Source organism: Phragmites australis, chromosome 23, assembly GCF_958298935.1.
Source record: "Phragmites australis chromosome 23, lpPhrAust1.1, whole genome shotgun sequence".
Lineage (NCBI taxonomy): Eukaryota > Viridiplantae > Streptophyta > Magnoliopsida > Poales > Poaceae > Phragmites > Phragmites australis.
The window spans coordinates 3441651-3512502 of record NC_084943.1 but is presented as its reverse complement, the minus strand read 5'-3'; the positions used below and the strand labels follow the sequence as shown (position 1 = coordinate 3512502).

The 70852-nt window shown below is 43.0% G+C and overlaps 5 protein-coding genes across 8 annotated transcripts; 3 read left to right on the top strand and 2 right to left on the bottom strand.

The window, feature by feature from the left end:
• Positions 1-6710: 6710 nt before the first annotated feature.
• LOC133906428 (alpha-(1,4)-fucosyltransferase) lies at positions 6711-10004 on the bottom strand. The gene is made up of 4 exons (XM_062348325.1): positions 9377-10004; positions 8280-8453; positions 7135-7711; positions 6711-7054 (listed from the first exon to the last, which is right to left on the bottom strand). The coding sequence occupies exons 1-3, from the start codon at positions 9893-9895 to the stop codon at positions 7142-7144; spliced, it is 1263 nt and encodes a 420-aa protein (XP_062204309.1). The 5' UTR covers positions 9896-10004; the 3' UTR covers positions 6711-7054; positions 7135-7141.
• A 31086-nt stretch (positions 10005-41090) lies between these two features.
• LOC133905843 (zinc finger protein STAR3-like) lies at positions 41091-44243 on the bottom strand. 4 transcript variants are annotated; one of them, XM_062347621.1, is made up of 3 exons: positions 43844-44242; positions 42231-42737; positions 41091-42128 (listed from the first exon to the last, which is right to left on the bottom strand). In XM_062347621.1, exons 1-3 carry the CDS (start codon positions 43865-43867, stop codon positions 41283-41285), a joined length of 1377 nt encoding a protein of 458 aa, XP_062203605.1. In that variant the 5' UTR covers positions 43868-44242; the 3' UTR covers positions 41091-41282. The 4 variants fall into 4 exon arrangements, with proteins under 4 accessions (XP_062203605.1, XP_062203603.1, XP_062203604.1 ...); XM_062347619.1 differs by having other exon boundaries at positions 41091-42734; positions 43844-44243; XM_062347620.1 differs by having other exon boundaries at positions 41091-42772.
• A 105-nt stretch (positions 44244-44348) lies between these two features.
• On the top strand, positions 44349-47648 carry LOC133905845 (probable sodium/metabolite cotransporter BASS1, chloroplastic). Its single transcript, XM_062347622.1, has 7 exons — positions 44349-44888; positions 45075-45215; positions 45959-46114; positions 46193-46314; positions 46403-46540; positions 46737-46797; positions 47316-47648. Exons 1-7 carry the CDS (start codon positions 44352-44354, stop codon positions 47502-47504), a joined length of 1344 nt encoding a protein of 447 aa, XP_062203606.1. The 5' UTR covers positions 44349-44351; the 3' UTR covers positions 47505-47648.
• A 10892-nt stretch (positions 47649-58540) lies between these two features.
• LOC133906134 (calcium-dependent protein kinase 28) lies at positions 58541-62882 on the top strand. The gene is made up of 7 exons (XM_062347926.1): positions 58541-59832; positions 60313-60456; positions 60565-60717; positions 60822-60937; positions 61828-61995; positions 62108-62332; positions 62433-62882. The coding sequence occupies exons 1-7, from the start codon at positions 59223-59225 to the stop codon at positions 62562-62564; spliced, it is 1548 nt and encodes a 515-aa protein (XP_062203910.1). The 5' UTR covers positions 58541-59222; the 3' UTR covers positions 62565-62882.
• Positions 62883-64941: 2059 nt separating this feature from the next.
• Positions 64942-66657, top strand: LOC133906173 (fructose-bisphosphate aldolase, chloroplastic-like). Its single transcript, XM_062347980.1, has 3 exons — positions 64942-65255; positions 65357-65827; positions 65910-66657. The coding sequence occupies exons 1-3, from the start codon at positions 65109-65111 to the stop codon at positions 66456-66458; spliced, it is 1167 nt and encodes a 388-aa protein (XP_062203964.1). The 5' UTR covers positions 64942-65108; the 3' UTR covers positions 66459-66657.
• Positions 66658-70852: the final 4195 nt, after the last annotated feature.

The window sequence follows — 70852 nt, the reverse complement described above, 5'->3', positions numbered from 1 at the left end:
CGTATGTCGAATATGGCACTGTAGCTCATATTCGGCACACGGTGTGCCGAAAATGACACTGTAGCATAATTTTCGGCACACCGTGTGCCGAAAATGGACTGTAGCACAGTATTTCGGCACACGGTGTGCCGAAAATGGACTGTAGCACCGTATTTCGGCACACCGTGTGCCGAAATACGGTGCTACAGTCCATTTTCGGCACACCACACTCCGAAAATGAACAGTACCGCGCGTGAACAGTAACAGCAGTGCGTTTGAATTTCGCTTTTCCTCTTTTCCAAAACGGTGGTCTTCTGTTACTGCAAAAATGTTAAAACTTTTTTTACATATTTCATAATCCATGTGCAACCCATTTTAGTTGGATTCACCGAAAAATCCTTTGTATATTTAAAACTAAAATTATTCAAAAAAGACTACTTTTATAAATTGTAATAATTTTTAGTGTCTCAAATAAACTCCCAAAAATCTAGAAAAATTCACTAATATTCTTATTATGTGATGAACTAATTTCTAAAATTATTTTCAGCTCTAGTTTATATGATGAAAAAATGAGTTACTTTGTAATGCTTCATTTACATGAAATGATAAAAATACATATAAATGAAGCATTACAAAAGAACTCACTTTTTCATCATATAAAATAGGGCTAAAAATAATTTTAGAAATTAGTCCATCACATAATAAGAATATTAGTGAATTTTTCTAAATTTTTGGGAATTTATTTGAGACACTAAAAATTATTACAAGTTATAAAAGTAGTGTTTTTTGAAGAATTTTAGTTTTAAATATACAAAGGATTTTTCGGTGAATCCAACTAAAATGGGTTGCACATGGATTATGAAATATGTAAAAAACGTTTTAACATTTTTGGAGTAACAGAAGACCACCGTTTTGGAAAAGAGGAAAAGCGAAATTCAAACGCACTGCTGTTACTGTTCACGCGCGGTACTGTTCATTTTCGGAGTGTGGTGTGCCGAAAATGGACTGTAGCACCGTATTTCGGCACACGGTGTGCCGAAATACGGTGCTACAGTCCATTTTCGGCACACCGTGTGCCGAAATACTGTGCTACAGTCCATTTTCGGCACACGGTGTGCCGAAAATTATGCTACAGTGTCATTTTCGGCACACCGTGTGCCGAATATGAGCTACAGTGCCATATTCGACACACGGTGTGCCGAATACGGATGCTAAAATTGTAAATACGCTAACATGTTGTCTATTTCGGTAAATACGGTCGCGTATATTGTCTAATTTTGGATTTTGGCCGTATATGGACAGCTTCTCTTGGAATAAGAGCATCCTAATGCCACCTCATTTCCGAACTTCAGTACCTCTTTGCTTAAATCATGGCGTGCTACGACATATAAGAATCGCTTCTTCAGGAGAAGATCATCAGTTGCTGCTTAAACCTGCTTCACATACTTGTTGTCAAGCAGAAGCACAATCCACAAAGCACTTGCAAGGTCCCCAAACTTCAGGTAAATGGTAAAAGCTATTTCAAATGCCAACATATCATTAGGAGAAGAGAGATATATAGATGGAGTAGTGAGGTACAGGCAGGCCCTTTTGTAGTTGGAGTCCACCTGCTCAACTAGCAAATCAAGGTCTTCGGCCTCCATCAGAAGATCCACAGTTTCAGGCTCGGCATTGTGATTCATGTGGAATGAAACAATCTGCTGTGTTAGCTCCATAAGGGAATCAATTGGCATGTCAACATACTGACGCTTTTGGAATTCTTGTGCAATTTCACCAGCCAAGTTCCTCACATATTCATGGCCCCATGAACCAATGTCACCTTCAGAACCCATCCTTCGATATTTCAAGCTCTCTCCTTCTCCTTCTACAGACATCGTCAAGGCCAATACCGACAGTATGTCAGCCATATACTTTTTCAGAACAGATTCTGGCATAGTCTCCAAGTAAGCCTTGAAAGTCCCATAGTGCGGGCGGAGGAATTTGCTAAGCTTTGGGACAGAAGTCATTGAACTTGTTGCTGTACGAATCTCCTACCAGTCGCGGTTCGACGGAGCAGAGCCGACGTTGGTGACAAAGGAGGCGGGGCCTGAGACGTGCTCGCCCGAAGGGAAGTCCTCGGTCGGGGCCACGCGCGGGGTGGCGGCCAGGATGACCAACAATGGCGGCGGTGACGGAGTGGCGCGCCGCAGCGAGGGTGGAGGCTCGTAACCAGGAGGCGGCGGCCATGGCACCTGCAGATGCGGGGGTGGAGGCCTAGAGCCGTGGCATGGGGGAGGCGGCTTGAGTCGCAGCACGCAACAGGGAGGCCAAAGTGTCGTGGCGCATGGCGAGGAGGTGAACGCGTGCTCGAGCGAAGTCGTCCCAGAGTAGCTGAGGTCTCACGCTGAACACCTTGTAGGCGAGGTTGCCCAGTGCGCAGTGAGTGCCACGCGGACATTGTCAGGGTCGTGGCGCGGTGCATCCCGCTCGGCGACGATCTCCTAGTCCGCGGAGGGCAACACGATGCCGTCGACGACGTGGTCGGGGTTGCCGCCGAAGACCACGGCCTCCACCAGGCGTAGGTCCTTCGGCCTCAACTCCAATGTGCTCAGGCCGTGGGCAGCGCCCATCGGCGCGGACGTGTTGCACGGTGGCCGCTTCGCGGTTCCAGTGGTGGTTGCAGGCACCGGGGTAGATGCTGGCGTGGTGACTAACGCCGACGCAACAGCGGCGGGCGCCGACACCGTGGCTAACGCCGCAGCGAACGCAGCAGCAGGGAAATCGGACGTGGGAGTTGATGCCGACACAGGTGCGACTGCCGACGCGGGAGCGGACGCCGGCGTAGATGCGGATGCCAATGCAGCAGCGTACACCGTCGAAGGGGCAGACGTTGACGTCGTGGTGGACGCCAACGCAAGGGCGGTCGCCGTCGTAGACGCAGCGGTGGTCGAGGGTGTCACCGACTCACCGTGGCTGAGGTCGTGGAGGAGAGCGCCATCTCGACGACGTGGTTGCCGACACAGGGGAGCGGGTGCACGGACTGGACATTTTTTTTGCACGAACGATATTATTCGGGATTTTTTTTACAATCCTATTTGGTACTTATCATTCTTACCGTTAACTTATTTCAGAAGTAACAAAATTTTCTTAGAAATCTTTAATCATAAACATACGTGATAAGTTTTTATCATCACCTAATGCAGTTTCACCCAAAAGAAATACTTCTATGTGGATACAAAGTTCTTCTTAACTTATTATGACCATGATAGATACAGGAATTATCTAATAACTACTGAAATTTTTTTTACTATAGGGTACATAGCATAAAAACTCATCCTATATAAACAAACTAGAAGTCTAAGGGGTTTTTAAAGACAATAATACTTTATTTTTACAAGCATAGTTTAGATATATTTTTTCTTTTCAAGAACCTCCAACACTTACCTACAAACGGATGATTACCTTACAGCAGTAATAGTATAATTCCTTCCTTTAATGTAACTATTTTACAAGGTGGACTAATAATAGAGGTGAGAGAGAGTGTGTGCTATGGACGCTTCTCGCTCTTCTCCAGAGGATGCTTGCTTGATGGTTGGTGGCTTGTGTGTTGGCGTTTCCTTTTCTTATGTCGGAAGCCTCCTTTTATAGTCACGTGAGGAGCCTTTTACTCCCTTATTTAATTTAGTTTAGATACTCTTAGAGAGTAACTAGGAATCTTATAGTCTGAAATATATTCGTCTCCTTACCAAACGTGAAGCCACGTGAAATTGTCGACTTTTACCTATCACTTCTGCCTGTTTTCTTCGTCTGCATACATGTCTTTTATATATATATATGCAGCATGCGCACAGGTACAGAATAGCAACTCACGAGTTGCAACTCGCCGTATATTGTATTGCAACTACAAATTGAGCGATTACAACTATTAGTTGCAACCACAGACAGAGCAGTTACAACTATATGCATGTTGTAAGTGTAGTGTTTACCATATTGTAACTATTTTTAGTTGCATTGATGTAATTAATTTGATTTTATATTTTTATGTTGCAACTGTACTGTTTGATCATGTTGCAACTGTAGTGTTCGGCATGTTGTAACTAAAGAATTCACCATGTTATAACTAAAGTACCTCCACCAAAGAACACTCTAGTTCACCATGTTGTAACTGTAATGTTTAGCATGTTGTAATTGCGATGTTCACTATGTTGTAACTATATGGACGCAACTCCTTTATAATTCTAAAATTTCATTAAAATATAGTCTTGATGGATCTTATTTTGTTAAGTATATTTTTTCCAACAATATGCATCAAACGGATCGAGAATCGGATCTGTGGTTCTAGAGATATTGCATTTTAATAATTCAAATCAACAAAAGATTCTTCGCATGCAATGCTCTGGTGGGTGGCTGTCTCGTATTGTTTGGTGCATGTTGGAGACTGAGTCGTAACTCAGAGTTGTAAGTGGTCTATATAATAAGTTGTAACTCGTAATTCTTCATATTTTAATTTGCGGTTACAGGATATGCGCAACGCGAATGATAGCTGTGTATAGACGTGAATGGTAGCTGTATAGCGAATGATAACTCGTATATATATTCATGGAGGTGGCGACAGCGAGGCCAGCTGCAGCTGCCACCGGGAGCGCGTCTCCGCATGCACTCGTCGGCGATTCTCCACCGCAACGTCAAGTCCGCCAACATCCTGGTGGACGGCGACCTCGCCGCCAAGGTGTCCGACTTCGGCGCGTCGAGGCTCGCGCCGGCGGAAGGCGGCGGTGGCCACGCTGGTCCAGGGGACGCTGGGTACCTCGACCCAGAGTACCTGCCGTGCCAGCTCACAAGCAAGTACGACGTGTACAGCTCCGCCGTGGTCGTGCTCGAGCTCCTCACCGGGAGGAAGGCGTTCAGCCCGGTGGATAACGAGGAAGAGGAGGGGAGCCTGGCGTTCTGCTTCCTCGCAGCAGCGCAGGCGGGACGCACCGGGAGATCATGGACGGGCAGGTCAGGGAGGAGGTTGGAGTGGAGGTGCTCGACGACGCCGCGTAGCTGCTTACGCAGTGTCTGAGCATGGCCAGCGAGGAGAGGCCGACCATGAAGGACGTCGCCGACAAGCTCCAGAGGCTAAGGCGCGCATGCAGCAGACCATGAAGGAGAAGTTCCTGGGTGAAAATCAAGGTAAAGCTATTCTCTGTGCCAAAATCAACCAACAGAGGATTAAGGGATTCAACTCATTGCACCAACAAGCACATACTGACAGTTAGTAGCACAGAACGCAGAGAATTTTACTTGATCTATCATCACCCTGCTATTCCAGCTTACAACCAAGTAGTTGCACTGAAAGCTAGCATGGCAATAAAACTGGAAGGTGCACAAAGTCGAGATCATATTCTACAATGTTATACGTCGAACATACTTTGTTACCAACAGCAGGGCATTGCAAAAATCCATGGATAAGAAGACAACCCAGTATGCAATACCAACTGCATAGGCTTCTCGAGCTGAAAGGTAAGGAGTGCAGCTGCAACAGAAATGAGGCCTTGGCCTGCATAGTCCATCCTCTCCGAATTTCTCAAGCGTGAAAATGATGTTACTTCCGTTGCACGTACGACAACATGCCAGTTACATTATACCATGCATAATATGAATATCTATGATGAAATTACTCGCTACAACTTAGAAAAAAAAGAACAGGAAGAAAGATGCCCCATCATCCTCCAGTTTGGAGGTTTCACATTGGCAATTATGCAGACGCTGCATGTTAGAATCTTCAGCTGACGTTGAGCAATTCTCATTTTAATCCTGGCTATGTGGGACGATCTCTACATACAATATGTGATTTGCTCTTTGGCCTAAATGAAACAAGGACATGATGCCCATTGATTTTATTAGTTCTATGAATAAATTCTGCAGTAACAGGATAGTCGTGGTCAGATGATATCAAAATACCCAGAAAAGTATGTATCGATCTAGAGCTGTGCTTTCATTTCACCCTTCTAAAGGGCTTCACCTTCTAGATTACTTCAGTAGCTGGGTCAATGAGTGACTTATGAGCTTGACAAGCTGTCAGTTATAGCTCATAAACAATGTAGTGTTCTATACCATAGATTATAAGTATTTTGTTTAGTTTCCGCTTTAGATTGTACATGTTAAAAATTTGCACAAAGTACTTGGATAGAGAAATTTACAATCACCTTTTCAGCAATGCTATCATTGTTTGAAAATGCAAGAAATTAGCTTGTAAATGGTAAAGAATTGTCCTAGATTCCCTGTAACCGTAAGGACTAAAATTTGCCATCCAGAGTTGAATTTGAACTAATTAAGACCAACTCCAGTCATAGAAAGACATTTTCTCATTCTGCAAATAAAGAACGAATTCTCGTTTGACACTTTGATCACATATCTTGCTAGTTTATGGCCGAGTTTAGGAATTAACACTAAAACCTTGAAGCTTTGAACAGAACCTGGGAGATTCATTCTCAAACCCTACCTGACAGGAGCTAGTCCAGAAAGGGATTGCGTTGTTTCAGTTTGCATGTCCAGAGTTTCCGAAAGAGTCCATTTATCCATCATGGCATCAAATGGGTTATGCTGCTTATGGAAACTTGAAACGCAATAGATCAAACAGTGAACAAAAACAAATAGACATAACCATGACATCTACACAAAATTAAGGACAGAGCTCATACATTTGTAGCCTTTCCACAAAAAGGACATGCAACATCTAGTCTTTCAGGTATTGTTGGTTCTGTGTGTCAACCAATTTCTTCAAGCGATTTGTATAAATGTACAAATAGTCATGTGATCCATATCATCCTAACAACAGAAAGTGCATCTGTATCTTTTTTTCCTGCCTAAAAACATGAGCCTCTACTTCGAATATTGTACACCTCTCAACTCCAAAGGCAAAAGAGACAAAGTGTAAAAATAAAATAAAATGGCAGTGTGTTATTTTCTTTCAAGAATGTGACAACTTGAGCACTTGATCTTCATTTGAATAGCATGAGCACTTTACATACCATCTGGATCTATTTCACAATCCGAGTTGCAAGTCATTCAGTTCTCATCAAATCGAGGTATATAAGCCACCAAAAGTAGCCTAGTATGAAAAAAAAAAAGGTTATATCATACTGAGTTAGCACTAAAGTAAATGGGAAGTATCCAAGTCAGGATACCAACCGGTCAATCACAATGCATCTGCACTCCTACCACCTCTCTTGCTAAGTACTTCACAGAGTCGGCAAGGCAGTGTGTCAAGGCTCATTTCACGTGCCCTGCCAAAGTTACCCAGGACACCACACCGCCTCCATGCATGGTACTCTGCATAAGCTACAGGGTCATTTGCAAGTGCTTTCACATATGATGCCAGTTCTTTGAGAGAGCTGAATTTGGAGGCATCTATAATTGAATTGGGTGGAACAAAATCCCAGACATTGGGTGCCCCGAAGTATATGGGAATTGACCCAGCTTCCAAAGCATAGAATAGCTTCTCGGTCACATAACTTTCCGTCTTGGTGTTCTCAATTGCAAGAACAAACTTGTAATGTGACATTGCGCAGTGTAGGTGATCCCACCAGTGTGGTGTTCCATTATCATTGGCAGAGCAAACTGGATACATAGATAGCGCCATATCAGGACCACCAACATTATTCAAACATCTCCCAAAGGAATGGTGTGGCACCAAAGAAAGGAAGTCTTTCGCAATATTGTCTCTGTGAGGAAGACACCTTGAAGATGACCAGTAAATAAGTGCATCCTGACAACAGACAGGAGATCACTAGCTCAGATTATTAAAAAAGATCTAAAGGAGAAAGTCTTACTATAGCAGAGCTGATACTATCTGAGAGAGTGCAACACTGATTACGTAAAATTTTGTCTCTCTGACAGGTAAACCACAAATTGCAGAAAAATACAGAAGATTTAATACTCTGAAGTGTGAACTGTTATTCATGGATTGTGATGTGTGAATACTCTTGGTCTTCTTTAAAAAATCTTGCGACAACTCTTGGTATCATCCACTATACAATAGTTTTCAGGCTTGCCATGAAAAAGGTAGAAGGAAGAGGAAAACCTCCAGCTTGGGTGAATCTCTGGGCACCTGCTAATTTTCTAGACTAAACTAACGTGCAGAGATTATCTACATTTTTTTTCGAGAATGTTCCAACTTCCAACTGATGATGGACAGGACAGTGACCATGGAAATCATGTGTGATACACTGACATTCATGTTAAGGAAAAACATAGTTGGAGTCAGGTAATGCACGGAGTGTTAAAATTACTATGTTGGTGAAGTTAAAGTTTTGGCTTTGAAGGTTTTTACTTACATTCCTCTTTTCGGTTGATACATGGTAACTCCGGCTGGTGTGAAATGATTTTCCAGCATATGTTACTTGCACATCATCATTGGCATGGTAACCTATAAAAATGTCCTCAAAACCAGTTGGCTTCCTACTAGCCTCCAGATCCAGATAAACACGAAGAGGCAGACCTTTCATTCTCTGCAGAATATGTTGCATAATGCTTTAAACTAAAACTCAGAAAGATGAATATATTTAATCATTAAGAATACAACAAAGCAAATGAAGATTATTTATTAAACACGAGATGGTGTATGATTCCACAATAAGTCTAATGAAAGGTTGCAATGGTGTAGCTGTGCCACTCACCAAACATTTAGCTACCAAATGACCCAATCAGGATGGTAAAATTAACTGACAGAGCATTCAGCATTGGTACGCTCAGTAAGATGCTATGGGAAAAGGCGCAAGCAATCTATAATACAAAACCTGCCCAACGCAGTAATGTTATTCCTGTTATTGATACTTACAGCTTACAGGTCCCAACTAATACTCAAATCAAATTTCTGAATGAAGTCGTGTTAGACTGGCACAGCCATCCTGATCAAGCATTATCTTTTTCATTAATGCACCAGGCCAATGGGAAGCTATGTCTGTTGTTTCACCAATTTACTCCAACAACCAATCAAATCCCTGTTCTTTAGAAGTACCGGATCATGAATCTATCCCTCATTTCAACAAAGAACTTAACATCCGCACCGAATATTTTGCCAAATCGTTGGCCATTAAGTGTACATAAACAAAGTTAAAACTACGAGCTATATCGCTTCACAAGCATTTTATAACCTAAACAACATAAAAAAGGGAAAGAAGATAAGGAACTTCTCTGGTCGGCACTTGGCAGAAAACTCTTTGCCCAACACAAAAGATTCCAATTTTGCATCACAATTTTTGTTTTATAAGTTCTTGTTTCCACCACTCAACCATAAGTGAGTAAAGATCAGAATTCATCTCCAATTTGATTGCACCTAAGTGTTGAAATTACCCAAATCCACCAACTATCCTAAATAATAGGCCACCGTTGCATCGTCACATGACGAGAAAGAGGGGAAGAAGTCCGGTACCTGCGGCGGCGGCGTGGCGCCCTCGAAGAGCAGCGCGTCGGGGCGGTCGACGGCGGCGGTGGACTTGCTCCACACGCAGCTGATCCCGCAGCGGCACGTGTACACCCCGTCGAGCGCGTCGGGGATCCAGGTCCACCCCTTGACAAGCACCCCGACGTGGCGCGCCTTGAGATCCTCGCACCTCGCGCCGCTCCACCCAGCGCCGCCAGTGACGGAGACGGAGGAGGCCGCCGCCGTGGCGTTGGCGCCGGGCTCCGCGGCGAGCTTGGCGCGGATGCGGGGGCACCCGACGGCGGCGTCCCAGGCGACAAACGCAGCGAGGAGCGAGGTGAACGCGGAGGGCTCGCGGGAGCCGACGGAGTCGAGCGCGGTGGGGAAGCGGGAGGCGGCAACGAGCGGCGCGGGGGTGGAGAGCGAGGAGATGGAGGGGAGCTCCAAGTAGCCGGAGAGCAGGAGGAGGAGGATGGCGGCGGAGGCGAGCATCGGTGCCACGTAGTTGATGCGCTTCGGGACGAGCATCGGGGGCTCCGGAAAGCTTCGCCCGCCCACCGCAGCGCGAGATCTCGAAGCGGAAGGAAGAGAAGAGGAGGAGGAGGAGGGGAGAAATGGAAGATTGGAAGGGGTTTTTGCGTTGAGGTAGTTTTGCGTTTAGGCCCTTGGAAATCAACCATTTATAAAATGGGTGGGTGGTGGTTGGACACGTGGCGTAGGAGACTTTTGGAGAACGCATGCTTCCATTCGTGTCCAATTGACTATTGTTCATCCTTTGACTTTCGTGCAGGTAAAAAAAATTAAGCATTATGGTGGAAAAAGATACCACTTAGCCCAGGGGTAATAAAATCATTTGAGATCCAGAAATCACTACAGGGAGATTTTCTAAAATTTACAAATATCGCGAAAACTGTTTAAAATTCGGTGAGAATTCGCTCAAATACACCCAATCAGATTTGTAAATAAGAGGCAAAAACCGACCGAATCGATGATTTGGTAACCGCTCGATTTGAACCGAAAATAGCTCGAATTTCATCGAAAACCGATCGCATTTCTCATATTTCATTTGTGATAAAAAAAACCGTTCGAATTCGATCGAAAACTGCTCAGTTTTATCGAAAACTACTCAAGTTAAAAAAAAGTAAAAAAAAATAGCTCAATCTTGTAAAATCGATAACTAATTCATCTGAGCTTCAAATCAAGTGAAATAAATTTTGTTGGTTTCCTTGTAACATGATCTACGTGATAAAAGTATTTATACTCATAAAAAAGTTGTATAAGTTCTATGAGAAAATGTATTTTCTAAACCTAGTGAAATGCATAGTTAATTCTTTGCTAATCCAAAAATCATGAAACTAATTTTTTTAGTCTTCTTACATGATCCTATATCTTTTAAAAATACATGAACTCATGAAATAGTTATTGTAACATGCATGATTGTATAAATATGTTGCAACTAGATTAATTGATAACTAACCCATCATATCTCCAAATTAGTGAAGCCACTTTTTATTAATTTACTTATACTATGATTTATGTAAGAAAAATAATGGTAGACATGAAAAAGTTAATTACATTATTATTTCTTAACATGTTCACTTTATGCTTGTAAATTTTGTAAAAATCATGGAGAAATTAATAAAACTCTAAATGAAGTGAAACCAATTTTAAAGATCCTCTTAATATACACCATACATAAAAAATATATGTTTGCATATTAAGCTTTTCCTTAACGTGATGGGCCAAATCATCATGTTCATACGACCCATTTCAACATTTTTTTCGTTTGTTTTCAAACTTCCTCTCCATGAAATATGATAAAAATGACATTATTTTTGAAAAAAAAATATTCATATAAGGTTTTGGAATTGTCTCTATTATTTTTAGAGTTTTGGGTGATTTCTTTATTTTTTTATCTTTTTGAATTTTTTGAATTTAAGTTCGAAAATCAGTCGATTTCTAAATATGGTGCGGACCGAATTGGCCAACATTCGTGAATACTAAGCAGTTTTCAGTGATTTTTCAAACCCTGCCTTAGCCCCTCTCTGACTTCGCCGGCCTCAACCAACCGGAAGCAATCACCCAAAAGAGCTATTTTGATGGTAGATACGAAGCCGAAGGAATAGTTGATGCAAAGCAAGGATTTCGAAGGCTAAAATCTACGAGAGGTTGAGGATCACGCCAAAAGGACATCCGATGCAAAATGATGAGCCTGAAGGTCAAAACATCTAAGAGATGATTACCTCAAAGGGATACCCAATACGAAATGAGGAGTCCGAAGGCTAAAACCTCGGTCGTGGGTCGAGGATCACCGAAGGCGTCGATGAAGCTTGGAGAGCCATCTGATGCGAAATGAAGAACTCGAAGGAACAAAAGCCGGAGGAAGGCCCAAAGGGGGGAATGTTCTTATGAACATGGGCACTACTGTAATGTGAATCTAGGTGGTTGGGGTATGGCTATAAATACCTGACCCTATTGATGTGATGACATGAACAGTTGATATACCATAAAATACATGTTCATTGTGTTGTGATTTAGGTCCTAACACATTAGTACTATATAAGTAATTGTTTATCAAACTTGTATGTAAGTATATCCCATCCCCTTTTGTAAAATCGATAAAGTATTTCTGGAACGTGGCAATTCCACAAGGGACATTTCAATTCGTTTCGTGGAAATTCTACGAGAAAACATTCCAATTCATTTCGTGGAAATTCCACGAGAAAACATCTCAATTCATGTGAAGTTTGTGGCTTTATGGCTCTGGTTCGACTTGTCAGTTTTCTTGTATTTTTCCCCAAGACGAAAAATGATGTGTTTTGTTGAAAAGCGAGTAACGAGCTCCCGTTCAGTCATAAGCATCGACCGGAGGATCCCATTCGTAGCTTATCAAGTAGTGAGGCAGCCATTTATGCCTCCAGATGAACTCCGCAATCCTCACCCAAAGGCGGAGACATGGTTCCCTTGGAAGGTGAAGGCCATGTCACTGCCCTTCTTCCCTGTCAGAGCCAAGCTAATGACAGCGAGCAAAGAGTGATAGAGCGTAATCAGCCATGGATGAATCCCCATTGATTCCACGCATGAATCAAGGGGTCCATGATGATCCCTGCATTCATCGGAAGGGACTGGCTGGCCTTGTCTGAAACTTAAGGCTTTATCAGTTTCCAGCGGCGGATCCACAGGGGGGAGGGTTCCCTCGGGAACACTTAATGCATGTTTGGCAAAGCTGTTAGATCAACTTCTAGAGTATAATCAACGGGAGCTATATCAAACGTCAGTTTGCAGTTTTCAGCTCTCAAAGTGATTCTAGGGGAGTGATTCCCTAAAATGAACTAGATATTATGACTGAAAAAACCAGTTTTCCCTGATTCACTTCTGTAGGAACCCCGAACCCGGGTTCACCTGTGCCTCCTGTATCAGTCCCTGGATCAAGTAGCTGATACGCCCAGAATTCAACATAATGATATCAAATACATACTTTGAATACAAATAAGGTAAAAATAAATACCTAAAAAGCAAAAAGATGGTCTGATGGACAAGAATCCACAATAGACCAGCCAGACAGAAGAGCTTATAGTACAGCGGAGCGAAACGACGATGCAACCCAATTGCCATAGGCAACTCGGGTGCGGACACGACCTTAGACTTCTTCTCTTTGACTTCATCTGGATTGAGATTGATCTCCAACTCAACAATCTGAAGCAACAAGACTGAGTATAGAAGGTACTCAACAAGTCCTATACTACTTCAAGGGGTTGATAGATGCATAATGGATATTTCAAGGATATGGCTTTACGGCATAGTTTTAAGCGTAAAGCAGGTTTTATGCAAGTATCCAATTATATTCTCGACTATTATCCTATTGAAATAAATGTAACAAAGCTTTTGAAAATAGTTTTAAAGGTAACAACTGCAGGCATCTTCTGTTGGTACTGAGTATCACCTCAAGTCCCCAACGTATTAGATGGTAACCTAGTAACAAAGTTGTCAAAACGGTTTTAAAACCAGAATCAGGGTAACAAGTTATATCTAGGGGTTTTTGATCTTGGGAGAGGCTACACTTCACTCCGCAGTCCCTTTTATCACAACTGGTGTACCTCTAGTACCACACAACTTCTAGCGGATCGAGCCCGGAACCTCATCACACGGACATCTAGTCCACACACTCACTCATTAAAACGCACGCATCCGGAGTCTAGTCATCAGGGTTACTGCTTTCGCATGTCCATGACTGTGGACACGGATATTCGAATAGATTTACACTCTGCAGAGGTTGTACAACGTTACCCATGCGATATGCTCAGCCTCCAACCGTTGCAAACGGAGGAGCGAATCATACCGAGATCCTCCAAACACCTTTCCTACTGGGCTTTTCTACGTGATCCATCAAGCTCTTCAGGTCTCGTATAGAGGGTAGACCCCCGATGATCGACTGAGGCGGAAACTCCTTCGCACAGAACCTGAAGATACTTGGCTCAACGTTGCCTCTCAGGCCTCCAAGTATTATGCCCAACCCAGTCCAGTGAAGAAAAAGTCAAGTCATGTCCATTCAGGACGCATGATTGCACGGGGGTGGCTAAGCATGACGGCGCAATGACTCGGTCCTTAACCGGCCAGAGCAGGTATCTTCTGGCAATGAATACCACAAAGGTTACTCAAACCCCCAGGAACATCCTCGTTCAGAGTACTACTCCACCTACCCCAGCTAAAACAGTTTTCACCCATTTTTACACATCTCCCACCATATCCCACACGATGTCAAGGATTTCACAACCATCACAGAATTCATAACCATCAAGGATTCATGGTATATGAGTTATCATCGATAACAGTAAATCTTGTCTCCGAGGAGAGGTGTTTTAAAAGCGATATCTTCGAGGAGACGTATTCAATCCTAAGCATGCTAGATATCATGACGTCGTCCGACGTTAATATAGATAACGACAGGTAATCCTAGGGTGATATGTATTCTGGATAATGATATGTAAGGTATGGAAGTGTTGATAGGATTAACTACTACAAGTAGTTTTGTAAAAACGTAATACATAGCACATGCGATAATAAGTCCGATTTTAGTTGATCATGTATATTATTTAAAAATATAGGTTTAATATGATCAAGGAGATATGACTTGCCTTCCTGAAGGGTCAATTCATGATTGGTCTTGTCGTTCAAATCTTTTGGGTTCTTCTTCATCATCATGCCTCGCCTTTAGTTCCTTCATCATGTTCTTGCTTAGAACCTTGACTTCGAGCCTACGCAGATTAATGATAAAAAGCGCACAATGACTAAGCAAATGAACACCAGAATAAAACCAAGAAATAATAAAGCTAACCTAGAGAAAAGACGATCGGCAACTCTAAGCCATACAAAGCTAATACACAGAGAATGATGAGATCATCTAGCGAAGATAGGCTAAGCTATTAACGTAGTTGTTTTATTAACCTAAGAGAAAGCCTAAACAAATCACGATTAACTAGATGAACATTTATTAGTTTAATTGTCAAAAGACGACAATTAGGGTTTCTACGTGCAGGTGAGTGCACGTGTATTGACATAAACGTATGTGCGATACTTACGTCTATATGTATGTGAGCATGTATACATATATACCTAAGTATAACTCTAGGCAATTATACGTGCTTAAGTGTGGAGATTAATTATTCTAATCTATATCACTAAATACGGTTACTTAGTGATTAATCTTAAATTCTTAGTGTTGTTTAATTTTCATACTAATTAAGCTATATACTATAGCTATGTTAAAAGCATGCATGTAATTAATTAATTAGGTTAATCTTTTCTTTGAATCTAATTAATTAATTATTAAAAGGTTATTCAATTAATGAATTATTAACATTTAAATTATTGTATCATATTCTAATGACAAATATTTATTTATTTAGCCGCTACACTAGTTAATTTATCATTAAGTATACTAAGATTAATCCTATAGCTTAACGCATGAAATAATGACCCACTCCAATTAAAATAAAAACAATCTTTAGTTTATTCTAAAAACCATTCTCTAATTAACATGACGATCGAACCTACACTTCAGCTAGATTAATACAAGCAACTAATCCACGATTATAACCAACATAATTATTGGAATTAACTAACTTCAACTTTATTTACTAAAGACAACATCTAATTCTAGGTTAAAGCCACAATACAAAATAAATATCAAATGAGAAAATTAAATGAACTCCAAAAATTACAAGATTTGGCTGGAAGATAGATTATGGAGAAGTTATGGCTCCGAGAAGTTTTGATCTAAATTAAATCTGAAAAATACCAAATGGCACTGTTCATGAGTGGGATCCACTGGTGGGGCCCACTGAACAGTACCAGGTGTGCCCAGATTGGGCCGGGTCCGGACCTTGATGGGTCGGACCGGGCTTGGGCTGCACAGTATAGGCCCGCTCGAGCCTTGGGTTGGTTGGTTAACGAGCGAAGGGAGCTGGGTCGGCCCACAGGGTGCGGCCTATTGGTGGTTGGGCCAGCCAGCCAGCCATTGGGCCGAGCCAGGCCTGCTGGCCAGGCCAAGACATGGCCCGAGTAGGCTTGCGCGAGCAGCAGAGCGGAGGGGAATTAGCCGGCGGCGAGGAATCACGGTAGCGCAGCGCCCAAAAGCTCGTCGGGATCGGGTTTTCGCCGGAGTTTCACAATGACGAGTTGACGCCGAAAAGCTCATCGACGGCGGCCATCGGCGAAAGCAGTGTGAGATCAGAGCCGAAGTAAAGGCAGTGGCACGGGAAAAATCGACCAGCACCTCCCCTGCACGGGGAGGGCCAACCTGCAAAGAAAGGAGGCCTAACGCCTCTAGAGCACACGGCACGATGGCTGGTGACCACACAGAGTGCATAAGCACGTCGGCGACGATGTTTGCATGGCGGTGCACGGCAATCACACAGTGGCACATGGCAACAAGCAAAAAGGGGGCTCGAGAGACGCCTACATGCTATCTAAGGGGTGCTAGGGGAACCAAGAGGCTCACCGGAAGATGAACGACGGCGATTTGGTCATGGCGGCCGGTGTTTGGTCGAAGGGTGACGGCGGACGGCACAGCTCCGATGCACGGGCGGCTCACGTCAGCTTCCGGCAGATCGGGGACTGCACGGGGACGGTGACGGGCCTCTGGTCCTCCTCGGCAACACGTCAGCGGTGAGCAGTGGTGGAGCGAAAAAGGGGGTGTGGTGGTAGTGAGATGGAAAAGGGGGAGAAGAGGGGCGTTGCCTGCTATTTATAGGGGAGAGGTGGCTGGAGAGGCGGTGCAGCTCGGCGTGAGGCGGTGCAGGACACGCGATGTTGCGTTGTCCATGGTGAGCAGCGCGGTGGGCGGCGCCCATCCTCATCCATGCAACGGGTCGGCGTGGCCGTCGGCTCTCGTGTACAGGCGGTCGCCGAAGTTGCGGCTGCCAGGGTTTGCTCGGGTAGCTCACCGTGAGAGCAAAGAGGAGAGGGGCGGGCGACGAAGTCGCCGATTCCTTAATGGCGCCAAAAGCGACGACGACTAAGCATAGTGCTGCGCGGTGTGTAGGAGAGCGAGCGGGAGGTAGGGGAAACGTCCAGGCACGTGGGGTCGGCGAGGTAGAGGAGGGGAAAACGGAGCGGGCCGGGTCAACGACACGTGGCCAAGCTAACGACCGAGCGGGTGCGGGCGCGCGAGGGAGCTGGCTGGAGCACGCGGGCGACGTGGGCCGAGTGGCACTGGAGCAGCCCACGCGCGGGGAGGAAGGAGTGGCCGGTCGGGCTGGATGGCTGGGCCACGCCAAGGAGAAAAGAAAGAAGAGAAGGGGGCTGGCTGGGCTAAGAAGAAAGGAAGGGACGAGATTCAGCCTGGGGTGAAAATGGAAGAAAAAAAGAAAAAGGATATGGAATTAATTTCAAAAGAGAGATTTGAATTTGAATTTGACTTTGGATTAGGATCAATTCAATTGGAAATATTTGAATTATGAGATCGAGGTAAAACTCCGAGATTTGGGAATATGATTTGAATCAAATTGGATTGGCAATTCATTTTGGATTTGAGTTGGATTGTATTGGAACGAATTTTCGAAAAGATTAAACTCAAAAGTATTCAAATATAACTTGAATGATTCGAATTGCATTCGCATACGAAAGTGACGATGATTTGAAGAGTCTAGATTTGAGATATTTGGGATTAAATTCAAATAGGAGTATTTGAATTTAGTTTGATTCAAAAAGGAATATTTGAATTGGATTAGAAGATCGATTTTCACATATTGATGTGGAAAATGAAGTTACCGAAGTAACTTAAAAACAGTTTCGAATTTGAGAGACGTTTAAATTCGAATCGCCACTCAAAGAACCATAAGAATCACTAAACCAAAAATGCATATGCTCAATTTAATGCAACGATTTATTTAGAAATTAATTTAGTGCTCATTGGAATACTTAGCCCAAATAATATATTTGAATATATACATACAAGTATATACTGCTTTAATATTTCCTCGATTTTATAGTGGTTTAATAATTAAAAAAAGTTTTAATTTAGAGCGAATTTTGCTATTTTCTAAAATGCTAAAATTCAGGGTGTTACAACTTCCCTCACAGAATCACTTCCTCCATAGAGTTTACCCTAAATAATCACTTTCAGTCATAGAATCACTTTTCCTAAAGAATCACTTCTCCTAGAGAATTTGGATCAGTAAAAACTATACCAAACATGCATTAGGAGCCCCAAAGCTCCTCGCCCCCCCCCCCCCATCCCCTTTCAATTTTTGGGTCTGGAAGAGGAAGAAAAGGAGTAAGAAGAAGAGAAAAAGAGTAGGAAAAAGAAAAATATTGAGAGCCCCCTACTACATAACTCTGGATCCTTCATTATCAGTTTCAGTGTGTTCAGGTTCACGCCAACTTGCTACCTTGCTTGCCATTTGGCAACCTTAAGGGACAAAGATCACACAGCCTGGTAGAATGTAACACCCCAGGAACCTCAAAACCCTAAGATGTCACTCAACTACACGCTACAAGAATGCCGAACTATAAAATTTCAGCAACATATACTTAGGAAAACATATCAACGCAGAAGCAATAACATAAAAGCATGTTAAGAACATGATATTATTCAGCCGAACGATATGAAAGATACTTAACCACATGATTAACATATCTAAGTTCTTATTTAAACAAGACGCAGAAGAACTTCAACCTCTAAGATTATATTATGTCTCATAACTAAAGGTAGTTGTGATGATAAAAGTGTGCAGGACGAGTTGCTAATCTCTTCCATCCATTCTAGCTTCAAGAACAATATGGGGAAAATGCAAGAGTGAGGTTGGATAATTTCAGTAAGTGAACTATTTTAACAAGCTATTTAAACCACAATATCATTCATCATCGTAGTCATTTAACAGATATGAAAGACACTAACATAACTTGTTTCATTCTGAAACAATTGAATAGCCATTTCTCCATACATAAGCATAAAGTGAACAAAGTACAACTACAAAACCTCATCATAACATGTATGTAAAGAAATACTTATCCCTTTTATGATAGGTTATGAACATCATAAATAAATCTAAACTTCAAAGTCTAAAGCAAGTAGAACCGATGAGAATCACTCTATTTGGATCATCATGAATAAACATAAAACCACATGGAATAATATATAACTACTCCACAAGGGTCATCTACTTATAATCATATATCGTCTGCAGGTAATATTATTCAAAATAATTATAAGCAATCCATCGCAACCTATTTCAATGTAAATACTTCTAAAATATCCACATATAACTTCACATTCTCTTTAAATCCATAATTTAAACCACACTGCATATGAATTTTTGAGAAACGTCACTTCTCATATTAACTTCCATAGCAACTTTGATATATAAAACCTCCACATGAATAATCTTCAATTGCAAATGCAATGCAAGTGTATGTAGTGCAATACATATGTCCACTACCTTCATACCCAAGAAGGTATGAAGCTGCATTGTATTACAACAATATACAATGATGTACTGGTACAGTCACAATCATAAGATCATGACATAACTTCAAGAGCACTCCAGAATAGTCATATAACTTTCTCACCAACCTGGTTTATGCACTCCGGAATAGTTATATAATTTTTTCACGGACCTAACTCAAATGCAATGCAATAAAATTAAAATGCGATGCAAATAATATATTGCAATAATAAAAAACAGAACCACATAGTTCAACATCCTCCATATATCCACATATATGGCATACTTAAAGATAAATGACATAAGTTATGATCCTCAATATATATCAACATGTATAACATACTTTAAATTGGCAAATAGACTACTCCATTGTAAGATCTCATATAAAAAAATTATTTCTACGCAAAACATAGGGATGGTAAGTACTACACATATGTCAACTCCTGATTCACTGCTTTCATCTATTATATCATGTATAAAACAACAAGACTACATTATCAACTACTTATGATCATATAAAATAGCACAAGTTATGAAATTCAGTTAAACCCCTACCTTCATGTTATAAGGACATTGGTACAACCTTTATTTAGATATGAGTGAGACAATATTTCCATTTTATCTTTCATTTAGTATGGTTTTTCAACCTACTTCACTACCCCTATAAAAGGTCATAGTATGACTGCTTCTGTAAACTTCTGCATAACCCGCATTATTATCCTCATGTATTTCAGCTATTGAAATATATAAGGTGTGGATATGCTAAAATGACTAAAACCTACAAATAAGTATTATCGACACTACATTAAATTACACCATCTATGTAACCAATAATGATTATAACATCATCCTCATAAATATAACAAAAGTAAACCATATAAAAATAATCTACATATGCATATGCCAGTATGTGCATTATAAAATCAACCACGATTTGAACTGCAAAAGCCCTCATATAGAAAAATAACCATGTAGAACGTACTCAGCCATCTTAATATAATTAAAACATCACTTAAAGTTATCTTTCATATTATTAAGTCTAAATATGTGTACTGTATTTATGGATGGAGGTAGTAAAAATAACAAGTTAAAGTCATAGCAACAACTGCTACATTCACTTGCCTCTATTGAAGACGAAGACAAGCTATGCATGCCTTGGTGCAGCACCACCTGTTCAAGCACTCATACATCAGCACCACTACACACTAAAACAACATATGAGCAACAAGAAACGCAGTCTTAGGCCTAGTAACCCATCAAACGAACAAAACAGCAAACACCTTATTTGTTTAATAGTAGAAGCACTACTTGTCTTTTTAATACACGAAAGCTACGACAGCAAAAAAATATATTTGTGCAAACTACAAAACAAGACCTACAACTTTCATGAATAGACCATCATTTTATTCTATCATTAAAAGGACGTAAATCGCAATGGAAAACAGAGGACATAATCTGTCTCTGAGTTCTGACCAGCACATTTCTACAGATCACCACTGACAGTATGTTGCTCCAAAAATTAAAAAATTTACCAAAAGATATATTAAAACATTATCTATGTTATTATGAGAAAATTCACAAAAATCATTAAAGCCATTGAATCTACCCATAAATAGAAACTGAATTCTGAATCCAACTCTGCTACATAGCAGACTTCCAACCTCTATTTCACACAATCCACTAGGTCAAAAATTCTCGAAAAAAACACAGAAGCTAGGTCTCTGAGTCCTCTACAACTCTCCTATTCATCAGTTCTGCAGGAAAAATCATCTTTATTACATAAACCATCAAAACAGCAGCACTTCCCGATAAGACTGTGTGCAGAACACCGATTACATGCAAATCGGTGGTTTCCCCTAATTAAACCATCCCTAACGACATTCTATGCACTAAAATGCATCCAAAATAGGGGGAGAAGCCATAGATTTGTTACCTAAGTCATCCACGCAAAGAATCCCTTCATCCCTCTTCTTTTTCCTTCCTCCTTCCTTCTTTTTCCCCCCTCTCTCCCCTTCTCTCTTCCTATTCGGTTTTGCACCGAATCACTATAGCACATAGGTACTGTGGCAGGGTGGCGGCTAGGTGTGGGAGGGAGGAAGAGGCAGCTAACCCTTGGAAAAGAGGTCGATTTGGGCCTTGGGCCCAAAGTGGGGTGGTGACCTCAGCCCAGGTTGGGTCCGAGTGGGATAAAGGGGTCGGCTGGCCCCCAAAGACAATTTAAACATTATTTATTGTTATTTTAAATATTATATCAAGGTATTTTCATTTTCCATGATTCGCTAAAAAACCGAAAAATGACTTCTTTTTTTTTTACTTCTAGAGCATTACACAGAAGACCGTAGCATGAATTTGTATATGGATGCATGTTGTAGTCATGGTGCTCAGCCCCCTATTTCTCCCTGCAAGAATGAACCCTGATGTTGGTAGCTCACTACTACACAGGGCGCTAACTACAGTAGTCAGCTATGATCTGTGGGTGAAGTAGCCCATTAATCATTTCGAGCCCATGAATCATGCATGGGTATCATGACCTCTGCATTGCCCGCTAATCAAGTCAGCAGCCCAGCGTTGGAAGATGGGGTAAACCTTGGTAATGAAATCCGTTGCCTGCTGGAGAAGAATTGTTGGCACTGTCTGAAACCTCTGGCTTGCCAGTTCAATGAGTGTGTTCAATTGGCAATTGGGAGCTTGGGGCACCGTCTGATATGTACTTCTAGCCCCCTTCAGTGCAGAGTGTACTCACCAGACCACTATGTTGACTCATTAGGGGTCTATGATGTTAGTACCTGACTGACCATCGTGTGTGTAGCATTTAAACTCCTAGATAAGTGGTGAGTATTTCGGTGATTAATAATAACCATATCATTATGACTAACAAGTTTATTTTGAAAGTCAATTAAAAGATTAGTTCACAATGTTGTTGGGTGATCTTGATCCCTTAATTGAATGGTTGAGCGATCAAAAGATGTAAACGTCAAGATTAAGGACATTCTAGTTTTAAATGTCACAAGGAGATGAATGACACTTATAGTAGCATAGGCTTTTTTTGTTTTTTTATTGTACTATAAAGAGTGGTTAAGAGTAGTAGCTTGATATAGTTGAGTCTAGATTTGGTTGGATATACACTCGTGAAATTATAGCACTAGGTATCTCAGAGAAGCTCATAAATGAGTTGAAGTGAATATAGAACTTAAAGAAGTTTGAACTGGATAAGTTCTGAAAACTCTATACACGTCGGATGGTTCGACGGTAAAGGTGTTGTACACGTCAGAGCTTTTATCTCAGCACTCTTGTACACGTCAAATGATCCGGCAAAGAGAAGTTGGCAACACCAGGGTATTTTTCAAAAGAAGTACTTCGTGTTGAACACGTCGGATGGTCCGACACATCTATCAAATGCATTGTCGGAGTACAGTATAGAGATTTCTTTATGTTCACTGGAAATGGACTTATAGACACTGAATGGTCCAACGTATATATTAAGGCATTGATGGAGTAAATTCTAGAGGTTCTGTTCACTGGAAAATGGACATATACACGTAGGATGGTCCGACGTATGTATCAGAGGCTTCAACGGAGGATTCAGTGCAGTAACAGCTAGTAACGACTAGTTTTGAGTGGACGATTCACACCAGATGGTCTAGTGTTTGGGGTATGTGCACGGCAGATCATCCAACATTCACGAAAAATGTGGGTGGTTGGGCAACAGTTAGTTTTTGACCTCTAGCCTATGGGGGCGTTTGACAGGGATCCAGATCTTGGATTTCTTGGAACTGGTCATATCTAGCTCCAAGAAATCCAGGATCTGGAACTATGGATGGATTGAGGTATTTGGTTGAGTGATTAGGTTTTTAATTTGGACAAAAAATAAATGTTTAAACCACTTTATTTTATTATACAAACTCTAGATTCAACATGGATCTCGGATCTAGAGTTGTGCCAAATGGACCCTATATATACCCCTCATTTCATCTTACTAGGTAACCTTACGATGTAGAAGAGTTGAAACACTTAGTGTGTGATTAAGAGGCAAGAGAGTGCACTAGAGTGATTTGTAAAGTTCTTAATTGAAGATTAAGTACATCATTAGTGAGAGTAGCAAGTGTGCATCTAGCTATAGTCTAGGCTTGATTTAGATCAAGTGAAGCTATTAGCTTGTTACTCTTAGTGGCGGGCAACACCTAGCCGGTCTTGGTGATTGGATGTGTCCTGGTGAGCTCTTGGAGTTCTTATAGGAGCCTCAAGAGGAAGATTTGTACTTGGTTTGAAGCCTGCCAATCCGGAGATGGAGAAGTAGTCATTACTAAAGAGCACTTGAGTCTTGGTGACTTAAGGGGGACGGTATTCTTGGTGGATGCTCTAATGAGGATTAGGGGGGAGTGCCAACTCCTCGAAACCTCATGAAAAAATTCGGTGTCTTCTTTCCTATCTATTTACTTTCTCGCATTTATTTTCTTACAAGCTAATGTTATGTAATTTTCTTCTTGTTGTAGTTTGTATGTTTTCTTGTTTAGCATTCTAGCAAATTTGGTCGTTGTAATTGCTTTACTATTCTTCTAGGATAATGTTGTTTACTTATTATAGAGTTCAATTGAAATAGTTTTAATTAGGATCTAATTCACCCTCCTCTTGAGTCATTCGATCCTTTGAGTTAGTATCAGAGCCTCGCACTCTTGTTTGGCTTAACACCCTAGAGAAACGGCCCTCGGGATTGGTGGTAGCATGCTAAAGTTTTAGGGAAATAAATTTTTTATTAGAAAGTTCGCATGGCAAGGTATCTTGAGGCTATTTCCCTCGAAGTTTGGCTAGCCACCTCCATTATGTTTGAAAAACCTTTTACCGAATAAGAAGTTAGATGGAATGCTAATCCTAGAAATGCTCTTTTTGAGGGAATTAGTGAAGTTTTCTAGAGTAAGAAGCAAGGAGTTAGCACATGATATTTAGACCGGTCTATGTTAAATTCATGAGGGCTCCAAGAAAGTTCGGGAGGAAAGATATCATATGCTATTGAATAATATTAATCAATTTAAGATACTTCTCAATGAGTTATACAATAATATGTATTCTCACATGAACATGCTTATTAAGGAAATTAACCCACTTGACCTTACTCAGTTGTCTCAAGGGGACATCATTCGTCATATATTGATGGTGCTTCCTAAACCACAATACAATATTATCATCTCTCTACTTCATGAGAAAGACATCAATAGGATGACCATCACTGATGTCGTGAGCAAGATTCATGCTCATGAGATGTTCTTGTTTGGGGATCAAGATGAAGAATCTTCCTCTAAGAAGAATACTGCTCTTAAGGACAAGATGGATGGGAAAGGCAAGAAGGAGGAGAAGAAGAAGCTTCCATCATCAAGTGAAACTGATGAAGATGATGATGACAACTCTGACATCGTGCTTGCCCACCTCATGAGAAGAACCACAAAGATGATATCCAAGTTGGGCAAGAAGGGCTACAACTATGATCCGAAGAAGAACAAATTTTGCTCAACAAAATTTGACAATTCCGGTAGTGGAGACAAGAAGAAGTGCTATAAGTGTGGTGACTATAGCCACATACCATATGATTACTCTCACTCTAACAATAGAAACAAGAACAAGTCAAATGATTCAAGTGATGATGATGAGTGCAAGCACAAAAAGAAGAGTCAAGACAATAAAAAGAAGAAACTTTTCAACAAGAAGGGTGGAGGTTACCAAGCCTACATTGTTGATGAATGGGTCTTCGGCGAGAGCTCAAGTGATGATGAAAACAAAAGAAATTTTTTGGCCTCACCATCTCTAATGAGCATCCACAACTTCCTCCACCACCTATGTATCTCATGGTAAAAGGTAACTACAAGGTGAGTAGCGATGAATATGATAGTAGTAGTGACGATGATTGTCTTTCACCTAACGATCTATCTAGTCTCATGAATGACTATGCTACTATTATCAAGAAGCAAAAAACTAAACTTGAGTCCCTTAAAAATGTACATGCTAAACTTAGCTCTAGTCTTAATGAGTTACTTGCTAAATACAATGATTTGCTCAACAAACATGATGAATTAGTTGTATTTAGCAAGTCACTTGAAAAAAGTAACAAAAAGCTTAAACTTGAGCATTTAGATTTAAAGTGCAAACACAAAGAGCTTGAGTTTGCTTATGATGCCATTGATTCTAGCAATAATAAGTTGTCTAACATTGATATAGTTAAGGTCAATACATCCATTTCTTGTGAAAGTCTTCTTGATGTACCATGCTCTTCTTCAGGTGATATTATTGTATATTCTAAGACTAGCCATGCAAGGGAGCAAGAGCTCAAAGAGGAGGTTGCAAGACTCAATTCTTATGTGGATCGGTTGATCAAAGAGGAATACAAGCACAAGGAAATCATCATGAAAAATGCGATGTACTTTAATAAGAGAGGCCTTGGGTGCTTCCCCGACTCAGTGAAAAACATGACCAAGTCATCGAAAATCAAGGATTGCTCCATCAAGAAAGTTGGTTCATATTGCCAACATTGTGAGATCACCAGCCATCACATAAGGGAGTGTCCAATTCCTACTCAACCCTCCCTACTTTGCCTCCTAACTACAAGTTCATTTTTAATTAAAATCATTTCTTGTTGCATAAGCTTAACAGTGACAAAGTTATTGCAAAATTTATTGACACTCAAGCTAAGGGCAAGCTTCCTAGGCAACTTGGGGTATCTAAAGCTCATGTATCTCATGACAAGCTTGATCTCTTTTGTATAGGTGAATAACATAGCCGGTGGCAAGTATTGGGTGTTTGATAAAGGATGCACATAGCATATGACCAGCAAATGTAGTAGGTTTGGAGAATTCGAGATGTCGATGATTCGCGAGCTCAACTACTTCCTTGGGTTTCAAACCAAGCAATTTAAGGAAAGAACATTCATCCATCAAGAAAAATACACAAAGGCCATCCTCAAGAAGTTCATGATGGATAATTGCAAGTGAATGGATCTAATAGCTCTAGAAGGGGGTGAATAGGGCACTAATAAAAAACTAAACCAATTACCAAATTCTAGAACAAAGGGCAACCTTAGCCTATAATGAATAAAAGCAACTAGACGATCTAGCAAGCTAGAATGATAAGCAAAAACATGCAAGCATATAGAACATAAGTAAAGTGCAGAATTGAAACTTGCACGAAGGAAATGCTAGAAGAAAAATACGGAATGTAACAAGAATAAGGAAAGGGGACACTGAGTTTTTCTCGAGGTATCGAAGAGTTGGCACTCTCCACTAATCCTCGTTAGAGCATCCACACAAGGATGTCGCTCCCCCTTTAGTCACCAAGACTCAAGTGCTCACTAGTGATTATCACTTCTCCATCTTCGAATTGGCGGGCATCAAACCAAGTACACGAGCTTCCCGGAGCTCCCACAAGACCTCCAAGAGCTCACCGAGAACACCTCCAATCTCCACGATCGGCTAGGTGTTGCCAACCACCAAGAGTAACAAGCTAACTGGTTCACTTGATCCCTATCAAACCTAAACAATAGCTAGATGCACACTCGCTACTCTTGAAGCACTAATAGAGTCCTTAATCTTCCATTAAGAACATGCAAATCACCTCAAGTGCTCTCCCTTACCTCTAGATGATACACACTGTGTATGAATGCTTCTGGGTTGCAGAGAGACGAATGAAACTAAGTGAAAGGGTATATATAGGCTAGAGGTCCAAATCTAGTCATTGCCCAACCGCTCAATTTTTCTATGAACATCGGATGGTCCAGTGCACACGTCTCTATTAACACCGGATAATACGGTGAGTATACTTTTTTCACACACTGGTCTGACAGCTGTCAATAGCCATTGCAAAATGCTCTGGTGTTCCTCCACATAGCATCACCGGACAATCCGGTGAGTTGTAATCCATTTCCTCTGAAAATATCAAGCTTCTGTTATATAGTCCGGTGATAGCTCCTTTAAATCACCGGACAATCCGGTCAGTTCAACTCAGATTTTCTCCAGAAAAATAGTCCTTCTGTTAAATAGTCTGGTGTATGCGTCCTTCAGATCACCAGATAATCCGGTGCATGTAACTTCAAATTTCTTTGAAAAAATGACTCTTCTGTTAAATGCTCCGGTGCAAAATTCCTCCCATCACCGGATAATCCGGTGAGGTCATTTGAAATCTTCATAGAGAGAGAAAATAGTCGGTGAGTTTAATCCTTCTCGCACCAGACAATCTGTTGAGAACAAACTTTCTAAAACTCGTCCAATTCAATCTACTTTGAGTTCTAACTTCTCAACTTCTCACCCATAGGCTTCTTTGAGCTACCTGTACTAGATTTTCGCAAGTGTGCATCCAACTATGTCTAGACTCAACTAGATCAAGCTACAACACTTAGCCTCCCTTCATAGTACGATCAAAAGACAAAAATAGACCTATATCTACTCTAAGTGTACTTCATCACCTTGTGACACTTAGAACTAGAAGATCCTTAATCTTGACGCAAATATCCTTTGATCGACCAATAGAATTCCATAAGGGACCAATAAAACCCATTCAATCGTTGTGAACTAAAAAAATTGATTCCCTTCAAAACATATGCATTATTCATAATGATATGGTTGCCATTAATCACCGAAACACTTACCACTTACTTAGGGGCGTTGATGCTATAATCTCCCTCTTTTTGGTGATTGATGACAACACAAATAGGAATAAGAAAATGAATATGAAGAACACTCTATCATACTAGGCATTGAACGACATATAACAATTAAGCAAGAGAAATCCTAGCACTAGAACAACCTATCATGCTAGTAGAATAAGAATTAAAACATAGCACGAAAGGAAACACAATGCGATGAGAAGCGAAACACATCGATTAAGAATCAAATAGCTTGTCATTACATCAAAATCCATGAAGATCCAACACTCTGACCCTATACGACCCAAGCTCCCCTTAAGTCTATGAACTAGATAGCTCACTAGTCACTCATCTACCTCTCTCCAAAAGACTCCCCCTATCACCTAGACTCTCTCCCCCTTTGACATCTAAACACCAAAAAGAGCACACTCCTAAACATTCGGAGCTAGAGGAGAGGAGGAAGTCGGCGCTGCTGGAGACGGTTGCACCTCAAATTGTGAGCCTAAGTCTATATCTGAATCCGATAGCTCAACAGTTGTGGGGCCAACAGCTGGCTGAGGAGGCTGAGCTGACTCTGTTAGTGCCTCTGAGACTGTGGCTGGGGCCGAGCTGGTAGTAGTACTAGTACCCTGAGTAGCCATCTCCTGAAGTGCTGCATCGAGCACCTCGAAGGCATACTGAACAACTGGGAGTCTGAACGGATGGCTGCTGAGAAGGCACTGTCGGCTGTGGAGAGTCATCAAAGCGAAGAGCACCACTCATAGTAGTAGACAACAAAGGTAGAACTGGCCTCGTCGTAGTCTCGACAGGCTGAGAAAACACACCAGTGCTGAAGAGAGGTGACAAAGGGAATGTTGACACTGGTGTTCCCAAGAGACTACTGACACTGCCCGGGAGAGGACTTGGTGCTGGGGCTGAAGCCCGAGGAGCAACTGGCAGCTGTAGGCTTGATGCCTGGAAGAGAGACCCAAGACATCCAGAGATAAATGTGAACATGCGGTCATTGTTCTCTCGATCGGCCTGAAGAGCTACTAAGGTAGCCTTCTGCTGCTGCTAGAGTGATTGCATCATCATGAGTTGCTGCTCCTGCTGCCGAAGTATGTCTGCTACATCAACTGAATAATAAGAATAAACCCGGACGGTGGTGCAGCAGGGGTCTCGGAGGTCGCTGTCTCAGGTGCTGAAGGAACTGTAGAAGTGGGAACTGCCTGAGAAGACCCTCCAGCCTCAGCATCATGTGACCTAGCGACTGGTGGGAAGAACTCTAGATTTGATGAATCCGAGTCACTGTCACTCAAGTAAAATGCGCGCCGGAGCGCTGCCTCGGCCACTGCAAGAGCCTGATCCTTTGCTGCTGCTCTCTCTCTAACATCAGCTGGCATATGCTCTTAAGAATGAAACATTGCACGCTGACCTCGTCGTCTGTCTCAAGGTGTTGTGGGAGCATACACATTATAGTGTTTAGGCGACTGCTCGTAGGCCTGGACGAACTCGGAGAATCTGACCGAATGTGCAATCATGTGGGATATGAAATGTGCATAAGGCTGCTATCTAGCCATGGTCATCCCCTCATCAATTACATCCTCAATCTCACTAAGGATCAAATCAACCACATCAAATCTCTGATGAGTGAGGATGAAAAGCATCAGCCACTGCTACAAACTGGTTATCGCCTCTCCATATCCTATCCTCGGGAGAAGGTTGCGTCTCGATACCATATGTAACGCCTTCACCTCAGGAATCAGCATATCTGGCACTCTTGGTGATCCTGGAGGAAAAGGCGGTTTGAAGATTGGTCGGATCTCGTCGTCTGTCGGGAAGACTCCACCAACGAAAGGACGGCGGGGTGGCTAAGCGTGAGGGTAAACAACCTCATGTAACGATCGGGAGCTCGCCTGAAGACCCAACGCCTCTAATATGTTATTCCTGTAGAGTCTGTAGCTCTCACCCTAGAATATAAATTGTATGAAGTTCCTCTCGGGTGCTATCCAGATCATGGCGTAGAACACTCGCACCCAATCCTCAGCATACTGGCTTACTCCAGACACCAACTCAGCTAGTCCAGGAATAGACTCAAAGTGAGCTCTCATATCAACTCCACCAGCTGCCAACTCAAGATAATGCCAGTTAATTTTCTTGTGCACACTCAGAATGACTCTCCTCCTAAGATAAGAAGTGTGAAAGCTCTCCTAGAGGATAGTCCAGAACCTGGGGTTGACCCCCTCATCCCTCTGTGGGGTAAACCACTCGTCTATCGGCACAAATCTGAGCTTCTTTATCCTAAGGGATTTGTAAGAAATCAAGTTCAATAATCTGATCTCCCCCTGAGCCTGTATCTCCTCTGTCTTCTCTAACTCGGACTCTCCCTGAGGCTCATCACGAGCCCTCTCCGGCTCTCCTGGCTGGACATAGTGGATCCCAACCCGACTGCCTGATGAGTGCGGGTGGACCGAGGCGGCGGAGTCATATCTGTGCCTCTGATCTGCAATCCTCACTGAGAAACTGGGGCATCGGTGGTTGCAATCGCCAAATCCCACTCCTTCTGCTCTTTTGTTTTCTTCTTCTTAGGATGCTCGACGGTCTTGCCTTTGTCGCGGCGCTCATGACCCATCTAGAAGATCAAAAGATGCAATATGGATGAGCGAGAGCTTCGGGTGTTTGAAATTTAAATGAAATTTGCCCAAATTTTAATCCTAAGCCCTAATTTGTGGAGAATTTAGATGAACATGCTAGGTATTCAAGATTATGACACCAATTGAAGTCCAATTGCATACGATATGACCTTAATTGAAGTAATTTGACTCAATTTTGCTCAAATTTGAGTGAATTTGAAGAAATTCAAGCTAGAGTTTAAAAATTTGGGAAAACTAGAAGGAATATGAGCTCACCATGAGAAGGAGTTGATCTGGAGACTTGAGATGAGCTCCTGTTGGCTGGCGACGAGCTCTAGCGACAGCGGTGGCATTGAGAACTCGATCAGCAGCGGCGGCTCTGAGGAGTTACGGGAAATAGTGGCTAAGAGGCATCCGACAGCTGCAGTAGAGGAGGTGGCGGGCGGCTACTGTAGGAGAGGCGGCCGATGGCATGCTCGGGTGGTGGAGCAGGAGCGCGGAGAAGGGCGGCGCTGTGGCGATGAATCGGTGGAGGCTCGGGCGACAGATCAAAAAGAGGCGGCTGAGCAAACGAGAGACATATGACAGGTGGGTCCCACCGAGAATATGAACACCGGATAGTCCGACGTCTGACCATATGCTCACCGGACCATTTTGTCTTAAAAATTTTAATAAGCAGACCGGATGGTCCGGTGATGTAAACTTTGAACTCACCGTACTATTTCTTTGCACCGAGATTTTTCTGCCTCTGAAATGAACACCGGAAGGTCTGGTGAAGCCAACTTAAAGAGCACCAAACAGATTTCCAAAGACCTTAGCAAACACTGATAATAAGCACCGGATGATCTGTTGAGATTAACCAAGAGAGCACCGAATCATCCGGTGAGAAGGAAAGATTTCTGCTGAACTAAAATGTCGCACTAAGTCCAAACTTCAAACAACCACATAACAAAAACACATATTTGGACCAGTTTGACTAAAATCTCACCCTCTCAAACACTCATTTTCAAATATTTGCCAAAAGGCTATCTTGTAATAATTTCTAAATAGGCAATAAAAACCAAAGAAAGAGGAGGAAAACTCCAAGGAAATATTTGAGCCATTGCCTATGAATTCAAAGATTAAGGCTTTAAGTTTGCTAGGACATGACTGAATAGGCATTAAGCACTTATATCTTTCTAATACACTTATAGAGGTGTATGTTCACATGGAAAGCGAACAACATTCTCAAAGAGTGATATTCTCCTTTGTGATCTCTATAGCCAATGCACATACAATGCATAATAAGTGCATGAATTTAAACATGAGTACAAATTATATGGCATGTGAATACATAGTATAAATTAAACTATCTTGTCATATTACTTCCCTTCTCAAGCTTCTTCATGGTGAACCCAACAATATGCTTTGAGAGAAACCAAGGAACCACCGTCTCAAGCAAAACCCATGTTCACCGCTATCTTGAGAAAGTTAGACAAGCGCCTATCACAAATGCATCTATATGACCAAGGCATCACATGACATTTGAAGCATCTATAATGTTTAGCTCACTTGCAACCTACTAAATGTGGCTTCATCTAGAGGTTTTATGAAAATATCCGCCAATTGATCTTCCGACCTTACACCACTAAGAGATATATCATTTTTAGCCACATGGTCTCTAAGAAAGTGATGACGAATATCAATGTGCTTTGTGCAAGAGTGTTGAACCGGATTATTTGTAATTTTTACAACACTCTCGTTGTCAGAAAGGAGTAGAACCTTCTCTAGATTAACACCAAAGTCTAACAAGGTTTGCTTTATATAAAGGATTTGAGCACAACATGCTCCGACGGCTATATATTCGGCTTTCGCTGTAGACAAAGCTACGGAATTTTGCTTCTTAGAAGACCAAGAAATAAGGAACCGCCCTAACAAGTGGTACCCACCCGAAGTACTCTTACGATCCACACAACGCCCGGCAAAGTCCGAATCCGAGTAACCCAAGAGTAGGAAACTAGCACCTTTGGGATACCACAAGCCTATGCTAGGTGTATACTTAAGATATCTCAAGATTCTTTTTATGACGCTAAGATGAGATCTTTAGGATTAGCTTGAAAGCGAGCGCACATGCATACACTAAACATAATATCGGGCCAACATGCGGTAAGGTAAAGGAGAGACCTAATTATAGAATATTAAAGCTTTCGGTCAATCGATTTACCCGATTCATCCAAGTCAAGATGTCCATTGGTAGGCATTGGAGTCTTGATTGGCTTGCAATCATCCATCTTGAATTTCTTAAGAATATCCTTCGTGTAGTCTCTTGATGGATGAAAGTACATTCCTTCTATTGCTTAATTTGAAACCCAAGGAAGTAGTTGAGTTCGCCAATCATTGACATCTCGAACTCTTTTGACATCAAGTCCCCGAATTCCTTGCAAAATTCCTTATTAGTTGAACCAAAGATTATATCATCAACATAAATTTGACAAAAGAAAAGCTCATTGTCAATGATCTTTATGAACAATGTGGTGTCCACCCTCCCGATCTTGAATCCTTGATTGATTAGGAATCGCAAATGCACTCATACCAAGCTCTTGGGGCTTACTTGAGTCTGTAGAGTACCTTGTATAACCTTTAGACATGATTAGGATATCTATGATCCTCAAAACCGGGTGGTTGTTCAACATATACAAGTTCATTAATGAAGTCATTTAAGAATGTACTCTTCACATCCATTTATAAAGCTTAATGTTATGATGTGAAGCAAATGCAAGAATGATACGTATAGCTTCTAGTCTTGCCACGGGAGCGAACATTTCGCCGAAATCCAAGCCTTCCACTTGTGTGAAACCTTGAGCGACTAATCTTGCCTTGTTTTGAACCACCACACCGTTTTTGTCTTGTTTGTTGCGGAAGACCCATTTTGTACCAATGATGTTCTTGTCTTGAGGCCTCTCTTCAAGTATCCAAACTTCATTGTGGGAGAAATTATTAAGTTCATCTTGCATTGCCATCAACCAATCCGGATCCTTGAGGGCTTCTTCTACATGAGTGGGTTCCACACAAGAAACAAACGAGTAATGCTCACAAAATGAAGCTTATTGAGAACGAGTTCTTACTCCCCTTGATGGATTCTCAATGATTAAATCAATTGGGTGATCCTTTGAGATATTAGTAAGCTTTACTTGTGGCTCTTGTGGTGTGTCTTGCGGTGGTCCAACGTCTTGAGCTTGAGCTTCCTCTTGAGAGATGTGTGTATCATGTATTGGAAGATGTTATTCATCATTTGCTTCATCTTGATCCACTAGGGGTGGTATGTGGAGTGGAAGTACTAGCCATGTCCTCGTCATCCTCCTTAGGCTTGATATCTCCAATGGTCATCTTCTTCATCACTTCTCTCAAAGTTTCATCACCAACATCATCACAAGCAATACCTTCCCCTTGGGAGCCATTAGATTTATCAAACTCCACATCACATATTTCTTCAACAAAACCGGTGATATTGTTGAATACTCTATATGCTTCGGAGTTAGATGCATAACCAACAAGAAATCCAATATCACAACGATGCTCAAACTTCCCTAGACGTTCTCTCTTTTTGAAGATAAAACACTTACAGCCAAACACCCGGAAGTAGGAGATATTATGTTTCCTCCCAATGAGAAGCTCGTATGTCGTCTTCTTCAATAGTCGGTGGAGATACACTCTATTTGACGCATGGCATGCCGTGTTGATTGTTTCTGCCCAAAACTTCTCCGACGTACCATACTCATCCAACATAGCTCTTGCAAGTGTAATCAATATCTTGTTCTTCCTCTCCACCACACCATTTTGTTGAGGAGTGTAGGTAGATGAAAACTCATACTTGATGCCTCTTTCTTCACAATATTCTTCAACTTGAGTATTCTTTAACACCATCCCGTCGTCACTTAGGATCTTCACTAATGTAGCTTCAAACTCATTTTGAGCCCTCTTTGCGAATTTTTTGAAGATCCCAACAGTCTTGCTCTCGTCATCTAGAAAGAAAGTCCAAGTGTATCTTGTATAATCATCAATAATGACAAAGCAATAGAGATTACCACCAAGACTTTTGTAGGTGGTTGTTCTAAAGAGGTCCATGTGTAGTAGCTCCAAGGGTCTTGATGAAGACATCATAGCTTTGTAAGGATGTGAGCTTGCAACTTGCTTTCCCACTTGGCAAGCACTATACAATTTGTCCTTCTCGAAGATTACGTTCTTTAAACCGACCACCATTCCATTCTTGAATACCTTCTTGAGTTGGCTCATTTCCATATGAGCAAGTTGTCGATGCCAAAGCCAACCCAAAGATGTCTTGATGAAGAGGCACATTGTCAAGCTAGCTTCATTAGACGAAAAATCCACAAGATATATATGTCCATGTCTAAAGACTTTAAAGATTAGATCATTGTGTTTCTTGCTAGTAATGACAACATTAGCATCACTAAATAAGCATGTGAAGCTTAAATCACATAGTTGAGCTACGAAAAGTAAATTGAAACTAAGAGACTCAACTAAAAGTATATTGGAGATAGAGAGATTATTGGAGATTGCCACCTTACCCAAACCTACCACTTCTGCTTTTGAGGTATCACCAAAGGTGACTTTATCATGTCCGCCCACTTCATCTTCTAGAGAGGTGAACATCTTTACATTGCTAGTCATATGTTATGTACAACCACTATCAAGCACCTAATGCTTTCCGTCGGCTTTGTAGTTCACCTACACACATGAGATCAAGCTTTTTGTTTAGATACCCAACCAAGTTTGGTACTTTTTATGTGAGACACAAGATTCTTGGGCACCCAAAATTTGCCTTGGAAGCCTGCCCTTTACTTGAGTTCCAATAAACTTAGCCATGACTTTGTCACTCTTAAGCTTATACAATAGAAAATAATGACCATTAAATGTAGAGACTTGATTTTAGCTTTTTATTTCTTGATGATAGTAGCATAGTCATTCATGAGCTTAGATAGATCACTGTGCATCATCATCATTGGTGATAGCAAGGCTCGCGAAGTTTTTGTCTTCATTATTGCTTGAGTCATCAATTGAGCTTTCGCCGAAGACGCATTCACCAACAATATAGGTCTTAAGTCCTCCACCCTTCTTGTTGAAGAGCTTCTTCCTTGAATGCTTATCTTGGCTCTTTTTCTTATGCTTGTCCTCATCTTCATTTGCTTCAATCTTCTTGCTCTTGTTCATATTCTTCTTGTTGGGTTGAGGGCAATCATATGACATGTGGCCAAGTTCACCACAATTGTAGCATCTCTTCTTGTCTTCTCCACCGAACTTGTCAAATTTTTTTGGATGAAATTTATTTTTCTTGGGATCATAATTGTAGCCCTTCTTTTGAAATTTGGAGATCATCCTTGTGGTTCTTCTCATGAGAAGAGCAAGCTCGATATCAGAGTCATCATCATCATCACTATCTTCTTCGTCGCTTTCGCTTGATGATGGGAGTTTCATCATCATCTTCTTCTTATCAACCATCTTTGCCTTGAGAGCAAGATTTTTCTTGGATGAAGACTCATGATCTCCAAACAAGAATATCTCATGAGCACATATCTTTCCAACGGCGTCGGTAATGGTCATGTCATTGATGTCCCTTTCATGAAGAAGAGAGATGACAATGTTGTATTGCAACTTCGGAAGCACCATCAAGATCCTACAAATAACGTCTCCTTGAGACAATTGAGTTAGTTCAAAAGAGTTAATTTCTTCTACAAGCATATTCATACGAAAATACATATCATTGCATAATTCATTTAGAAGCATCTTGAATTGATTAAGAGCATTCATAAGCACATGATATCTTTTCTCACGAATTTTCCTAGAACCCTCATGAATTTCACAAAGAGCGGTCCAGATCTCATTAGCATATTTCTTACTACGAATTCTAGAGAAAACCTCTTCACTAATTCCCTCAAATACAGCATTCTTAGCTTTAGCATTCCATCTAACTTGTTGGTCGGTAAAAGGGTGATCAAACCCAATGGAAGTGGCTAGCCAAACTTCGGGGGAAATAGCCTCAAAATAGCTCGCCATGCGAACTTTTCAATAGACGAAGTCCTTTCCATTGAACCTTAGCACGCTACTTCCATTCCCCAGGGCCATTGCTCTAGGATTTTAAGCTTGTCAAGAGTACGTGACTCTGATACCAATTGAAAGGATCTAATGGCCCTAGAGGGGGGTGAATAGAGCACTAATCAAAAACTAAATCAACTACCGAATTCTAGAACAAAGAGCAACCTTAGCCTAGAATGAATAAAAGCAACTAGACGACCTAGCAAGCTAGAATGATAAGAACAAACATGCAAGCATATAGAACATAAGTTATGCATCCACTTATCATATAGCTTGCACTCATGTCTACCTTTATGCATTTGTTTTGTATTTCATATGCATTCAATAGTAACATCACAAAGGAGGATATTACTCTTTGAGAACGTTGTTTGCTCTCAATGTGAACATAGAACTCTACAGGTATAATTAAATCAATGTTTGTGCTTAATGCCAATTGGGTTATATCCTAGTGAATTTAGAGCTTCAATCTTTAAGTTCATAAGCAATATGTCTCATACACCTCCTTGGAGTTTTTCCCTCCACTCTAGCCTCGGTTGCTTAGATGACATCATTTTCGGTGCTTTGATACCAAAGGGGGAGAGAGTTAGGGGGAGTTGAATTAGGGAGAGTGGGAGTAGAGACAGGGGGAGCTTGGGAGTATGTTGGATCTTTATAGTTTTTGATGTAATGACAAGTTTTTTGGTTATCTCTTTTGGTGTGTTTCACTTGTCATTTCATTTTGTTTTAATTCATGTTTGACCTAATTTTCTTTCAACTAGCATGATAGGTTGTTCTAGTGCTAGGCTTTCCCTTGCCTATCATTCTATGCCGTTATATGCCTAGTATTATAGGGTATATTTTATTCAAATTTCTCTACTCATTCGAGTTGTCATCAATCAGGGAGGGGGGGGGGGTTGTAGCATCTAGGTCCATAAGTAAGTGATAAGTATTTCGGTGATTAATGATAACCATATTATTGTGACTAATAAGTTTAATTGTTTTGAAAGGAAATTAAAAGATCATTCCACAATGTTGTTGGGTGATCTTAATTCCTTAATTGAATGGTTGAGTTATCAAAGGATGTGAACATCAAGATTAAGGACCTTCTAGTTCTAAGTGTCACAAGGAGATGAAATAACTTAGAGTAGCATAGGCTCTCTTTTGTTCTTTGATCGTACTATAAAGAGTGGCTAAGAGTAGTATCTTGATCTAGTTGAGTCTAGATTTGGTTGGATGCACACTCGTGAAATTCTAGCACTAGGTAGCTCAGAGAAATCCATGAATGAGTTGAAGTAAAGATAGAACTTAAAGAAGTTTGAATTGGATAAGTTTTGAAAACTATGTACATGCTGAATGGTCCAACGGTGAAAGTGTTACATGTCAGAGCTTTTATCTCAGCACTCTTATACACGTTGGATGATCCGACGAAGAGAAGTTGACAACGCTGGAGTATTTCCCAAAAGAAGGATTTCGAGTTGAACACGCCAGACGGTTCAACGCATATACCGGATGCATCACTGGAGTAAAGTCCAGAGGATTTCTTTATGTTCACTAGAAATGCACTTATACACGTTGGATGGTCTGGCGCATATATTGGAGGCGTTGCTGGAGTAAAGTTCAGAGGTTCTGTTCATTGGAAAATAGACATATACATGCAGGATGGTTCGGCGTATGTATCGGAGGCTTCACCAGATGATTTAGTGTAGTAACAACTAGTTTTGGGTGGATGATTCATACTTAACGGTCCGATGTTTGGAGCATGTGCACGCTTGATCATCTAGCATTTACGAAAAATGTGAGTGGTTGTGCAACGACTAGTTTTGGACCTCTAACCAATATGTACCCCTCATTTACTCGCTGGGTAACCTTGCAATTCAGAAGAGCTAAAACACTGAGTGTGTGATCAAGAGACAAGGGAGTGTACTAGAGTGATTTGCAAAGTTCTTAATTGAATATTAAGGACGTCATTAATGCAAAGAGAGTAACAAGTGTGCATCTAGTTGTAGTCTAGGCTTGATTTGGATCAAGTGAAGGTATTGGCTTGTTATTCTTAGTGGTTGGTAACACCTAGCTGGTCTTAGTGATTGGAGGTGTCTTGATGAGTTCTTGGAGTTCTTGTGGGAGCCTCAAGAGAAAGCTTTATGCTTGATTTGAAGCCCGTCAATCTAGAGATAGAGAAGTGGCTATAACTAGTGAGCATTTGAGTCTTTGTGACTTAAGGGGGAGCGATATCCTTGGTGGATGCTTCAACGAGGATTATGGGGGAGTGCCAACTCCTCGATACATCAAAAAATAATTTAGTATCTTCTTGCCCATCTCTTTACTTTCTCGTATTTACTTTGAGCATTTACTTTCTTGTAAGCTAATGTTTTGTAATTGTCTTCTTATTGTAGCTTGCATGTTTTCTTGCTTAGCATTCTATCAAATTTGGTCATTGTAGTTTCTTTACTATTTATCTAGGATAAGATTGTTTATTTGTTCTAGAGTTCGGTTGAAATAGTTTTAATTAAGGCCCAATTCATCCTCTCTTTGGTCATTCGATCCTTTCAGCATGGAGATTCCATCGTAAAACAAATGGAAACTACACTGCAGTTAGCAGGGGTGTTCCTCTCGCCATTTAACTATGTGAATAGGCTGGAAATAAAGCTCGAGGCTCGTGAGCCAGCTCGAGCTCAGTTAGTCGGTGGCCGGCCAGCCCAGCTCAGGGACTTTAGGCCTTTAGGGTTTGTTCTCATACACATACACTTCCTCGGTTCCTCCTCACATTCACCGCGTTAGGGTGTCACCCGCACAGTCACACTCGCCGCCCCCTGACCAGACACGCACACGCCTCTGTTGCAGCCTCTTCGGCAACTTCTCCACTCGCCGGCCCGCCGCCTCTCCGCTCTCAGCTCCTGCCAACCGTCTCTCCGACTCTCCACCATCAGCCCCTTAGATCTTGCAGTTTCGTTCTCGCTACCACCGTCGGCTGCCCCGTCGCACTTCCATTCCACAGAGCATGGAGCCGCACATGCATGAAGCTCGGTGCATGCACCGATCCGCCACTGGTGTCATTGCCTCTATCATCTCTTCACTGGCAGTGACCTCTTCTCCCACATAACTAGCAAGTGATCTCATTCTTCAACTAGGATTGTGTTGTTTAGTCAGTGTTGTATGCCTATATGGATGTAAGGATGTTGGAAGTTAATTCATTATCCTGGTTAGTCAGTGCTCCCATATTGCTTTCATGGAAGATTCCATGATCATTGATGTTGGAGAAGAGAACCTGCCAATTGGGTGAAGATCAATGTTTGACGGACCTAAGTTCAACTAGGATTGTGTTGTTCAATCCAATGGTACACAAATATTACATATGCTTTGGAGTGATAACCTGAAATGTGAAATAATTACATATGAGCTAGTTTTAGAGTGGTTCAGGTGCATGTTCAGACAATTAGATCTAAAGATCCTACATTGCTGGCTTCCTGCTGGCCGCCTGATTTATCACCGGACAACCTTAGCTCGTGAGCCAAACTGAGCCGGCTCAAGCCAGTACTCCAGATTAGTCAACTAGCCGAGCCGAGCCGTGGCTCATCCACAAGCAAGCTTGGTTCGGCTCGTTTCCGCCTAATTAACGTGAAGGTCGGCGAGCTCGTCGCATCGCAGCCTGACACGAGATCGCGTGTCATTATAGTAGTATGAATATATTGTACCCTGAAAGTTTGCACACATCGACAGATATGAGATATCATCATGTGGTTCCGTGGTACTTGCTGTTCATCAGTGAGTCCTCATGCGATCCTTGATCTTGTCAGTGAGTAGCGGATTCGTACCCAGTGCTGCTTATTTTTCTTTCCAACTCCACCATCAGCATGTGCTCTCCTCTGTTCATCAGTGAGTCATCATGTTTTTGCTTCTGTTTTCTCTAAAGAGTTGTACTTCTGATTTTTTTAAAAACTGTTTTGGATTTTAATTGTTAGATTTTATAATAATTTTTTACCTTCTCAACACACTTCTTTAAAAAAAAACACTTTCAGCTAGCTTCTCAACTTCTAGTTTATTTTCTCAGAAACAGACTTTTATCTTCTCCAAAAAAATCACTTTTCAACAAACTTCTTTATTTAGACTTCTATCTTCCAGAAACAACCTGCCCTGAGATTCGAAAATGCTTCGTAGCCGGTAGTACCTGTAGCCTGGCACTTCCAGCCTTAACGGACACATGAAGGTACGGCCTAAACATGCTCATGCTATTAAAAATAATGGATGGTATTACTAGTACAGGCAGAAAGGAAATCATTTTCACCTTCGCATGTATCCTGATGATATTAAGAGTTCATTGACTGCAACAACTTCGTGCACTAGCTGCAAACTGATGAAATTGCATGCTCATCACAAGTGAAGTAGATGTTACCTAAAAAAGACGATAACCACAGCAGTCTACCAGTATACAGGAAGAAATCACATGGAGATAACATAGACGAAACAAAAGGACAAGAGGAAAGCTCATTGGACTAGAAATACTAGTAAAAGGTAGTGCATAGAATACAACAAGCTAGGAAGATTCTAGCTGAACTTCCCAGCCAAATGCAGTGCCATGGAAGCAAAGGTGATGTATACTACAGCAATAAGGATGAAAACAAAGAACAGAGATGATGACATCTGAAGCTGCCCGAGATTGTCTGTGTTTAGTTCTCCCCCTTCTCTCGAACGCTTTGGAAGTGCTCAGAAGGCAGCATTGCAAATGAACCCTCGGAAGGATTTCCTTTGATTTCATCAAGTGGCCCAAAACTGAAATTGAAGGACCCAAAGTTCGCAGTTGATAGGAAATCATCGCCACAGCTGTCGAGCCCTTTGATATCTAGCACAGTGTCATCGCCTGATGAGTTATCCCACATGAAGCTGCCCATGGAGCTTGTGAGTTTCGCTGGTTCCTGATGGCTTCCTACGCGACCAACTTGGTCTGAAACCTTTGACTCCTCCGATGGCAGGGCCGGCGTGTGGCCTTGGAACAGAGCCACATGCGCAAAGAGCTTGTCCTTCCTCGAGAAGCTTGTTCCGCAGGAGCACAGCCACTTGACATGGCCGCAGTGCTTCTCGTGCGTCTTGAGGTCAGCCAAGACGGAGAACTTCTTGGTGTGGCACTGGCTGCAGGTGTAGCTCTTTTCGCAGTGGCTCCGCTTGTAGTGGTTCTTCATGCACAGGATCGTCTTGAGGGGCTGGAAGTTCTTGTGCAGCTTGTTCCGCTTGCAACCGACGAACGGGCATGAGTACCTCTTCACCATGGCGTGCTCTGTGCTTGCATCTCTGGGTGGTTTGGCTAGTGCAGCGGGGCTCTTGTACTCATCCCCATGCCCTCTCATGTGCATCCGCAGATTTGCGTCCCTCTTGAAACCCTTTCCACAGATGGAGCAGAAGTGTGTGTGTGGAGCCAATATCTCATCCTTCTCCAGCTGCAGTAATTCATATGAGCCTGGCAGTAGGTTCTCTCCATCCATGCCAGCATCGCCACCTTCGTCGCCGTCCTTTGTATCCTGCTCCTCAACAAGAACATTGTCTATTTCAATGCCCCCTTCCACAGTGCCATCAGTCAATCCCTTGAAAAGCTCATCATAGTCTTCAGGGCTACACATTACCTCATTGTTCTCTTCGGAGATAGTCGTATAAGGGACCATGCTTGAGCTTGAGCCGACATGGTTAGCCATGTCCATGTGTCCAGCTGGGGGGTGGCTCAGAAAGGATGAGTTCTTCAGTGATGGGAGAAGGCTCCCAGCAGTAGAGATGAGCTGAACTATGAGGCATGTCAGGTCTGCATTAACCGCCTGCTGCTGCTGAACGATGTCCCCTGTGCGACCCGGTAACTGGCCGCCATTGTCCACCATTGAACGGATGACATCCTTCACTTGCCGTATCTTCTCCTCGATGAATGTGAGATTGTCTAGCATCATAGCCGGTTTCCAATCCATGTGGGGGATGTTAGTGGATGAAGAAGCGCCGAATGGTGAGGTGGATGGTGGAAATGGCTGCTGAATTCCCATGCCAAAGAGTGGATTGTCTAAACCGAACTGGTAGTAGAGAGGATTGGAAGTGAGATTTGCAGATTGCCCACAGATGTCATTCTGGTTGCCATCCATTGTTGACTTCTAAAGATTATCACGTTTGAAATCAGAGGGAGATTCTAGTCAGTAAAAAGAATTGAAACCAAACATCATCAGAACCTGAAGTTTTAAACATTTAAAGATTACAGATATTTCAGTGGATACAAACTTTCGGTATTAGCTGATTGATGGATACAAAATACCACATAAAACATTTTAACATAATCCAGGAGATTTTGAAGTAACGCAGACTACTCTAAGATTTAGTATATTACGAACTTATAAAATATCCGAGAAAAATACTAAATAAACCATTATAACCTTAAATATAAAGAGGAAAACACCCTGTCTTTTCTCTATAAAAGAAATCTGATCAACACTTCCGTTGCAGAAACTACGCTATGCTTACAAATGCTCATAAACCACCAGTGAGTCTAATGACCTGAGATAAATAAATACCCAACATCGTCTTTCCACACGTAGTATGTTTGTTGTGAAATTAGTTTAAAATGACACGACCAAGGAGGACCACAATACCAAATATTACCGAAAATAAAATCAGTTCAGCATATTTCATATTTTCATTACTCAAATTATTCTGTGACCCAAGCAAGATCAAACTAAAATACAGCTCAAAATACTGTATCAAGACAGCTTATCATTGAAGATATAGATGTCGATGCTTATCAAACATCATATAATTTGGGTCGAAACTGTACTTTACCACTGATAACTTCACACAAAGCAAACCTTTCTAACAGACTAGAACAATGATCTGGTGAAAGAAGGGCCTAATGTTTACGTCACAAAAGAGCTAATCTTTGCATTAAGGCGCTATCTTTGGTTCAGAACAGCCCAAAATTTCACAGGAATTGATGGGAAACCTGAATAAATCGCAACAATAATAAAAGGGGGGAAGTGCTTAGCCCTAAAGCTATCTCCTTTGATATACGAACAAACTGACAGTAGATCCAAGAACACCCCTTTGACCTCACGAGATCTCAAAAGAAGGGGAGAAAAGAGACCCTTTTCCGTCAACAATAACCCAGTAAATAAAAAAACAATAATATAGGCTTCAAAGCCAGCATCTTGCCACAATCAGAGCGCATAGAGCTCCATCCTAGAAAATCTACGAGTTGATAGGGACATACCCAAGGGGAGGAGCAGGAGCTCATCACATGCGCCGTATCCTCGCCAAGAACAGGGGAGAACGGGAGAGGATGGAGAAGGAAGCAACCAGGAAACCGTGAAAGCGGTGGGTAGCTGAGCTGGGGTCAAAATAATTGGAGCGCCTGACAAGATCGACACGGGATCGCTTCGTTTAGTCAGTGGTCAGTAAATAATTGCGTAGATTATTGGATGGATTTCTGCGCCCCTCGGGTCTCGATCCGTCTCTGGCGTAGTTGGCTTTTGCCCTCTCCGATTATAGCCTGATTTGTTCAGCTTCAGCACATGCAGCACAGATGCTTGTGATATGGTTAGCCTTTGAGTATAGGTGTACTTTCAGATCAGTCATTTCGATGCTTTTGTTTATCAAAGGCTGTTTGGAAAGTGATTATCAACTATGATTTAATTCACTTTCGGAAAGCACCGTATTTTATCCACCTGATTTTGCTCTGCAAGTTGGCTCCATCAATGACAGTGACCAGTAGGCCTCCTATGGCAGAAGGCATGAAGCCCGCCTTCGACAGGCGAAAACGTAGACCCAAAGACCCGCCTCCTAAAAAATCTGCACCCGCACGGCCGCACCGGACAAAACCAACCACCGCGCGCGCAGGCCACGCCATTGCCATGGCTCCTCTCCTCCTCCCCCTCCGCCTCCGCCTCCTGCCCCTCCCGGCCGCGACCTCCGCCCCGCAGCCCGCGCAAAGGCCACGGCTTCCCTTCCGCAGGCACCTGCGCCTCCCGGGCCTCCAATGCCTCGCGGGGCCGGGGCTCGCCGCGCCTTCGTCTCCTCCCCCTCCGCCTCCGCCTGCGCCGCGGTGGCACGCGACCCTGTCCGCGGCGGCGGGGCTGTACCCGGCCTACGTCACGGCCGGCGCCGCCGTCGCCGTCGCGCGGCCCGAGGCGTTCCGGTGGTTCGTCGCCATGGCGCCGGGGTCCTACACCTGCGCCCTCGGCCTCATCATGCTCGCCATGGGCCTCACCCTCGAGCTCAGGGACTTTGTCGCCCTCCTCCGCGACAGGCCCCTCGCCGTACGTGACCATCTCTTCTCACTCCTTCCCTGTGCAAATTCGTTCCTCCCAATGCGCTCATCCACGCCATTTCTTCTCTCTTCCATGTCTGTTTCTTGCCATCTTGGTTCATGGATCTGAATCGTGGTGAGTGATTGAATCAGTGATTCAATCTAGGAGATGATATGCGCTGTTTTGTTGCTGCAGATATTGTTCGGGTGTGCCGCGCAGTACACCATAATGCCTGCTCTTGGAGCGATCGTTAGCCGCGTGCTGGGGCTCCCTCCATCCCTATCAGTTGGCCTGATTCTGCTGGGATGCTGTCCTGGAGGAACTGCATCCAATGTGGTAAGATTGTCAACTTATTTCAGTTTGCCACTCTCCCTAAATCCTGTTACAGAATGGGGATTTTCCCCTTTTTTTAGTCTTCACTTGGATGTGTCATTAGTTAGATTAATTATTTTATAGAGAACTTCACTTTGCCCATTATGTACTGAAGTGGACTGAAAGCTTGAAGGGTCAAATTAAGAATTCAGACGCATGTTTTCATCCAACATATGAATTGAGATGCACATAGCAGTTGAGTCCTTGGTTGTTTTAGCTTCTGGAGATGCCAACTTTTGATGTTCCACCATGGACTTAGTGCTCGCAGAAGTGTGCAAGATTAACCTATTTAAAAGACAATGCTATCGAACATTTAATTTTTTGAAAAAAATTGTTTCAATCTGTTAACAATTATAAGTAGTTCTGTTTCGCTGCCTTATGATCATTTTTCTCCCCAAACGTACCGTTTTACACACATGGTCAAGCAACAATTATTTTTCCTAGCGAATTGAGCAACAACTCAGTTGGTTAGTGCCTCCAGTAGAGGGGACAGCCACCCAGGCTCAAAACTGGGGTGCACCAATTTGTGGGTACCTTCCTGAGAAACTGGTTTCAGCGAGTTTCCTAGTCAGCCAGGGTTTGGTATTCCCCTACCTTAAAATTAAAAAATACCGTGGGGAGTCTCTCCTCGTGGTCGAGAAAAACAATTATTTTTCATGGATTATCTCCCCTACGCACTGACCTACTTCTCTCGTGTAGTGGTTCAGGTGACTTTGGTTGCTAAGGGTGATGTTCCGTTATCCATTGTGATGACTATCTGCAGCACTCTCGCTGCAGTGTTCCTTACACCTCTGTTAACGAAAATTCTAGCTGGTGCATACATTCCTGTGGATGCGGTGAAGCTTTCTCTCAGTACTTTGCAGGTGAAATTTCCGAGGCCACTAGTTCATAACAAATATTTTTACTCCTAGTTAGTTTGCTCTGACTTTTTCCCTGTTTAGGTGGTTGTTGCTCCAATTCTATTAGGTTCATCTATACAAACTGCATTCCCATCGGTGGTTAAATATGTGACTCCTTTTGCTCCTCTTCTGGCAGTCTTAGCTTCATCACTTTTGGCGTGCAGGTTTGAGTCCCTCAAATTTGTGATATTATATTGGCTTTTGAATAGCAGAAACTGTACATGTTTTTTTATCCATTTTTTTCTGTTACAGTGTCTTCTCTGATAACTTCGTACGCCTGAGATCAACAATTGCTGATGCATCTTGCGTGAATGGAAGCTTCTTTTCTGGGGATATCGGGGTTGTCATGCTGTCTGTCTCCTTGCTGCATTTTGCTGGTTTCTTTGTTGGGTGAGCACTAGAATGTTTACTATACTCTTATGTGTAATATAATTCACAAACTTTACCCACATTTTTTAAAGTAAGAAAGTATGATAGAACAGAACTTGATGTGAACCCTCATCTTTCAATTAATTAGGCCAAATGAAAAGTTATGGAAACTTATTGTCCAGATGTCTAATTATTTAGAGGGTTCTGTCACAAACAGGTATGCAGCGGCAGCTATAGGTTGTCTCAAAGAAAGACAACGAAGAGCAATATCGATCGAGGTATATAAATCCCAACCAGAGCTTACCACATTTCTCAATGTACTAAAAAGAATGTACTACGACCAGTAAAAAGGATGAGTTAGATTCATTATTGAAACCATGTGTAAAATTGACAAATAAAAGAATGTACTACGACCAGTAAAAAGGACGAGTTATATTCATTGTTGAAACCATGTGCAATATAAGGTGTTATTAGTTATTAAGAATAGTACTTGTGAGGTATGGTGCCAAAACAATTCAATTATCAATTAAAAAAATGGTGTAAATGTATATTTATGGATTTTTCTCCCATGTCTTCAGTACCTGTCTATTCTCTCTAGTAAAAAATAAATGGCATTTTGGGATGATCACAGTTGAACATTTTAAACTTGTTATTGGTATCCTCAAAATTAGTCTTGATCGTGTTTATTGGTACATTTTTTTTACTTGGTCATGTTTAAGAACTGCAATGAAGAGAATTAGTCTTGATCGTGTTTGTTGGTACAATTTTTTTTATAGCCTTATATTTTGGATTGCAGGTAGGAATGCAAAACTCGTCCTTAGGGGTAGTACTAGCTGCTGCACATTTCTCCTCACCCTTGGTCGCCTTGCCACCTGCACTCTCAGCTGTCATTATGAACATTATGGGCAGCACACTGGGTCTTGTATGGCAATACATCACACCTTCTGTTTCAGAGAATGAAACCACTGACATGCCCGATGCATGATCTGCTCTTACTTTCGTGTGCTTAATCTCCTCTGTCATATCTACTCTGCAAACATATGCTGGATTGAAACCATGGCTGTATACCTTTCAGTTCTTTTGATCATTCTATGTCTTCCCTTGGATGTTTTGTGGGGATCGCTCATAACTCTGGAATATTACCTTTGTGAGCTTTGAAATAATCTTACATTCTTGTGTCGGTAATACCTTCGTCTGAGCTAAAGGCATTGGTCGTCCTTAAACAGGTTTCCGAAACAATTTATCTGATTCTGTTGACATATGGCACTTGAATACTCTGGCTTAAGTAAAGGAAATTTGGCTTGCAATGTAATACCTTCCTTAAAATTTGTCCCTTCTAAACTGCAATGATAGTTTGGGTCGATGCATCCATCATTATTTCTTTTTTGTTTTTCGAGATCTCAAGATGAGCCCTTTTTAGTTCTAAAAGACAAAGAAACTTTTGTTGGACTGAGCCCCATTAGACTCAGAGCACCCATTTCAGTCCATGACCAATATAAAAACGTCTCACTTCTGCCACCAGAGGTATCATTTTGCATGTGACATACTCCCTCCCATCACAAATAAGTATCGTTCTAGACATCGAAACAGTCCTCAAAATACATTTTTGGCTACTACTTTTTGTGTAATATGTTTATAAAATATAGCAAAGTTATACTATTATAAAACTAAATTTTGAGATAAATCTTACCGTACCATTTTTAATTATCCAAACTCAATTCATAAAGAGTAATTTATAGCTAAGTTTGAAAATGTTGACTGTATGTAACCTAAAATGATACTTATTTGTAACTGAAGGGAGTAGTTAGATGCCATGTCTGCAAACAAAACCCTATGCCATTGCTTTGATCTGGCCGTTGTTGTCGATGCAACAGGAGAGAGGGTGCAATGGCATCAGTCAAGGACATGTACCATTGCATCCATGCACTTATGGTAATCATCACTGAAGCTTGCAACAGCCCACATGGAGATGTGTTGGTTGGTGAGGTTCGAGTGCATGCAAATCTCTATCCTCTCCTTCGGATCCACAGATAACTGCAGATTTGTTTAGTCTGTAGGTTCTGAGCACATAACTCTACTGGACAGCTGTGGAATAATGAGAATCTCTTGTTATGTTTCTGGGAGCTGAATCATGCTGTTCTGGAATGTTTACATTAAAGGTTTGATCAACACTATGTCACTATGAACTGGAGAGCTGTAGGATCATGAGAACCATTTACCCGATTTTTTTGGGGGTTGAATAATAATGTCCTAGAATGTTTAGCTTTAGGTCTGATCAACACTATAGCATGTCCGGATCAAGTTTCGTTTTTCTAAAATCTCGGTTAGTGGTCCTTCAAAAAATACTTGGTTAGTAGCTAGCAACTTAGCATGATGTGGTCAAAGGAAGTTTATCATGTGAATGAGTCGTCAGGCTTAACGGGTCAAATTTTGTAATAACATCCTCTACTTGGATTGCTCGAAAAAAAAATCCTCCACTTGGCCCAATCCCTAACTGATTGCAAACTGCTCTGTCAAATATGTGGAAAATACTCAATTCTTACTCTCTCTCCCCCACGTGAAAAAAAAAACAATCAAGCAGCCCAGCTTGAAAAGATGAAATCAAAATGAAAAAAAAAATGGAAAATAGCGTGCACATTTTCCTTTTGTTGATGACTCGTGACCGGAGATTCCGACATCGGAGATCAACCTTCTTCTGTAATTTGGCAGTCACGGCTATAACAATAATTCTAGTCTCTTTATTGTGTAATGCAATCTAATTGATTTTACTGAATTCTATGTATGACATAAAATCTCTCACGATGCTAACGGTCAATCGAGCACGGCCTACCGATTCAAATTTCAGACTTGGTATCCTCTTAATAAAATTCTAAAAACGTCATCATCTTAGTACTTCTTTTTTAATTTTATGCATGATCGCAACTCAATATGACAATATCAGTATCAACACCTGCACCTCAGTTCCTGAAACTGCAGGACACGCATCATCCGCACTGAACTGAACTAGAGATCAATAGTTGCTAGTACAATTATTCTTTTCTTTTATGAGGGTAGTACAACTGTTCTTGGAGATAGACACTGATCGATACGGGGCCCAAATATCCGGCATCATAATCCATTTGCCCATGCCGTCAACAAGCTTAATTAGATCCTTAGAGGACGGAAAATAAACTATGAAAAGTGAAAGACGGCAAACCAAGAACTATTGGATATATACGAAACTCAATTTTTGATTTCAAGATTTTTTTTTCCTTATGTTTATTCTTGCCATTTGGCAGAAGCGTTTCCGGGACAAAATGACCAGCCGAGGCAAGGCGACAAGCCTATTTACCATTTAATAGGTTGCAAACAATTCTACATGTATGCATGCAAAATTGTCAATCATGCTAGTTTAAACTCAAAGCACATCGAAGTTCAGCAAATATATGAACAGAGAGTCAGACATAAAAGAACACAATGCTATGAGTACTTCAAATTTCAGAAGTTACGGATAGACTTAATTTTTTCTGCATTTTTTTCCTACTTTTTCGTTGAAGAGAATCCCAGTGCCTTTGGGTTCATTAGAAGACTTGCCTAAGATGCAAAAGTCAATGATGACAAGGAGACCGGTAAGAGCATTTTCAAGAGATTTTTTAAAACTCACTTCCTATATATCCCTATATCGAAAGTTTTTCTAATAAAATTTATTTTTTAAACTTTTTTCCCTCTCTAACAGATTCTATACCTCACTCCTTATATTTTAACAAATCAGAGTCTCTTCCCTTTCTTATGTTACTGACGGGTAGACCCTAACTGTCATATCTCACCATGCGTTCAGTTGGGTTCTCGTCGACGGCACGTGCCTAGGGCGACCACGAATGTCGTGTCATCCAGGTGCACCCCTGCTAGCTGCAGCTCCCGGAACAAAGCCAGTGCCTTGGCGAACTCGCCGGTCACGTGCTCGCCACACATGAGGTAGAGCGCGATCAACCTGTTGCGGAACCACATACGGACTCCAATCCTCCCAAATCCTTCATCGCCATGGCTCTCTCCTCCCTCTTCCTCCCCTCCCGAACCTCCCCTCCAATGGCTCCAAATCCCACCGCTTGCGCCCAGTTCGGGCCTCCTCCGCTACACCGGCTGCGTCCTCTTCCTTCAACCTGCACCGCTACTGGACCTCCTTGATTGCCAAGGTGGAGTCTGAGCTCAATGCTGAGATGCCCATACGCTCGCCAGAGAGCATATGCTCTACCATGCGCCACGCCATCCTCTCGGGCGTCGCCAAGCGCGCCCCCTAGTGCTCTGCGTCGCCGCCTGCAAGCTCCTCGGTGCATCTCGCGTGGTTGCGCTTGAGATGCTCCACGCAGCATCGCTCTTGCACAATGACCTCCTCCAGGAAGTCATCGTGGCAATTGGTGTAGGAGAGCTCCCTGGCAGCGGCGCTCACCACGAGAAGAACATTGCGATTGCATTGGTAGCAGAAGTACTGTTTTCGTACGGTGGCGGTGTAGTAGGTGGCGACCGAAGTAGGCAGAGCCGAGCTCCCGACGGGCGGGATGAGCGGGTGGGCCCAAGGTGATCGGCTGTTTTTGGGAGCGAGAGAGTGTTCCCCATATTTAGCTAGCGAGATGGAGGATTTTGAAAGATGGTAAATATTGGGGTTGAGATTGGAAAGCTATTAGAGTTAGAATTTAGGATGAAATTCTCTAAATTTAATTATTAAGAGTAGGGTTGGAAGACTCTTGGAGATACTCTAAGGAAGAATACGTGATTAGTGTGGACACATGTTCCCATTGAAAAATTAAGCGCCTTCACTATCATTTTACAATTTATTAGCAACTGCACACGTGTTTCAAATATATAGAATCAATACGAAAATGTATGAAAGACAAATACTATATGTCTAGATATGAAAGATAATAATAGGAGTTTGAATGTATAATATTGGATGTCTAGATATAGAATACAGATAATAAGAGATTAAATATATTTTTGGTAGGAGAAATGGAGTCTAACTCTGGTGGATAATGGGGATTGATCGAATCTGCTATAACTCTCGTGTATTTTATATGAGCATAGATTATTATATATCCATATATTTGTTAGTAGAATTGTACATTCGGTTGCACCTCTTGACATATTCCTTCTCATACAATTTTTGTGAGAAAAAAACCATCTAATGTGTAGTTACATTGAAAGGACACGACTAATGCACAACTATGTATGTAATAGTAGTTTAGCATGTACACCCCGATTAGTAAAGCACCGCTAATTTAAGAGTTCACCGTTTCTAATCAACTTGCATGTTCAATATGCACGGCGTGTGCAAATAAAACATAAAAATAATCCATATGTTGTTTTCTATTCACCCAGCCAGATAAGTATTTTTTTTTAAAAGTTGTAAGTAAACTAGAATAGACTCGGAAGCAAGTTGAAATAAATGTGCAAGCAAATTGGTATGAACTTAGAGATCAGAAAAAGCAAATAAAAAAGTATTATTTCGGTTAAAACAATAAAGCTTATATTTAACATTGAAAAAAAACCAAAATCAACACAACATTTGCACTATATAGTTGATTATGAGAAACGCAATTAGGATGGCTATAAATAAAATGGAAAAGAAATTTGATATATTTCGTTTGGCAAATTCGTAGCAGTGTATGGGCATCTTGATAGACCTACAAACAAACTAAAAAGACAATCTGATTTATTTTCTTAGCAAATTTGAAACAATATATAAACAAATCGATATAAAATGAAAAGACAAATGATAGAATAGAGAGGCACCGTCGCTACCGGATCTGCTGCTGTTCTTGGAGATAGACACTGATCGATACGGGGCCCAAATATCCGGCATCATAATCCATTTGCCCATGCCGTCAACAAGCTTAATTAGATCCTTAGAGGACGGAAAATAAACTATGAAAAGTGAAAGACGGCAAACCAAGAACTATTGGATATATACGAAACTCAATTTTTGATTTCAAGATTTTTTTTCCTTATGTTTATTCTTGCCATTTGGCAGAAGCGTTTCCGGGACAAAATGACCAGCCGAGGCAAGGCGACAAGCCTATTTACCATTTAGTAGGTTACAAACAATTCTACATTATGCATGCAAAATTGTCAATCATGCTAGTTTAAACTCAAAGCACTTGGAAGTTCAGCAAATATATGAACAGACAGTCAGACATAAAAGAACACTATGCTATGAGTACTTCAAATTTCAGAAGTTACGGATAGACTTAAATTTTTCTGCAATTTTTTTCTACTTTTTCGTTGAAGAGAATCCCAGTGCCTTTGGGTTCATCGGAAGATTTGCCGAAGAGTTCGGTGCAAAAGTCAAAGATGACAAGGAGACCAGTAAGAGCATTTTCAAGAGATTTTTTAAAACTCACTTTCTATATAGTTTTTTCAATAAAAAATATTTCTTAAATCTTTTTTCTCTCCAGCAAACTCTTAATACATCGTTCTCTATATTTTAACAGACCAAAGTCTCTTTCCTCTCTTGTGTCACCGAATGGTGGATCCTAGCTGTCATATCTCACCGTGCGTTCAGTTGGGTTCTCGTCGACGGCATACGCCCAAGACGGCCATGAACGTCGTGTCATACAGGCGCACCCCCGCTCGTGGGCCTCCTCCGCCGGGCTCGCTGCGTCCTCTTCCTTCGACCTGCGCTGCTACTGGACCTCCTTGATCGCCAAGGTGGAGTCCGAGCTCAATGTCACGATGCCCATGCACCCACCAGAGAGCATCCACTCTACCATGTGCCACGGCGTCCTCCCGGGCGCCGCTAAGCGTGCGCCCCCAGTGCTCTGCGTCGCCGCTTGCAAGCTCCTCGGCACGTCGCGCGCGACCGCGCTTGAGATGCTCCACGTAGCATCGCTCTTGCACGATGACCTCCTCCAGAAAGTCAATGTGGCAGTCAGGGTAGGAGAGCTCCCCAGCGGCGGCGGCCACCATGAGGAGGACGGTGCGATTGCATTGGTAGCAAAAATACTACTTGCGCGCAGCGGGCGGCATAGTAGGCGGCGATTGGAAGGCAAAGCCGAGCTCCCGGCGGGCAGGACGAGCGTGTGGGCCCGAGGTGATCGGCCGTTTTTAGGAGCGATGGGTGTTCCCCATAGCTAGCGAGAGAGAGGGTTTTAGGAGTTAGTAAATATTAGGGGTGAGATTGAAAAGCTGTTAGAGCTAGGACTTAGGTAAAATTTTCTAAATTTAATTATTAAGAGTAAGATTGAGAGACTTTGGAGATAGTCTAAGGAGGAATACGTGATTAGTGGGGACGTATGTTCCCATTGAAAATTTAAGCGCCTTCACTAGCATTTTATAATTTATTAACAACTGCACACGTGTTTCACGTTTATAGAATCAATATGAAAATATATGAAAGATAAATACTACACGTCTAGATATGAAAAAGAAATAATAGGAGTTTGAATGTATAATATTGGATATCTAGATATAGAATACAGATAATGGAAGATTAAATATATTTTTGAAAGGAGGAATAGAGTCTAACTTTGCACAATGATCGTTTAATAAACTCTGGTGGATGATAGGGATTGATCAAATCTGCTATAACTCGTGTATTTTATATGAGCATCGATTATTATATGTCCATGTCTTTGTTTAGTAGAATTGTACATTCGGTTGCACCTTTTTACATATTCCTTCTCATACAATTTGTGTGAGAAAAAAAAAACCACCTAATGTGTAGTTACATTGAAAGAACATGACTAATGCACAACTATATATGTTATAGTTGTTTAGCATGCACACCCTGATTAGTAAAGCACCCATAATTAAAGAGTCCATCATTTCTAATCAACTTGGCTGGTCAATATGCGCGGCGTGTGCAAACAAGACATAACAATAATCCATATGTTCTTTTCGTATTCACCCAACCAGATAAGTATTTCTGTTAAAAGTTTTAAGTAAATTAGAATGGACTCGGAAGCAACTTGAAATAAATGTGAAAATAAATTGGTATGAACTCTGAGATTATAAAAAGCAAGTAAAAAAGAATTATTTCGGTTAAAACAATAAAGCTTATGTTTAAGATTGAAAAAAAAACCAAAATCAACACGACATTTGCACTAGATAGTTGATTATGAGAAGCACAATTAGAATAGCTACAAACAAAATAGAAAAGAAGTTTGATGTATTTCATTCGGCAAATTCGTAGCAGTGTATGGGCATCTTGATAGACCTACAAACAAACCTAAAAAAAGCAATCTAATTTATTTTCTTTGCAAATTTGAAGCAATATATAAGCAAATCTGTCGGTGGATGAACACCGCGAGCAGGGATCCTGAAGTATCCCCTTCGAGATTCGGCCGGGGGGCTGGTCCTAGAACTACCTCGTATGCGGGGTTAATGTGAGTGTATGAGACTTAGGCGGGATGGATCGTCAGCTAGTAGAAATAAATGCACCAAGGGTTTAGACAAGTTCAAACCGCACGGAGACGTAATACCCTACTCCTGTGTGTTATGTATGTTATCAATGCTCTTCGGATGTATCTTCTTCGGATCTCTCCTATCTTTTCCTCCATCTCTATTACAAGGTGCTCCCCCTTTTATCTACTGGAGGGAGGCCCTTCAGGGAGTGCCCAGAACGAAGGCACAAGTTCTTGTAAACAATAAATGGAAAGTGACCATCATTGGTCTACAGTTGATGTTACAGAGGGTTGATAAAATATCCCTCGAACGGTTCCATTGGTCTTCACGTTCTAGCTTTAGCAGGCGCAGGGGCGCCCACCAGCCAGCCTCTGAGTACTCTCTCATGCCCGTTTGGGCAGAGTAGGTCTAACGTGGTCTGATGTGATAGGGCGATAAGCCTCGTGCCCATCAAAGATATCTTCAAACCGTCTTTCTTTATGGGCCCCACGAGGGGACATGCGATGGGACCTGCCGCATTAATTGTGCCCACGCCTTCCTACCAGCGGTGGCAGGGACTGGCGTATTCAATACGGCGGGCGTGGGGGAAAGTGGCTGGATGTGACCGTCCACGCTCCTCATTAAATGCGGCATCGGCCCTCCCACCGACCGACACCTCATTGTGGAGTCCCTGCGGGGTTCACCGGCATGGGGCTTGACGGGTGCTCGGGGCTCTCTAGGTGCTCGGGGACCAACTGTTCTTAGCCCCGAGCGCCCACTCCCGGACCTTGCTTCCCTCGGGTCCTCGGGACTCTCTGGGTACTTAGGGACCAATTGTTCTTGGCCCCGAGCGCCCGCTCCTGGACCTGACTTCCCTCGGGTCCTCGGGGCTCTCTGGGTACTCGGAGACCAACTGTTCTTGTCCCCGAGCATCCACTCCCGAACCTGGCTTCTCTCGGGCTCTCGGGGAGGTGGTCCTCGAGGGAAGCCACCATGTGGCACTGCGTTGTCCTGGCCTCGGGACTCGGGAACCCCCGGATCCCACATCACCGACAAAATCAATACAAAATGCAAAATAGCAAATCGGTAGAATAGAGAGGCACCATCGCTGCCAAATCTACGGCCGTTCCTTGATGGAGCGCTCCAGTGATGCATGGCTTCATTGGAAGCAGCTTGGCCAAAAGCATATGTCATCGTCCCACAGTTGTGCATGATAACACTCCCCTAGTAACATGTCTACATTTTGCAATTGAAGACAAAACTCGTCTCAATCAAGGCCAGGCAAGGCGAGAGCAGCCCCGGTGGCTAGGCCAATGAGGGTTTGCACTCCCTGGTGACACAGACACAGTCGAGGTGCTTGAGCAGCACCCTGATGCGGTAGGGAGGCGAAGCGGATCCGCCTGAGCACCTGCCCCGATAGACCCACGATGGCCACACCGCGGGCATCACGATCATAGAAGATGACGGCAAAGAGGGGTTTTGAGTGTCGAGATTTGTGTGCCACGGCGAAGTGTGGGTCAGAGGTGAGCGCACGCCAGGACTAGCAGACGATGTGGAGGCGGCAGAGGTCCTTGGCCGGGAGACGCAGCAGGTCCTTGAACAATGCATCAAGGGCAGCGTGCTAGAGGAGAAGGCCGCTAGGGTGGAGGCGACTAGGTGAGGCTACCATGGGAGGGGAGGTGGCAGCGATTGCGTGAGGGAGGAGGGGAGGGCAAAGCACTGCTCGTGTGTGGGAGACATGGTGGGTAAGGGAGCAACAAGGGCGTTAGCCTTCCAGAGGAAAAAAATTTCCCTCGTCAAATAAGGGGTTGATGCTTCAATCGGACGATCCACCGAGCATGCGGGTAGGAGAGAACATCGCACGCTCGAAATTTGGTCTTCACCTTGTTTAAATCATCATTTTTAGCCATAAGATATAGATGACACGTCACTCATAGGTATTTTCTGGTACTACTAAAATAATTATATGCTAAAATATCCAAGGTGGCCGTTTATATACACTTTGGTTAGTATGAATTTTTGCAAAATGAATTTTAAATTCTTATGGATCATCCATGGTGCTAATGTCGTTTGGGTAAACGAATGTTTCAATATCCCTATAATTTTGTTTTAATTTTGATAGTGTATCTAGACCCCTTATGTGGGTTTTAGATAATTGATGATAAATGATTAAGGGACTAATGAGTTTATTGAGGTTATGAATATATTTTAGTCTCATCGATAAAGTTAAAAGGCGTTAACATCCCTCAAAAAGAAAAGAGAAGTGGCATGTAGTTATTTATAAGTTTAAATTTATTTTATTTTTGAATTTGAGTTTAGGAATACTGCACTATCAAGAGAGATGCGTGTTGATAGTCTTAAGATGTTTTAGTGCTCAAAGTACCCTTTTATACCTAAAAGTTAAGAGACACAATCACCTATGAACACCAGGATATGTGCAAAGTTGTCTACACCCGGAGTCTCCAGGTTAGACCGGATACTCCGAATTCTGGACAGAAGCCCAGAGTCTCCGAGTTAGACTGTGAGCTGGGTTCTCGATTTGGGTTTGAGTGCCCAACCCGAAGTCTCCGAGTTAGACTCCGAGTCGGGGTCTCGGTTTAGACTTGAGTACTTAACTGGGTGTCTCCGGGTGAACCCAGATACTTCAGATTATGGACAGTAGCTTGGAGTCTTCGAGTTAGACTCTGAACTAGGCTCTCGGTTTGGGCTTGAGTGCCTAACTCGGAGTCTTCGGGTTCACTCGGAGACTCTGGGTCAATACAAAAAGTGCTGTAACAGTTAATTTGAGGGGTTGAGTTTAAATACCCCTTTCACCCACTCCTTCATTTGCTGCTGAGCTAACTCGAGACAAACTCATTTATAGCCATTCAATAGCCCCTCCAACTCCTCTAGTGCTTTAAATCTTGCTAGATTTTAAGAGTTGAATTAGGAGAGTGAGATTAAGTGCTAGTGAGCTTAAATTCATTCATTGAGCACTTGAGTTCATCGTCAAGCCATCAATTCGTGTTCTTTACTCTTAGATCTTAAAGCTCCTAGACGGTTATGTGTCGCTCAGAGAGTACTCAAGCTTGTAGAGCGTCCCAGAAAGTTTGTGAAGGTTCTTCCACCTCTACGAGGGAAGGAGAACTCTTAAGTAAGTTCAAGCTCGATCTTCGTGGTTGCTTGGTGAGAATAGGGGTTGAAAGAGATCCGACTCTTTGTGAGCACCTTAATGAAGACGTATGGTCGTTTAATCTAAACTTCGGGAAATAAATTCTGATCTCCTTTACATTCCTACATATTTTCCTTGTTCTAGTTGTTTTTGGGGTTTGTCTCGATCTACTTCTTTGTGAGGTTGTAATTGCAGGTGGCGCAGCGTGGAGTGGTGCTAAGCAACCGCGCTAGAGTCGAGAACTACAGTAGGAGAAGAGATTTGCCGTTCTGGTCACTTATCAGGAGATATAGAGAAAAAAACATACTCTGAGAGAAAAAATATATGAGGCATTAGATGTGAATCGGACGGTCACATCAATGATGAAAAAATTCGATGTTCTAATACAACTGTGCATGAGACATTCGTTTTAAAAACAGGATAAGTGTACTGTGCTCAAAGATATTGTTGAAAGTTGTATGTATTAAATATATCCAAGAAGTGAGTGATAAAGCCGTTTGCGAAAAAGAAAAGAAAAAAAAAGTAACGAAAAGGAAATGGAAAGGGAAGTTTCCGACCACGTCGTCTTCCTCCGTCCTCCCTCCTCTCTTCCCCCTCTCGCCAAGGAGGCGAACGCGATGACCACCAGCATGCTACCCCGCATGCCCTGACAATTCATTCCCATTTGGTGACCCAATCCACGCCCCCGAACAATCATCAACATAGCCGAGGCGATTTCTACCCTCACATGGAGTAAAAATCCAACCTTTGCATGTGACCTCTCCTTAAATCCCCGCAAGAATCAATCCGAAAGGGGAGAGAAAAATAGAGCAATCCCATTGCTTCACATCTTCTCCTTCCCTTTGGGTTTTCTTCTCTTTTCTTCGGTTCGCGCGCCCCCATAAACCTCCGCCAAAGCTCCTTTCTTGCCCTCGAATCATCATCCATGCCCCCCAAGAATCTCCAAGGTCCGATCTTTTGAGTTGTTTGATACCAATCCCTATAAATTTCCACAGAAATAACCCGATAATCGCACCCGGAGTTGGAGAGCGCTTCCATTTTTGGTTGGTCGTCGGTGAGAATTCGAGCCTCGCCGCGGGTTTTCCAAGAAAGGCAAGGCGATTCCGTTCCCCGGCGGCGTTCGTACAGTTCTTGATCCGGTAGGGGAGACCTTCGTACAGTTCTTGATCCGGTGGGGGAGACCTCGCCGTCGGAGCAATGCAGCCGGACCCGCAAGGCCCGGGTAGGAAGAAGGCCGGCGGTGCCAATGCGCACGCGCGGCTGCCGCCACCGGTGACGGCGGGGTCGGCGGGGCGGCCGGCGTCGGTGCTGCCACACAAGACGGCGAACGTACGCGACCACTACCGCATCGGGAAGAAGTTGGGGCAGGGGCAGTTCGGCACCACGTACCAGTGCGTGGGCAAGGCCGACGGTGCCGAGTACGCGTGCAAGTCCATCCCCAAGCGCAAGCTGCTGTGCCGCGAGGACTACGAGGACGTGTGGCGTGAGATCCAGATCATGCACCACCTCTCCGAACACCCCAACGTCGTCCGCATCCGCGACGCATACGAGGACGCGCTCTTCGTGCACCTCGTCATGGAGCTCTGCGCCGGCGGCGAGCTCTTCGACCGCATCGTCTCCAAGGGTCACTACACCGAGCGCGCGGCCGCGCAGCTCATCAGGACGATCGTCGGGGTGGTGGAGGGCTGCCACTCGCTCGGCGTCATGCACAGGGACCTCAAGCCGGAGAACTTCCTCTTCGCGAGCACCGCCGAGGATGCCCCGCTCAAGGCCACTGACTTTGGGCTATCCATGTTCTACAAGCCTGGTGCGTACGATTGTTTGAGCTATTTGGTTCGGAATTTTGTGCTATATAATGTTGCTATTTGTCCACTTGAGTCGACTGCTAGTACGTGTGCAAATTTCTAGTATTGCAATTGGTAGGGAGTAGTGTTCTTGTTAAATTGTTCTTGGTATGTTGCTCCTTTTGCTTGTGTAAAAATTCTTTGCTGCAATGTTTGTAACATCGAAGCTTGATCAATGTTGGGGAAATTTTTTTCTCTGTTACAATGCTAGGGTAGAGAATAGTTGTTAGGAGCGATAGGCCTTTCGTAGCTGATGGCAAAAAATTGTGTTGTTTCTTGTACAAATCTAACAGAATTTGTGACAAACGTCTACTTGCTGTTGTTGCGATTAACCTAGTGCATAGTGATTAGTGAAATCTTCAGTTGATGTGCTGTTTTCTTCTGTTTTGCTTGAAGTGATTAATAGAACACATACTGAATGCTCTCCCTTTCTATTTCTTCAGGTGATAAATTTTCTGACGTTGTTGGGAGCCCCTATTATGTTGCACCTGAGGTGCTTCAAAAATGCTATGGCCCAGAAGCTGATGTCTGGAGTGCTGGAGTGATTCTGTACATTTTGTTGTGTGGTGTACCCCCATTCTGGGCAGGTAAGTTTGCTATTCCAACCATTGAATTGCTAGGTCTAGATCCATTATTGTTTACTGCCATTAGCATGTTACCATGTGTAAAATCTTTCCTTTTTTATTTCCTTTCAGAAAGTGAAGCAGGGATCTTCAGGCAGATTTTGCGAGGCAAACTTGACTTGGAATCTGAACCATGGCCTGGTATCTCTGATAGTGCTAAAGATCTAGTGCGTAAGATGCTTACCCGGGATCCAACAAAGAGACTGACTGCTCATGAGGTTCTATGTAAGTCTCCTGCCCGTATGCCCTCCCTCCCTTTGTATGTGTGCTTATGCTCCTGCATCATGGAAGTTCATTCTTATTAAAAATGATGACATTGCCTATGCCAGGTCATCCATGGATTGTTGATGATGCTGTTGCACCTGATAAGCCTATTGATTCTGCTGTTTTATCAAGGCTGAAAAACTTTTCTGCAATGAACAAGCTCAAGAAGATGGCACTGAGGGTAAGATTTTTTTTATCCCATTGTTGTTGTGTGCTTATGTTGCACATAAAATTCATTACTTTGTTTTGTGCAATGTCAGAGTTAGTGCCTCATTTCTATTATAACGCTGCCTAACAACCTACCAGTTTTGCACACTCAATAACTTTTGAAATCAGGTCATTTAACTGCCTTCTGTGGTTTTTAATGGCGGTTCTGCCATGCTAGCCATCCATGTCCCACTTCCACCTCTCTCAACTTTTTCTTTCTAAAAAAACACTCCTCCCATATCCAACCCCTGTTGTCTCCGATCCCCTCAGCTGCACCAGCCACGGTATTCTATGTCTAATGATCAGCAAAAGCCATTGACCCCATGACTAAAGACCACTTGATGCTAGTAGCAAGGAGGCCACAAATGGCAACAATGACGAGTGGCGAGATGTGAGAAAGGTGAGTGATGGTAGGTGGTGAGCTGCTGTGTGGGCGAGCTTCAAACTGCTTGATGACTGTACCTCATCATTTCACGCACTACTAGTCTACTACTTCTCACTGCATTGCTTCTGAGTTGATTTGCACCACCGACATCTCATCTTCTTCATTTCCGCTCACCTTGGTGACCCAGACACCACTGCCGCCCTCTGAGTCCACCATTGCCTTGGTCATGCTCACTGCTGTCTTCCCTATCAGTTAGTGGGTTCAGGTGAACAACTTTGACATTGGTGACAGGAAACAGTAAATGCTGCGATCTGGGGCTGTGTTGCGTTGGTAGCAGCAATGAGACACCAGATTTGACTAAGTGCTCTCAGATGAGGGCATTAGGAAGCACTAGATTTTGTGATAAGAGGTGACAGCATGTGCAGCATTCAATGACCTTGGACCTAGGGCTTTTCTGAGGCATCTTTTTGTTCGTGCAGGTGATTGCTGAAAGTCTATCTGAGGAGGAGATTGGTGGCTTAAAGGAGTTGTTCAAAATGATCGACACTGACAACAGTGGGACAATAACTTATGATGAACTGAAGAACGGCCTGAAAAGGGTGGGGTCAGATCTAATGGAGCCTGAAATCCAGGCTTTAATGGATGCGGTAAGTGCTACTATTACATTGAGTCTATTGTTCAAACAAAATAATCACTTTGCAATATTATTTAATAGTGCAAACCATTGAGATTGGAATCTGGGCTTGTCTTCTGTTTCAGGCTGATATTGACAACAGTGGAACCATTGACTATGGAGAATTCTTGGCAGCTACATTGCACATGAATAAACTGGAGAGGGAGGAAAGCTTGGTGTCAGCATTTTCATTCTTTGATAAGGATGGGAGTGGCTTCATAACAATTGATGAGCTCTCACAAGCATGCCAACAATTTGGTCTATCTGATGTTCATCTTGAAGATATGATCAAAGATGTGGATCAAAATAATGTTGGTTTCCTTATCTTTCTTTCTTTTTTTCCTTTTTCATCTTCAGACTAGTCAGTTTTCGAATCTTGTCTGCTTGTCAATTTATGAATCATTTTTCCAGGATGGACAAATCGATTATAGCGAGTTTGCCACAATGATGAGAAAGGGCAATGCTGGTGGAGCAGGAAGGAGAACCATGAGAAACAGCTTACATGTGAATCTTGGTGAAATATTGAAGCCCGCTGAGAAGTAACTCGTGAAATCTGGAAGCCCGCTGAAAACTAACTCATATCAGAGTCTTCCAGATGCTTCACTCTGAAGTTTTGCGTGCCTCATCAGCTGGACTTATCAAGACAAATGATTTAGCAATTGATCTGTTACTTGTGCCATCGAGAAGTTGTTAAATTTTTGTAGCAGTACTAGTAGTTTGTGGAAAGTGCATGGTATGGTAGCAGTACTGATCTTTGTTGTTAATGTACAATGTGTTGATGTCCCATAAGATAGTGACCTAGGTCTCCATTTGACTTATCAATCCATTTGTAAACATGTTTTCACGAACCTATTTTTGATTGATGATCTGTCAAAACACATTGCCTTTTCAATTACAGTAGTAGGGAGTGTTACACCATTTATGTCTGCCTGCAGGACGTCATGCATGCCTGCTGCTGTTTTAGTTCTTAAAGTGATGAATCACATATGGCCAAATGAGCCACTCGAGTGCCGACCTGGCTTGGGTTCAGCACGGTCCGGCTCGACTAGTGTAACGAGTCGTACTGTATTGACCCGTATGTCTTTACTTTAACCTACGGTACGGTCCGTTAGTCACCATACTGAGCTAGTCTGAGCACGATTGCGGCTTGGTGTTACGGCTGGCCCGACGGGCACGATAGGCACGGCAGGCATGACAGACACGGGCGGTCTGTCGGCACAGTCGGCCCGATAAAATAAAAAAATAGTTACAAAATTAAAAAATAGATAAAAATATAGATAATAGATAAAAAAATAGCTATAAAATTAAAAAATATAGAAAATAAAAAATAGCCGGGCCCATGCGTACCGGGCTAGATCGTGCCTAGCTGAGCTATGCCCATGCTGGTTCGGGCTAGGTTGTGCCTGTGCCGGCCCGACTCAGCCGAGTCGTGCCGCGCGCTCGGCCCAAGCATGACCTGTGGTCTTGTGCCGTGCCAGCTCGACTCATCTCGGCTCAGGCCATACCGTGTCTGGACCATGTCTACAATGTCGTGTCTCGAACTGACCTAATAGACACGACCTATTTGAACATCTTTAGATGAATAAAGTAATACAGATATTGTTCTGAGTTTTAGTTTTGATTTGTCTGAGCTCTTAACTGATCAGGAAAGCCACAATTGGACCTTAATTTGCTACGATATTTTGACATTTATGTGTATGTTTTCCAGTACTTTCATGTGCTGAAGAAATATGATAAAGGAGTCGGAATCTACCACAAACAGAGTATTTGTTCAGACATGCTTAAACACAAGCGATATCCTTCAGGAGTTCCTACAGTAATATTTATCTGATTGTCCAGGAACAATTAATTATATGTGTATGTCCTCTTTCCCCTTCTCTTGTCCTAGCCACAACAATGTAACTTTTTCTTTACTGATGTGCTGTGTAGGAGCCATCCAGTAATTCTTGAATGTGACCGAGGAAAGATAGGAAAAATTTGAGCTTTTTCCAGTTTTTCGTATACGACGATGGCCGTATCATGTGTCATGACACATGATCTGCAAGAATGCGATACGATTGGACACTCTTCGATCCCATTGTTGCTAGGGAGTTCTTCCGTCCAGTGGCCAATGTTCGTGCTTCAGCCAGGCACATGTAGCCAGAAGCAGCAACCTGTCGCTGAAGCTGTAGTGGCGCGAGAGGCCGGCCCTGAGTCACACAAAGCACGCTGCATGGCAACAAACAACTGACAACTCCCAGCTCCAGCCGTTGCCATCACCACAAGTCTGCAAAAAATCCCCGCAGCATTCGACGAAAACCACCGCAACGAACCGTGCGAATCAATCCATGGATGTAATGTCCCGGAGGTCTCCGCCACAGGCGCACATACGGGGAAGGAAAATTTCTACAGGGTATGTGGACGTATGGCTTATTAATTATGTTGAGATTTATATTAGAGTGATATGTGAAAAAAATTATAAGATATATGAAAAAATTAACAGATAAATAAGTATCAGGTTAGAGTAATAAATGGTCGAGATAGACTATGCATGCGTAATATATTGCGGAGTTGCATTTCCCCACCTACAGGTAACAGTTGCCGGTGAAATGCACCCACAAGAACCTGTTGTTCTCTGTCAGCTAAGCCAGGATCCGTTTCGAGGCCAGCAACAATTAGGCAATTTCCATGGATCAGCTGCAACAAAACTTCAGACTTTTCAGTTTTTACAAGGTACAAAGAAAATGGGATGGAAATGAGCAGTGGGAGGAAATAAAAAGATTGTGCCGGCATCTGGAGTCAGGACAAAAGGAGGCGATAGCAACAGGATTGGAGGCACTGAGAGCCAGCCATTCAGCCATTGAAATCCAGACGGCAACCTCAGCCTCACAACTCATATCCCTTGTGCAGGCTGCCACTGAGTGGTTAAACTGGTGTGGTGCAGGCTTAAATATGGGAGGTGGTTGCAGCTCTCACCCCCCTAAGGAAGGAAGAACAATTCGCTCACTGGTGTGAACTAGCAGAGGGCAGTGGCAGCCTGAGCTGAGCTGCGCTGAGCTGAGCTGAGCTCCTTGTGGTCTTCGGAAGACAAGAGGAAGAAGAAGAAGGATGGCGTCTGCCACTCTGCTCAAGTCCTCCTTCCTTCCCAAGAAGTCCGAATGGGGCACGACAAGGCAGCTCGCCGCGCCCAGGCCGGTGACCGTCTCCATGGTCGTCCGCGCCAGCGCCTACGCCGATGAGCTCGTCAAGACCGCGGTACGTACGTTCGCCATGCCCAGGGTTCATGACGACTGATCTAGCAGTCGACAGTATGCATGCGTCTCACCTGGATTCTGCGTGCGGATGTGCGTGAGCAGAAAACGATCGCGTCGCCGGGGAGGGGGATCCTGGCGATGGACGAGTCGAACGCGACGTGCGGGAAGCGCCTGGCGTCGATCGGGCTGGAGAACACGGAGGCGAACCGGCAGGCGTACCGCACACTGCTGGTGACGGCGCCGGGGCTCGGGCAGTACATCTCCGGCGCCATCCTCTTCGAGGAGACGCTGTACCAGTCCACCGTGGACGGCCGCAAGATCGTCGACATCCTCGTCGAGCAGGGCATCGTCCCGGGGATCAAGGTCGACAAGGGCCTCGTCCCGCTCGCCGGCTCCAACAACGAGTCCTGGTGCCAGGGCCTCGACGGCCTCGCCTCCCGCGAGGCCGCCTACTACCAGCAGGGCGCGCGCTTCGCCAAGTGGCGTACCGTCGTCAGCATCCCCAACGGCCCCTCCGAGCTCGCCGTCAAGGAGGCCGCCTGGGGCCTCGCCCGCTACGCCGCCATCTCCCAGGTACGTACATTAACGTTCTTGCCAACATGGAGTTCAACGCACCCAAAAGCTAGCGCTGATGGAACATGCATCAATCAACTAGGACAACGGTCTGGTGCCGATCGTGGAGCCGGAGATCCTGCTGGACGGCGAGCACGGCATCGAGCGGACGTTCGAGGTGGCGCAGAAGGTGTGGGCTGAAACCTTCTACGCCATGGCCGAGAACAACGTCATGTTCGAGGGCATCCTGCTCAAGCCTTCCATGGTGACCCCCGGCGCCGAGTCCAAGGACAAGGCCACCCCGGAGCAGGTCGCCGAGTACACACTCAAGCTCCTCCACCGCCGGATCCCGCCGTCAGTCCCCGGGATCATGTTCCTCTCCGGCGGGCAGTCGGAGGTGGAGGCGACGCAGAACCTGAACGCCATGAACCAGGGCCCCAACCCGTGGCACGTGTCCTTCTCCTACGCGCGGGCGCTGCAGAACACCTGCCTCAAGACGTGGGGCGGCCGCCCGGAGAACGTGAAGGCGGCGCAGGACGCACTGCTGCTGCGCGCCAAGGCCAACTCGCTCGCGCAGCTCGGCAGGTACACCTCCGACGGCGAGGCCGCCGAGGCCAAGGAGGGCATGTTCGTCAAGAACTACAGCTACTAGTAGATTACGCAAAGCACGTACTCCATAAGCCATGGTGCTTGCTGCTAGCTACTGCTGTGCTGCAAGATCGAGCGACACAATGGTGCCTTCACGAGGTAGCTGAGATTACTAATGGATGGGGACCGGGGAGAAAGAAGTTGAGATGCATGGTTAATGAATTTACTGTGTATTATTTTGGATCGATCTATATCCCTTTTCACTTGTTTGCCTTTCTGTACAATCGATGCTCCAGTAGATCATGAATCTTTGTGTGACATATATATCGGCTTTTTGTATGGTTACCGCAAAATTTTGCATGTACTTACACGCCTTAATCATGGTTAGTTCATATTGAACGTGTGTTAATGATGTTCTTTAATAAGCAGCAGTAGCAAGTGCGTGTGAATATTGGAATCTTTTGCTACTGTTGTGGGGAGGGGTTCGCAATATTGCAATCTTAGTTGGTTGTTGCTTCTACAGACTACAGCTACAGGTGCTTCGAGAGGATGAGTATCTGCTTATTTGGTAGCATCGGTGTCTCGTCGAGTATCAAATTTGGTAGATGCTTACACATGTAACTATCATCAATAAGTGCGCCAAGCACCCGATTAAGCGTATTCAGAAAGGTACTCTCTGTCTTAAAATAGACGACGTTTTAGAGTTGAGTATAAGTATTAAAATGAAAAATAAAATGATCATCTTACTCTTTTTTAATACCATTTATTGCGTGGAAAATAAGACTTGCAATGAGAATGAAGTTACTTAATGGAAGGAATAAGATTGGAAAAATTGAGTTAAATTAACTTCAAATCGTAGAACGCCGTGTATTTTGAACATTATAGAAAATACTAAAATATCATCTATCTTGAGACATGATCGAATATTTGCATTGGAGAGAGGTGCTTTAATTATATGGGTGCTTGGTGACGTGGATCTATTGAGGCACTCATATAAGCACTTTTGCATTGAAGATGCCTTAGGGTTAAAGTTCAAACTAGATGTCCACCTAAAATATATATAGGGCTTGTTTGGTAGAACTCTCTCTGATCTAAATTTTCTACGGGGAATGATTCTGTAGAGGAAGTGATTCTATGACTGAAAGTGATTCTCTAAAATAAAATATATGAAGGAAATGATTTTGTATAGGAATTGAATCAAGGGAAGCTGCTTTTTTTAGCTCCCAGCTTCTAGTTCATTTCAGATAATCACTCCCATAGATTTCATCCTTTTGTACCATAAAGAAAAGAACCTGAGATTTTGACCCTTCTCTAAAAAGACAGGGAGCTAAAAGCTGAAAGCTGCTGTTTGGCAAAGTTCTCCTGATTCCAGCTGGAAAGCTGCTCTGGGAGCTCTGCCAAACAGACTCATAGTCAAACCTCTAAAACTTCAACCTCTATTATACCTTAAAGTATTAAAGAGGTGGATTTAAAGTATAATACGTAAAGATGTTAAAATTTGACAGAAAAAATGAAAAAACATATGATTGCTGGGCCATCCAGCATCTCCACAATCATCTACTTTTTTTTCTCCTCAAGACCTCATGCTTGCGACCCAAACCTCTTACTAACTGAGCTATCTTATGTTTCATGCCAAAGATCCAAGATATGTTCCTTTTAACCTCTCATGCTTGAACGCAACAATGAATTACTACTAGACATTAGCGCATTAACGACCAGCAATTAACAAGCACTAACGATATGTGGCTGTCGGTGTATCAGGAACCAGGGGTCCCTGAGTCCCGAGGCCAGGCCAGCCGTCCGTCACGTGTCACCATCCCGCGAGGTCCTTCCTGCGGGGTGAGGAAAGTCCAAGTTCCAGGAGAAGGTGCTCGGGGCCACAGTCACTGGTCCCCAGGCACCCCAGTTCCCCGATGACTCGCGGAGTCTAAGTACCGGGAAGAAAGTGCTCAGACCGGTGCCTGGTCACCCCCGAGCACCCTCGTCCCCCGATGGTCAGAAGAGCTAAAAGTTCCGGGAGATAGTGCTCGGGGTTGCGGGTAGTAGTCCTCGAGCACTCGGTTCCCCGAGGATCCACACAAAGAGTGCTCGGGAGAGAGTACTCGGGGCTGCGCGCGGCAGCCCCCGAGCACCCGGTTCCCCGAAGGTTCGTATAAGAGTGCTCGGGAGGGAGTGCTCGGGGAGGTGAACAGTACCCCCGAGCACTCGGTACCCCGATGACCCAGAAAGGCCCCCGAGGGGCCCACCGATGATGTGTCAATCAGTCAGAGGTCCGAAGCCGCATTTAATGAGCGTGCGTGGCCTGACATCCCCAACTGCTCCCGCCGTAGTGTCAGTTTTCTGCCATGTTTTGGCAGTGAGGCGTGGGGCTATTAATTGCACGGGTCCCGTCCCATATCATTCGGCGTATCTCGGGATAACATCGCCAGGATCAAGGCGTTCCGTCTGCCGCCCTACTGTGGCAGAGGAACAAGACAGGGCGGGCACGCCGGGTTGCTCTGCGGCTGCTCGGTGGGCCCTCCCTACGGCGCCCGTTGCCAGGGCGTTTATGGTGACAGGTGACCGGGCGTGCGCCGCGTTTTCCACCCCCCGGTCACTTCACCCAGAAGAAATGATGACGCCTTTCCCAGTCATGGCGTCTTGGAACTTGTGCCCCCCTCCTTCCCGTTTGGGGCATGTCACAGCCGGCGAGTGCATAAAAGAGTCGGCACATAGGAGGAAAAGGCAGCCCGACCCAAGAGAAACGAAGGATAAGGTCCGAATGAACAACAAGCAATTGAGCTAGAGACCGCAAGCATCGAACACAGAAGCCCCAAGAACAAGGAGCCTCACGCTCTTAGTTAGAGAAATATTCTTGTAACCAGCAACATCCTTGAGAGATTTTCTCAAGGACAGTTATTACATCCATACAGGAGTAGGGTATTACGCCTCTACGCGGCCCGAACCTGTCTAAACCCCGGTGCATTTACTTCCCTTTGCACTAGGTCGATCGTCCTCCAACCACCGGCCGTTGCATTTACATCTACTTCTATTTATTTCTCCGATGAACTTATTCAGGATCATCCCCCCGGCCGAATCTCTAAAAAGGGGTCTCTCGGGATCCCTGCGACAGGAGTTAATCCTCCGACAGCTGAAGCGCCAGGTAGGGGGGAACATCCCTGAATCTGTTTGTTTGTTTTCTTCCACAGAAAAAATGGCCGGTGGACACCGCCTCCAGCGTTCCGGCTCCAGTTCCAGCGAGGAAATGCAGCCCCTCGAACAGGAGGCCCTAGCCGCTGCTGCGTCCCAGCCAAGGTTCGCGTTACCGACCTCCGGCGGTAACCGAAAAACCGCGGTAACCGCGATTACCGGTCAAAAATTCAAAAAAATTCGGAGAAAATTCATTCGGCAAATTTTAAATTTTTGCGAAAAAATCATGTTTTTGCCCTCTCGGTAACCGAGCGGTTTGGGTCGGTTACCGAGCGGTTTGGGTCGGTTACCGAGCGATTTTCTCGCATTTTTGATTCGGTCGGTTACCGAGCGGTTTGGCTCGGTAACCGCTCGGTTTTCTCGATTTATCGAGCGGTTTTATCGAATTTCAGCGCAGTTCAACAAAAAATCTAAAAAAGGGTTCAATCTTGTAAAATCAATAACTAATTCATCCGAGCTTCAAATCAAGTGAAACAAATTTTGTTGGATTCCTTATAACATGATCTACATGATAAAAGTATTTATACTCATAAAAAAGTTCAAAATTTTCTGTGAGAAATTTTATTTGTTAAACCAAGGTAAATGCATAGTTTACTCTTTGCTAATCCAAAAATCATGAAACTAATTTTGTTAGTCTTCTTACATGATCCTATATCTTTTAAAAATATATGAACTCATGAATTAGTTATTGTAACATGCATGATTGTGTAAATGTGTTGCGACTAGATTAATTCATAACTGACCCATCACACCTTAAAAATTAGTGAAACCACTTTCATTAGCTTATTAATATTATGATTTACGTAGAAAAAATAATAGTAGACATGAAAAAATTAATTACAGTGATTTTTCTTAACATATTCACTTTATGCTTGTGAACTTTGTAAAAATCATAGAGAATTTAATAAAACTCTAAATAAAGTGAAATCAATTTTAAAGGTTCTCTTAAAATACGTTTTATACAATAAAAATATGTGTTTGCATGTTACACTTTTCCTTAACGTGAGTTAATAATTGAGCCGCACGCTTCAATTTTTTTCATTTTTTTTCAAACTTTCTCCCTATAGAATATGATGCAAACGACATTATTTTTGAAATTGTTTTTCACAGAAGTTCTTAGAATTGTGTCTAGTTTTTTTTAAGATTTTTTTTGAATTTTTGTTAAATTTTTTTATTTTTTCGAATTTTTTGAATTCAAATTTCGGTTACCGAGCGGTTTTTGAAATCGGACCGGACCGGGAAGGTCGGTAACCGCGATTTTTGAGCGGT

What these genes read in the sequence shown, in the direction of transcription:
- LOC133905845 (XM_062347622.1), top strand. Translation starts at nt 44,352, where the DNA reads ATGGCAGAAGGCATGAAGCCCGCCTTCGACAGGCGAAAACGTAGACCC. An exon ending in GAGGAACTGCATCCAATGTG is followed by an intron (nt 45,216 to 45,958) that starts GTAAGATTGTCA and finishes GTAGTGGTTCAG; the next exon opens with GTGACTTTGGTTGCTAAGGG. An exon ending in TTTGCTGGTTTCTTTGTTGG is followed by an intron (nt 46,541 to 46,736) that starts GTGAGCACTAGA and finishes TGTCACAAACAG; the next exon opens with GTATGCAGCGGCAGCTATAG.
- LOC133905843 (XM_062347618.1), bottom strand. Translation starts at nt 43,867, where the DNA reads ATGAGCTCCTGCTCCTCCCCTTGG. An exon ending in GCTCCTGCTCCTCCCCTTGG is followed by an intron (nt 42,738 to 43,843) that starts GTATGTCCCTAT and finishes GATAATCTTTAG; the next exon opens with AAGTCAACAATGGATGGCAA.
- LOC133906134 (XM_062347926.1), top strand. Translation starts at nt 59,223, where the DNA reads ATGCAGCCGGACCCGCAAGGCCCGGGTAGGAAGAAGGCCGGCGGTGCC. An exon ending in TGTACCCCCATTCTGGGCAG is followed by an intron (nt 60,457 to 60,564) that starts GTAAGTTTGCTA and finishes ATTTCCTTTCAG; the next exon opens with AAAGTGAAGCAGGGATCTTC. An exon ending in TCAAGAAGATGGCACTGAGG is followed by an intron (nt 60,938 to 61,827) that starts GTAAGATTTTTT and finishes TTGTTCGTGCAG; the next exon opens with GTGATTGCTGAAAGTCTATC.
- LOC133906173 (XM_062347980.1), top strand. Translation starts at nt 65,109, where the DNA reads ATGGCGTCTGCCACTCTGCTCAAGTCCTCCTTCCTTCCCAAGAAGTCC. An exon ending in ATGAGCTCGTCAAGACCGCG is followed by an intron (nt 65,256 to 65,356) that starts GTACGTACGTTC and finishes GTGCGTGAGCAG; the next exon opens with AAAACGATCGCGTCGCCGGG. An exon ending in GCTACGCCGCCATCTCCCAG is followed by an intron (nt 65,828 to 65,909) that starts GTACGTACATTA and finishes TCAATCAACTAG; the next exon opens with GACAACGGTCTGGTGCCGAT.
- LOC133906428 (XM_062348325.1), bottom strand. Translation starts at nt 9,895, where the DNA reads ATGCTCGTCCCGAAGCGCATCAACTACGTGGCACCGATGCTCGCCTCC. An exon ending in GCGCCACGCCGCCGCCGCAG is followed by an intron (nt 8,454 to 9,376) that starts GTACCGGACTTC and finishes CATATTCTGCAG; the next exon opens with AGAATGAAAGGTCTGCCTCT. An exon ending in TATCAACCGAAAAGAGGAAT is followed by an intron (nt 7,712 to 8,279) that starts GTAAGTAAAAAC and finishes GTCTGTTGTCAG; the next exon opens with GATGCACTTATTTACTGGTC.